Source organism: Pezoporus wallicus, unplaced genomic scaffold (genome assembly GCF_028554395.1).
Source record: "Pezoporus wallicus isolate ANWC-B61680 ecotype Strahan unplaced genomic scaffold, APGP_CSIRO_Pwel_v1 contig_6591, whole genome shotgun sequence".
Taxonomy (NCBI): Eukaryota; Metazoa; Chordata; class Aves; order Psittaciformes; family Psittacidae; genus Pezoporus; species Pezoporus wallicus.
The window spans coordinates 25,329-97,417 of NW_026640606.1; the positions used below are offsets into that span (position 1 = coordinate 25,329).

At 43.8% G+C, this 72,089-nt stretch overlaps 1 protein-coding gene across 1 annotated transcript; it reads right to left on the minus strand.

Moving 5' to 3' along the window:
• Nucleotides 1-31,996: 31,996 nt before the first annotated feature.
• On the minus strand, nt 31,997-53,094 carry LOC130604821 (activated RNA polymerase II transcriptional coactivator p15). The gene is made up of 5 exons (XM_057419725.1): nt 53,022-53,094; nt 51,132-51,204; nt 49,130-49,249; nt 40,141-40,249; nt 31,997-32,317 (listed from the first exon to the last, which is right to left on the minus strand). The coding sequence occupies exons 2-5, from the start codon at nt 51,201-51,203 to the stop codon at nt 32,238-32,240; spliced, it is 381 nt and encodes a 126-aa protein (XP_057275708.1). The 5' UTR covers nt 51,204; nt 53,022-53,094; the 3' UTR covers nt 31,997-32,237.
• Nucleotides 53,095-72,089: the final 18,995 nt, after the last annotated feature.

Here is a 72,089-nt window from a genome sequence, read left to right on the forward strand (position 1 = left end):
GTATTTGAACTTTCCATCTTTAAAGGCTAATGTCAAGAAACTTCTTGTGTGATTTAAGACTCCTCAAGCAGTGAAGAGGATAAGGAAAGCCAAGGACTGTGTTTTTAGAAGCAACAGTGTGGAAGATCAATGGACAGCACACCGATTAATGTAATCAAGAGCTGACCTTTATTCGTACAAAATCCATGCCTTTTATAGAATTTCTTACATGCACTTACAGTGATTTGGCATATTATGATTGGATACATGTCTTGAAGACCCTTAGTGACTAACATATAATTGGTTAAGCACAGGTGTGAGAACTTGACCTCAAAAGCTTGCCAACAGTCCACAGTTGTCATAACTCAATGAATTCCAGCTTCTTCTTATCTTGCTTGCTTAAGCTTCCTTGGGCCTCTCATGGCCTTGCTGTATCTTTCAGGATTATTCAGAGTTTATGTACCAATTATCCATTCTCCTGTGAGAACACTGCCTCCACACAACAGCATCTACCTCCAGGTTCCCAAGATTCCCAGTACATCTGGCCAATGCATTGGTGAGATCTTGTCTTTGGAGCATGGCCATCACTGCTTTGCTTTGCTTTTCCTCCATGTCACCTAGAGACTTGTTGCCAACTTGTGAAGAACCAAAGCCAAAGTATTGTTCAAAACAAAAAAGGGGGAGATGTGGGAACTGCAAGCCATCCTGTTCGCACTATGTGGATAATTAAAGAAGAAGAAGAATTGCTGATAGTGCACCTGGGTCTTGAATAAGCCAGGGAGTATTTGGGTGCAAGTTCGGGCTGGGAAGCAGCCTGAGGAGTGATTGTTTATAGAATGGAATTTATAGTGATTGAAAACAGTCACTGGGAATGATGTACTTGCTGTTTGGCTTCATGGCTCGTACCCGTATCTGTATGCTATATATTACCATGCTTGAGTGAATAAAGTAGACCTCGTTGTGAAAGCAGTGTATGTGTGTGTTTAGCCTCTTTCTTTACAGATGAACAAAAATAGTTCAAGGAAAGTGATCTTCCCCATTATCTGTGGAAGAAACTGAAAATTACAAAAGGTAATTTTAGGAATAAATAAAGGAATAAATAATAGGAATAAATAAAGGAATAAGTAATTTTCTTTTGATCAGTCCTTTCTTTCAATCACATCATGAAATAGCATAACTTCTTGCTTAACTCAGCAAGATTAAGCACATTTGATTCAAAAAATTAAGATGGAGGTGATTTTAAGACAATTTAAACTAATATGTATTAGAAAAATTGCCAGAATTGAGGGCTCAATTGACTAAAAACTTGTGGCAGTCAGAAAATTACCTAAAATCTTAGTATTTTGAAAGGAAAAAGAGAGATAGTCCTAAAAGTTGAAGTTTGCCTATAATAATGTCCCAGCCTCTGCCACTGAGTCTTCATCCTCCATCTTTTAAGCCTTTTCAGTTCTTTGTTTCTCAGTTAATACTGCTGAAAGCCTGTTACTGTTAGTCCTGAAAGTGCCTGGATTACATTTTAAAAACGTCTCAAAAGACCTTGCTTTTCACTAACTCAAAAGACAAAAAAAAATAGTTTGTATTTGAATTCAGTGGTTTGCATGAAAATATAGATGTTCACTCAATTTTAAGCACAACATAAATCAGCAGAGAAAATATTGTAGGTTTTGGCACCTATCTCATGCTGCTTGTGTGAGCCCATTGGGATTTCCCACTAAGAAGAAGTAATCTTCCCTTGGGATTCATCTGCCCAGGAATGTACCATAAAATGATAAAAATGGACAGCTATAAAGAACAATGAGACATAGAATCACAGAATTGTTAGGGTTGAAAGGGACTTCCAGAGATCATCTAGTCCACCCCCCTTGCCAAGGCAGGGCCACCTAGAGCAGGTTACACAGGAACGCATCCAGAAAAGTTTTGAATGTCTCCAGAGAGGGAGACATCACAACCTCCCTGGCAGACTGTTCCAGTTCTCTGCTGATGAAAAGGGTTAACAAATGCACAGGGGGGTTAGGGTTGAGCCACTTGCTTAACAATGTTACTGCTTGCTCATGCTTATCGTACATGGCATTTGCAATGTACAAGAGGATAGATCAAACCGCTTACTTAACAATGTTACTGCTTGCTCATGCTTATAGTACTTGCAATGTACAAGGGGATAGATCAGAACGCTTGCTTAACAGTATCATTGCTCACTCATGATTATGCTAGGACAAGATATAAAGACATAGCTATTGTCAAGAAGTAGGGACTGTGTCTTGATTCCTGTCCTTTGGACGCCTCCGTGTATGCTAGAACTAGATATAAGGACATAGCTATTGTTAGAAGTAGGGACCATGACTTGATTCCAGTCCTTTGGACGCTTAGGCCAGCTGAAATTGGCTCTGCGCTTTGGACAAAGACCAAGCCTCCAGGGAGCATGCATAACGACCAGAGATGAAAAGTTCAGGCTCAAGGAAGACTCTCTTACTTCATCTCTTTATATTTACCTAGAATATAAAATTACTGCTGGACAGCAAACACTGGGACAACACTGAAAAGAGACAATATGTCAAACACCAAAACGCCAGGCAGTGAAAGAATTATGGATAGTGTAGATTGTGAATCTACAATTATAGACTAATTGTTAAGCCTCTATATACACTAATCATAAAAAAAAAACAGTAAGAATCTTCACTGGACAAAAGAAGCCACTCAAGCCTTCCACCAGCTGAAGAATGCTCTCATGTCAGCTCCAGCTCTAGGACTTCTAGACGTGAGTAAACCATTCTTTCTATTCTCCCATGAGAAACAAGGAATTGCTTTGGGGATATTGACACAGAACCTGGGTCCATACCGATGAACAGTTGCTTATTTTTCTAAGCAGTTAAACACAGCAGCCAAAGGGTGTCCCAGAAGCCTTAGAGCCGTTGCAGCAGTCGTGCTAAATATCCAAGAATCATGAAAATTCACCTTGGGCCAGAAAATAACTGTGATAGTATCCCATACATTGTCCGCAGTGCTGGAAATGAAAGGCAGACACTGGCTTTCCCCTCAGAGGTTCCTCAAATAACAAGCCGTCATAGTTACCACAATCTCTACGTCATCTTGTTCCACTAACTTTGTCAACCCAGCTTCTTTCCTCAGTGGAAACGAAGGAGAACCGGTACACCATGATTGCCTAGAAACCATTGAGGCCACATACTCCAGCCATCCAGACCTGAAGGACACCCCTTTGGGTGACGCAGAAACCTGGTTCACTGATGGGAGCAACTGTGTCATCAGTAGAAAACGACATGCTGGATATGCAGTTACCACCTGCAGAGCGGTAATAAAATCTGGACCTTTGCCAATAAGCACCTCTGAACAAAAAGCGGAACTAAGTGCTCTAACTAGATCGTTAGAAATAGCAAGAGGAAAAAATATAAACATCTATAGAGGCTGAATAAAAAGCATACCTACTTTACAACTTTAATGAGTTGTGTAGTCTATCTGCACATCACTGCCACCCTCAATGTAAAGTTCATCCTCATACTGAGGAACTGCACTCCCGGCCTCAAAGATCATTAATATATCGCAATACCTAATTTCTGCAGCAGCACAAAAGGGCATCTCTGAAGTCATATCTGATTTGGAAAGTGAAAAATAATTTCCAGAACTCATTCCCTATATAATTCACCAGTTTGGGCAGTCAGGAATCCAGATGAAAGGTGGCAATTAACAATCGATTACTGGTGTTTAAGTGCTAATATAGCTCCCTTGGCAGCTTCAGTACCAAACACTGCAAACTTAACAGGTACTTTGCAAGCAGCTGCACACCCATGGATGGCAGCACTAGATGTAAAGGATCTTTATGGTTCCTTTACAAGAGGAGGATAAAGAGAAATTTGCTGTTACTTGAGAAGGTACACAATATACCTTTAAAAGGCTTCCACAGGGAAGACTTTTCACAGCAAAAAGGATTTGAAAGGTTGTTGTAACACTAACGGGTCTGTATTTTTAGGGACCTATCTGTAGTTTGGAATACTTTAGTGTGTCCTTCAGTTAATTTCATTTCTTCTGCAACCCCAGTTAGGTAGGCATACTGTTTTCGGACAGTTGGTTTTTGTCCCATACTGCTGTTGCTGCTTGCCCTATGTCATTGCGGGAATCTTTAGACATAATATATCTATATATTAGATATATAGATATATAGACATATATCTATATATTAGATATAATTAAGATATTATATCTATATTAGTACAGGGTAACAGGAAAAGCTTCTAAAGGTATACTTAAAAACAAAAGACAGACTAGGGACAATGTGTGCCCTCTCCAGAAAGAAATGGAAGAATTGACTAAACTGAATTTCCGAGCTCAAGATCGGAGCATCCCGACACGTAGGAAGTCAAGGAAGAGGGCCAGGAGACCTGCGTGGCTAAATAGGGAATTGCTGGGTATGCTCAAGTGGAAGAGGAGAGTTTACAGGTCATGGAAGGAGGGGCTGGCCACTTGGGAGGAATATAAGGCTGCTGCTAGAGGATGTAGGAAGGCAGCTAGGAGGACTAAGGCCTCCTTAGAATTAAAGCTGGCGAGAAGGGTCAAGGACAGCAAAAAGAGCTTTTTCAAATACATGGCAGACAAAACTAACACCAGAGGCAATGTAGGCCCACTGATGAACGGGATGGGTGCCCTGGTGACAGAAGATACAGAGATGGCAGAGTTACTGAATGCCTTCTTTGTCTCTGTCTACTCTGCTGCAGGCAGTCCTGAAGAGCCCTGTACCCCTGAGACCTTAGATGAAGTCAGGTCAACGGAGCGGTTTGCCTTAGTCGATGAGGAATGGGTTAGAGACCAGTTGAGCAATCTGGACATCCATAAATCCATGGGTCCAGATGGGATGCACCCGCGGGTGCTGAGGGAACTGGCGGAAGTCATTGCTAGACCACTCTCCATCATCTTTACCAAGTCTTGGGAAACGGGAGAGGTGCCTGAGGACTGGAGGAAAGCAAATGTCACTCCAGTCTTCAAAAAGGGCAAGAAGGAGGACCCGGGTAACTATAGACCGGTCAGCCTCACCTCCATCCCTGGGAAAGTGATGGAACACCTTATCCTTGGTGCCATCTTAAGGCATATCAAGGATAAGAGGGTTATGAGGGGCAGTCAACATGGCTTCACCAAGGGGAAATCATGTTTGACCAATCTCTTAGCCTTTTATGAGGACATAACATGGTGGATGGATGATGGCAGAGCAGTGGATGTGGTCTACCTTGACTTCAGCAAAGCATTTGACACAGTCTCCCACAGCATCCTCACAGCTAAAATGAGGAAGTGTGGACTGTATGACCAGGTAGTGAGGTGGACTGTGAACTGGCTGAAGGAGAGAAGCCAGAGAGTTGTAGTCTATGGGGCAGAGTCTAGTTGGAGGCCTGTAACTAGTGGAGTGCCTCAAGGGTCAGTACTGGGACCAGTATTATTTAATATATTCATCAATGATCTAGATGAGGGAATTGAGTGTACTATCAGCAAGTTTGCTGATGACACTAAGCTGGGAGGAGTGGCTGACACGCCAGAAGGCTGTTCTGCCATCCAGCGAGACCTGGACAGGCTGGAGAGTTGGGCAGGGAATAACTTGATGAAATATAACAAGGGAAAGTGTAGAGTCCTGCATCTGGGCAGGAACAACCCCAGCTTCCAGTATAGGTTGGGAAATGACCTGTTAGAGAGCAGTGTAGGGGAGAGGGACCTGGGGGTCCTAGTGGACGACAGGATGACCATGAGCCAACACTGTGCCCTTGTGGCTAAGAAAGCCAATGGCATCCTGGGGTGTATTAGAAGGGCGGTGGTTAGTAGGTCGAGAGAGGTCCTCCTTCCCCTCTACTCTGCCCTGGTGAGACCGCATCTGGAATATTGTGTCCAGTTCTGGGCCCCTCAGTTCAAGAAGGACAGGGAGCTGCTGGAGAGAGTCCAGCGCAGGGCAACAAAGATGATTAAGGGAGTGGAGCATCTCCCTTATGAGGAAAGACTGAGGGAGCTGGGTCTCTATAGTTTGGAGAAGAGGAGACTGAGGGGTGACCTTATAAGTGTCTATAAATATATAAAGGGGGAGTGTCACGAGGATGGAGCCAGGCTCTACCCAGTGTCAAACAATGATAGGACAAGGGGTAATGGGTACAAACTGGAACACAAGAGGTTCCACTTAAACTTGAGAAGAAACTTCTTCTCAGTGAGGGTGACGGAACACTGGAACAGGCTGCCCAGGGAGGTTGTGGAGTCTCCTTCCCTGGAGACATTCAAAACCCGCCTGGACACATTCCTGTGTAACATTATCTAGGTGTTCCTGCTCCAGCAGAGGTATTGGACTAGATGATCTTTTGAGGTCCCTTCCAATCTCTAGCATACTGTGATACTGTGAATTTTGAGAAGGCTGAGGTACTTAATGACTTCTTTGTCTCAGTCTTCACTGGCAAATGCTCTGACCACACCACCCAAGTCTTGGAAGGCAGATGTGAGACTGTGAGAATGAAGACCTTAGGCCCACTGTAGGAGAGGATCAGGTTTGAGACCATCTTAAGAACCTGAATGTGCACAAGTCCATGGAACCTGATGAAATCCATCCACGGGTCCTGAAAGAGCTGGTGAATGAAGTTGCTAAGCCACTGGCCATCATATTTGAAATATCATGGCAGTCAGTTGAAGTTCCCAATGACTGGAAAAAAGGAAATATAACCCCCATCTTCAAGAAGGGAAAATGGATGACCCAGGGAACTACAGACCAGTCAGTCTCACCTCTGTGCCTGGCAAAATCTTGGAGCAGATTCTCCTGGAAGGCATGCTAAGGCACATGAAAAACAACAAGGTGCTTGGTGACAGCCAACATGGTTTCACCAAAGGCAAATCCTGCCTGACCAACTTGGTGGCTTTTTATGGTGAGGCGACAGAACTGATGGATAGGGACAAAGCAGGTGAAATCATCTACCTGGACTTGTGCAAAGCATTTGACACTGTCCCACACGACATCCAGTTTGTAAACTGGAGAGACATAAATGTGATGGATGGACCACCCAGTGGATAAAGAATTGTCTGGGGGTTGCACGCAGAGTTGCAGTCAGTGGCTCAATGTCCAACTCGAGAAGGGCAACAAGTGGCGTCCCTCAGGGGTCGGTGTTGGGACCAATCCTGTTCAACATCTTTGTTGGTGACATGGACAGTGGGATTGAGTGCACAGTCAGCAAGTTTGCCAATGACACTAAGCTCTTTGTTTTGTTTGATACACTGGACGGAAGGAATGCCATCCAGAGGGACCTTGACAAGCTGGAGAGATGGGCCGATGCCAAACTCATAAAGTTCAACAATAAAGTTCAACATGCAAGGTCATGATGAGAGGAATAGTAATGGACTAAGGAAAGGGTTAAGAGTTTTCTTCAAACTATGTAATGATTGTGTTAACTTAGTATAGGGAATGGATATGTTCTTGTTCTTGCTATTCTTGTAGTTAAACTATAACCCAGAATAGAATAGGTAACCAAAACACATTGTTTAAAATCAGGGACCCTTTTCCCCCAAGAAGAAGAATGTCTGACAGGAACCTGTTTCAGCTAGTCTCTACAAGACTTGAGGTTGCCAGCTGGGGAAACTGTGCCAAGGGTGAAAAGTGCATAGCTAGGAAGACCTCTTACTTCATCCAGAAGACCCCGGCCCGGGACCACCAGATGGCAGTGTGCAGGCGTAGAGGGGAGGGGAATGGTGTTAATAAGTTATTGGAACTAATTGTAATACTCTCCTCCTATGCTTGTGAAATTTGATGAATATGTATGTTTGTGCGTAATAAATATCAAGCTTGTTGAGCTCTCTGTGTGCAAGTTAGGTGGAATAATCCCCCTTGCAACCAGAGCTGCAATAAACATACCTGCTTTATAACTCTTTGAGAGTTATGAAGTTCTGTTACGTAAATCAGTCCTACACATGGGTCGGGGCAATCCCAGGCACAGCTACAGGTTGGGTGAAGAAGTGATTCTGGATCAAAGGCTTAACAAATGTACAGGGGAGTTAGGGTTGAGCCACTTGCTTAACAATGTTACTGTTTGCTCATGCTTATCGTACATGGCATTTGCAAAGGTCAAACCGCTTACTTAAGAATGTTACTGCTTGCCCATGCTTATCGTACTTGCACTGTAAAAGGGGATAGATCAGAATGCTTGCTTAACAGTATCATTGCTCACTCATGATTATGTTAGGAGAAGATATAAGGACACAGTTATTGTCAAGAATTAGGGACCGTGTCTTGATTCCTGTCCTTTGGACGCCTCCGTGTATGCTAGAACTAGATATAAGGACATAGCTATTGTTAAGAAGTGGGGACCGTGACTTGATTCCAGTCCTTTCGACGCCTAGGCCAGCTGAAATTGGCTCTGCGCTTTGGACAAAGACCAAGCCTCCAGGGAGCATGCGTAACGACCAGAGGTGAAAAGTTCAGGCTCTAGGAAGACTCATTTACTTCATCTCGAGACCCTCACTCACGACCACTAGGAGGCACTGCGCAGGCACAAAGGACTTCTTAGCTCATTATAATATGAAGCGGGAATAGGACATGAATATGTATAGGCGTGTTGTGCAACCTCATACATATATATAACTTTAGAGGATAAATGTAAAGGGGAAATAACGCTGAGGTGTGCATGCTTTTGGAGGAGTTATCCCCCATGCGCTGAATAAAAAGCATACCTACTTTACAACTTTAACAAGTTGTGGAGTCTATCTGTGCATCAATTCAGAGTAGCCCTGCGGAGATGGGCTTGGGAGTGTTGCTTAATGAGAAAATGAACATGAGCCTGAAGCGTGCTCTCAGAGCCCAGAAAGCCAACTGTATACAGGGCTGCATCAAAAGGAGTGTGACCAGCAGGGCGAAGGAGGTGATCCTGACCCTCTGCTCTCCTGAGACCCCCCTTGGAGTACAGTTCTGATGTCCACAACGTAAAAAGGTCATGGAACTGTTGGAACAAGTCCAGAGGAGGGCCACAAGGATGATCAGGGGGCTGGAGCACAAAGGCTGAGAAAGTTGGGGCTGTTCAACCTGGAGAAGAGAAGGCTGTGTGGAGACCTCATAGAAGCCTTCCAGTATCTGAAGGGGCCAATAAGAATGCTGGAGAGGGACTCTTCATCAGTGACTGTAGTGATAGGACAAGGGGTAATGGATTCAAACTAAAACCGGGGAAGTTCAGGTTAGATATAAGGAAGAAGTTCTTTACTGTGAGGGTGATGAGGCACTGGAACAGGTTACCCAAAGAAGTGGTAAATGCTCCATATTCCTGGAAGTGTTCAAGGCCAGGTTGGACAGAGTCTTGGGTGAGGTGTCCCTGCCCACGGCAGGGAGGTTGGAATTAGATCTTAAGGTCCTTTCCAACTCTAACTATTCTTATGTCTCCAGAGGGGGACTTCATAACCTCCCTGGCAGACTGTTCCAGTGCTCTCCCACCGTCAATGTAAAGTTCTTCCTCATACTGAGGAACTGCACTCCCAGCTTCGAAGTTCACTAATGTATCACAATACCCAATTTCTGCAGCAGCACAAAAGGGCATCTCTGAAGTCATATCTGATTTGGAAAGTGAAAAATAATTTCCAGAACTCATTCCCTATATAATTCACCAGTTTGGCCAGTCAGGAAACCAGATGGAAGGTGTCAATTAACAATTGATTACTGGTGTTTAAATGCAAATACAGCTCCTTTGACAAGGATCCATGTTATTATTTTCCTCCATTAAGTGCATAGGAGGGCATATTTTGAAAGCTACAGTGACAGAGCAGGTGGAAGTGAGAAGGCTATTAACATCCTGCTGTTAAAAAATTGCCATTAAAACCCACTCCTTTCTTAACCTGTAAAATTACCTGTGAAGTATTTGTCAATAGCTTGTTTGCTTCATTGATTACTTTTTCCTTCTGTTTTGGTCTTTTTTACTCAATAAATTGCAGTGTTTGAATTAGAAACTCATTTCCTTGGTGATATTTTCATTAAACATATGTGTCACTTGTAACCTTAGACCTTAAACTAACAAGAGTGTGCCTTTAACAGAGTAGAATAGACCAAATCATTCTAACTTACTAACACGTAGAGAGAAAGGAATGTTCAGCTAATGGGGGAAGGAACATCGTGGGACTGATAAGAACTAGGAAGACAGTAAATAAGACCAAGGATGTCAGCTTCCAAGATAACAGAGCAGTGACCAGCATGGAGCGAGACTGGAACAGAACAAAAGCAAGGACATACCAGCTGCTAACTCAGCACTAGGACCTTGCAAGCTTGCACAAGCACTGAGGTCATTCAGTGAGGAAGACTATCAACAAACATCAAAGACCCCCTCACTCAGCAGGAAAGTGCAAGCCTAATTTGGATGAAAATATTATAATTAGTTCCTAGAAAAGCTATGAATATGCATGAGTATGATAAATATATAGCTGCTGTTGGCAAGTATCAGGTGCGCTCACCTTTGCAAAATGATTCGTGTGTGCGCCTAGTGCTGCAATAAAGAATGCCTGCTTTCTTGAACTCCAAATTGAGTCTTAGAGAGTTTCTCCAACCAATTTTTGCGGTAGCAATTTGGCGCCCGAACAGGGACCCTCTGCCGTGTTTCCTGTGGATCCTGGGAGTTTCAGGGACCTTCACACTGGCATTGGGGGAGTTTCCTGAAAGGAACCACAGCTCCCTGGACTGAAACAGGACCTTGGTAAGACCCCTGATTTTATTTCTTTAAAAAGGCATTCTTTTTTGTCCCTTTCCACATAAGGTGCAGCTGGATGCCCTGTGTGGTGGGTAAAAGGTAGTTTGGTTTTGGCTGTCCAGACTTTTGTATTTGGTGGAGGTCAGGATCATGGGTACCACTGCCTCCAAAGGGGGATCCTGAAAAGGTCCCTATTGGGTTGCATTTGGTAACAATCTGGGTGGAGGTCAAGACCACTGCCTCCACAAGGGGTTTTGAAGAAATCCCCATTGGCTTGCAACAGTGGAAACAAATTGGTGAACCCCCAAGTGGCTTGGTCACTCGGGAGACTTTGAAACAAAGTGGTGGACCCCCGAGCGGTTCAGTTACTTGGGAGACTCTGGTAAAATACTGTAATCAGTGGTGGGTGTTATTCTTGAGGCGAGAAGAAAAGTGGGATGAAGTAGCTTATGCAGAAATGTTCTTCACTTTGAGATAATATCTGGAACAGCAAAAAAGATTGTAGTTTTAACTTTGCACCCCAGGACCTGTTAGTATTGTCCTTTGAGAAAGATAGTAAAATTCTCTTAAATGCTGTTGCTCTTTCTGCAGCATAGGACAGTTATGCACTAAACATCTGAGGAATGTGGAGGAGGATTTGGATTTGATAGTAGCCTCCTCCTCCCCCCCCCCGGCCGGAGAAGTGGTATTGTGAATAATGGGGCCGAAGCTGCTGACAATGACAATCAAGCACAGGCACAGACACCAGAAAGGGAGATATTGGAGGTGGGGGCTGAAGGATTTAGCCCTATAGCAGGGCAAACTGGGGAAAACCGAGGGGAAACTGTGGTTGTGCCTTTAAGACAAGCTGTGGGCAATGATGGTTTGGCCATAATAAAGATTCCTTTTACCATTATAGATCTGAATATTTGGAAACAGGTGGCTGGTAATTATAGAGAAAACCCAGATCAGGTTGCAAGTGCCTTTGAGATTATGATTAGGACTCAGGATCCTGACTGGCAGGGTATACAAGTTATGATGTATCATGTTTTTGAGAGTGTTGATTGGGATATGATCGTTTTTACTGTTCGGACCAGCAGGCATGTTGGCAGGTTCAGTGAATCTTCATGTACCTATCACCGATCCTAACTGGGACCTTAACTGGGACCAGGATAGGCAGGTTTTGAAGCAATATCAGAGGTGGATTTTATTCAGCATTAAGAATGCTGTTCCCAGGACGGTGAACTGGTCTAAGCTATATGAAATAGAGGAAGATATAAATGAATCACCTTCTGGATTCGTGGAAAGATTAAAAGAGGTGATGCTTAAATACACTACTATTGATTCTGAACTGGATGAAGGAAGGGATTGGTCAATTGCTGAGGTGATTGCTCCAGAGAGGACACCTTCAACACCTGATCAGAGGGAAGCTCAGCATCCAGGAGCCTCAACTCAGAGCAGCAAGAGCCACCAAAGGAGCCTCAAGTCCTCAACAGGACTTCCCCAGGAGCCGAAAACTCAGCTGACGCGAGCATCTGACTCACAGGGGGAAGCTCCAAGAGGAGTGAAACCAGCCCTGAGTGGGTAAAAACCCACCCCAGGGAACGCAAGTGAACAGGAGTGTGGCAAATAGGGTAGGTCGAGGCAGTTTATGCGGGCAGGAGAGCGGGATGGTGAGCACTCATCTTATGAACAGGGCCTGCTCTGGGAGCTCTGCTCTGGCTGCCCTGGCAGTGGACAGTGTGGGCAGCCAGACAGAGTTGATGAGAGGGGAGGCTGCAGTGCAGAGCTCGGAGTGTAGAGATTGCCTGCACTGGTCTCCTGAGGCAAGGGTGCACAGTGGGCAGGGCTGCGCTAGGTTCTCCCTGGTGGAGGTCCTCCTGCAGCAGGTGGCTGAGCTGCAGGATGCTGTCAATAGGGTAAAAGATGTCGGAAGCTGAGAGGAAGCAGGACTGCTTGCTAAAGGCCCAAACTGTGCAGGGGAAAGAAGGAGGCCATTAACCCAGGAAGCTGGGAGCTAGTAACAAACAAAACCAACAAAAAAAGGAGGAAGAGGACAATTAAAAGCAAGGGGCTTCCTCCTAAATCTGTTGTCCCCACCCAAAATTGCTTTGCAGTTCTGCAGGGGGCTAATGAGTAAACAAACTCACACCATGAACAAGCAGCTGATGCACTGGTAAAGAAGATCATTACTGCTGCTGCCAGAAAAAAAGCAGCGGGTCATAGTTGTAGTGGACTCTACTTTGAGAGGAACAGAGGCACTCATCTGTGGGCCTGACCCAGTCTCAAGGGAGGTGTGTTGCCTACCAGGGGCATGGATCAGGGATGATGCAGAGAGGCTACCTGCTCTAGTAAGTCCCACAGACTATTACCACTTCTAATGATCCACGTGGGTGCTAGGGATAATGATAGTAGTAGCCCGGGGATCATAAAGAAGGACTACAGAGCCCTAGGAGAGGTGGTTAGGGGCTCTGGAGCTCCGATAGTCTTTTTGTCAATTCTCCAGGATAAAGGGGAGGACCTTAAAATGCTAGGAGGATTTGCCAGGTTAATTAATGGTTAGAACAGTGGTGCCATAGTCAGGTGTTTGGTTATTTGGAACATGGGACCCTATTTGGGAGGCCAGGTCTATTGGAGGCTGGTGGAGCTGGTCTGACAAAGGGGAAGATCTGCACTGGTAGGAGGCTTGCCAGGCTGGTCAAGGAAGCTTTAAACTACATGTGTTGGGGGAGGGGGGAATCATTCAATCCCAGCACACCCAGTCATTTGCCAGCACCTATAATAAATGCTCAGAGCAATGTAGAGTTATTTCAGCCACTCCAACAAATGAGTTGGCTTCATTTGGAGCTCAGCTCACATGCCTCTATACAAACAGCCAGGACAATGGGGAATAAATAAGAGGAATTAGAGATGTGTGCATGGCTACAGGGATATGATATCACTGGCATCACAGAAACATGGTGGGATGGCTCCTATGACTAGAGTGTTGGAACGGAAGGTTATAGGCTCTTCAGAAAAGACAGACCACACAGATGGGGAGGGGGAGTAACTATCTATGTCAGTGATAGACTGGAGAGTATAGAATTCTGGGGACAGGTGATCAGGCAACAGAGTTTGTGGGTCAGGGTCAAAGGGAGAACAGCGATGAGGAACATTACTGTGGGGATCTATTACAGGCCACCTGATCAGGAGGACTCTGTAGATGAAGCACTCTATAGACAGGGGCAGCCTCACACTCACAGGCCCTTATCCTGATGGGGGATTTCAACCATCATGATATCTTTTGGAGGGACAGTACAGCCAAGCACAAGAAGTCCAGGAGGTTCCTCGACTGTGTGGAAGACAACTTCCTCTTGCAAGTAACAGAGGAGCCAACAAGGAGAGGTGCCATGCTTGACCTTGTGCTCACCAACAGGGAGGGGCTGGATGGAAACATGATCCTCCTGGGAAGCCTTGGCTGTAGAAATCATGAGATGGCCAAGTTTGAGATCCTCAGGACAGTGAGAAGAGCATGCAGCAAGCTCACTGCCCTGGACTTCAAGAGAGCAGACTTTGGCCTCTTCAGGAACCTGCTTAGTAAGGTTCCATGGGATAAAGCCCTAGAGGGCAGGGAGGCCCAAGACTGTTGGTTGATATTCAAGGATCACCTGCTCCAAGTTCAGGGGTGTTGCATCCCAACTAGAAGGAAGTGAAGCAGGAGCGCCAGGAGACCTCCTTGGATGGATAAGGAGCTGCTGAGGAAACCTTGAGGGGAAAAAAGAGGCTTATAAAAGGTGGAAGCAAGGATAGGCAGCCTGGGAAGAATACAGGGATATTTTCCAGGAAGCTAGGGGCCAATTTAGGAAAGGTAAGGCTCAGTTAGAATAAGAATTAAACTTGGCTAGGGATGTGAAAGATAACAGGAAGGGATTCTACAGGTGCATTGCAAATAAAAGACAGACTAGGGACAACGTGGGCCCTCTCAGGTGAAGTTCCCAATGACTGGAAAAAGGGTAATATAACCCCCATTTTCAAGAAGGGGAAAATGAATGACCTAGGGAATTACAGGACAGTCAGTCTCACCTCTGTGCCTGGCAAGATCTAGGAGCAGATTCTCCTGGGAAGCATGTTAAGGCACATGAAAAACAACAAGGTGTGGCGTATCAAAGACGGACTCCAGTTCTGGTGAAATCTGAAGACCTTTACTTCGCTTCTTGCATCCCTTTTATAGTCTATTAAGTGTTAAGCAGTAACTTTCCACTCTCTTGCTTCCTTATCCTCCTGATTTAGCAAAACTACTAAGGGTTACAAATATTCACATTGTGTGGTCTGTCTTTGAGATGCACATCCTGCTTTATCTTGCAAATTGTCTGCCTTGTTTTGCTAACTAATCTTTACCCTTCATTGTTCTCTTTAGGGTTCCCAAGGCTTAAGCCCTACCACAGCAATAGCACCTGTTTTTTTCTTTACTGTTCCCAAAGCTTAAACTGGACCAGGGCGATAAGGCCTGGATCCATTTCGTTAACTATTTCTGTCCCTTAACCCATGTCTTCCCCTTTTTGTTTTACTAAAAGACAGCTTTTATAGATTTATGATCAACTTTTGCCAAAGTTTCTATATTCTCCATTAACTACTGTAGCAAACAAGGCACACAAATTAGATTAACAAAATGATTAATCCAAACAAGGCACAAAGATTAGAATACCTAAAAGGACTAACAAAATGATTAAAATAAAGTAAAGCTGTCCTGTAATGCTCAAGCCAGAAAACACTTAGTTCAACCAATTCAGTCCCTCGTCATCCTGAGCGTGTGCTGTCCTTTTTATTAAGTCCGGAAAGCTTTTAAGGATGATCTGATAAATTCGTGTAGCAAATACCATCAAAATCTTCACACCCATAGTCTTGAGCTAACAATAAAAATCAACAGCTCTTCTGTTCTGTACTGAGGCATGCCTCACAGAATCAACGTCTAAAAGCAACCCAGTTGTCCATTGGTACCTGATTTGGAGAAAACTCCAGGAACAAACTTGCCAACAAAGTTTTCAAGTTCACAAGCAGGTATTCTTTATTGCGGCACCAGGAGACACAGGGGATAGCTCCTTCTAATGCGCATACCCATATTGCTACACAAGCTGTCCTTATATAACCACTGGGCATACATACATATTCATGAGGCTACTTATGGATTACATCATCTTCCAGAAAGTTTCCCACATGCCTACAAAAATGCGGTGGTGGTCTCTGAGGGTTTACTTCTTCCAACAATCTTCATCACTTCTGGCAGCCTTTGAAGCAGGCCAGTTGATGTTCATACCAGCTTAATTGGTTCATTAACACCACAGGCATAACAATCATCCTGTCCTACTTATCAGCTAGTGTAACTGCAGCCCATCCTGGGCACCTGCCATTCCCAGATACTCCTTACCCTTATGTCCTGTTCTTCTAGCCTGTTTTTCTTACACTCATTTTGTACTAAGGTCATAAGGGCCTAAAACTACATCAACTACACTGGTTTATCTTATACAAGAATTCTCAGTATGTTCTCTAGCTGTACTCTACTTTTTTTTCTGTGAATCATTCTCCTCAGTAATTTTCCATTGCTACAGTTACAAAACCATCAAGCTTAACATTACTTAAAACTGATTCTAAAGGTTTATATATTTCATTTTGTGATTTTGTGCCCCCCCTTGTCTCATACCCTTTCCAGGCTTAAATGTTCCCAGTCTATCACTAGTGGCTTGAAAGTCCAGTTGCGACAGGCTCCCACACGGATACGCTCTCCTTTGACTGGTTCTCCAAAAAGAAACCGGTTAATTTTGTACAGTTCCTACGGGTTAACTTCAGCGATGAATCGGCATCAATCTTTGTTGGCAGCCACCGCTTGTATAAATGGACGGGTACATTGTGCGGGGGATCCATCGGGGTCCTCGTTCTGTAAAGACACAAGCATAGCCTCTTCCCCAAGTTATTAACCTAAAGGGACCTTCCCAGTTATGATTTTCCAAAGACTACCATTACTATAATAGGTTCTCTCCCTGGTATTGGATCTGGGCCTACATGGGTTAGTTCAGAAAAATGCCTAATCATTGGGGGGTATTCATGCCTGTGCGTAAATCAGAACTGGATAATGTAAAAAAATTCAAGACAAACAATGCTTTATTGATTTCTGCATTTGCTTTTTGTTTTGCTAGCATGTTTTTTACAATTTGGTGTGTCCACTTTATCACTGCTTGACCTGTGTAATTAACGTAACCACCCACTACTCCAGGCAGCATTATTTCAGTAAGATTAGTCTGATTTAAAGTCACTTGAACCTTTACAACATGTGAATCCTACACACCATGTAACAGGTCTGAATAATGAGGGATTTAAAAAATGTGCCCAGTATACTTACCCATTACCCATGGTCACACATAATAGAACAGATATTACAAAGATTTCTGTTGTTTCTTTATGTTGTTGAGTTCTGGGGCTTCATATGTTTTGCTGGCAGCCAGTATGGTCCTGTCGATAGCTGTACACAGCTGTATCCCTAACCCCATGTAAGCAATGACACTGGTCCTTTCCACTTTTTATCATATAGGTCACTATATATAACCGGTGGTTTGGGCAAGGAATCTGCTGTCAGATGTTGCAAGCCCTGTATTGTGGAAAGAGAATCAAAACTAGAAAAATTTAAACAATTTAGTGCAAATTGTGCTTTTGCTAACTGTCCATGTAGAGAAAATCCTTGCATTCCCCCTTTTTTTTTTTTATATAGCTTTTAGATGATGCTACTTGAGCAGGGGATTTGGACTAGATCATATCTCCAACATATGCCAACCACAGGCTGCTGGGCCTGCCCTTTTTCTCCTGGATGGCTCTCTGATAACAGGGGAGGCCATCCCTCACATCAAGGTCTGGCATGGCATGTGTCCCCACCGCTCAACACCTGCTGGGTTGCATCCAGCAGTGGAGCTAAAGGTTCTTCTTGGTGGCAAACACAGAGGCCAACCCAGTCTTGCCCTTGACTGTGGTAGCAGGCATTTGGCCAACCTCAGTCCTTGTACCTCATTTTCAATGCAGAGTTTCACCTGCTTCACCCAGTAACAAGTTGCTACTGTGGCAAAGCACATACAGATTTACATTAGCAGAGTAACTATTACAGGGTGCAGCAGCATGTTGAAGATGCTGATGGCAGCGAGGGACTAGCCAAAGAAATTTCTTACCCGTGTAGTTCTCCCACCCTCTTAATTTGTTCCATTACCTGCTTTATAACACTACCATTGTATTAGAATCTTTCTAGCTTTTGCCTTAGCATTTCCTAGCAGCTGCTGCAAATTTGTATGCTCTAACATCTCTTTTACAAGTGACAAATCCATACAATACAAGGTGTAGTTTCTTATTAGAAACTGGCTAGTAAATACAGGTGCTTTTATACACAAAATCACAGCCTCATAGCTATGTTACAAGCATACATATTCAAGTTGTTACTTTTCAGTTGCCCTCAAGTGATGTTTTGCAAATCATTCCTTTTCCTCTTCACATTCCGCTCAGCATCTTCACGGTCAGCTCCTGTAGCTGAGGCACTGTTTTTTTTCCACTTGTATGTTCAGCCCATGGCAAGGCTTGACAAACTTTTCAGGCAGCCAGCATGGACCTGTAGGTAGGAGGACACAAATATACCCCCTCCCCCAGTTTATCATTTCTTAAGAAGGAGACAGGTAAAAGTGATTCCTTAAAACAGAGGCATTCTGATGAAAAAGAAATGTGAAGCAGCTGCAGAAGTAAACTGCACAGTGTTAACAATCAAGGAGTTTGCTGTACCATTACCCATTTCTTTTTTCTTCTTTCTCTGCCACCCTGCTGCTGCTGGGGTGATGGCTGATAAAGCTCGTGGTTGCACTACCCCTCTTGCTTTGTCACTTAGCAGTTCTTGTTTCAACCGATTTATCTGTTCCTCCAAGTCTTGGATTCACCCCTAGGTTACTTTAAACACACTAAGCAAGGCTCCTACCATCCACCCAGCATGTTGCAGACGTTCTTTAGGCTTTGTTTGTGGTGTCTTTACAAACTGGCCCAATACTTCAATACATCCAGAGGTTTGGGGGTTTTTTTTGGATTTTTTGTGTTGTTTTTCTTTTTCTTCTTTTTTTTTTTGTGTTTTTTTCCTTCTTCACTCCTTGGCTCCATTGTCCCTCCTGGCCGTTCCACCGGTGGAGCACTGGGAGCCGAATTGGAGGGCAGCTTCTTTTGAATATGGGGACCGAACTCTATCAAATAACTTTCTTTTTCGTTTTGTTTTCCAAAGTCGCTCCCCTGCTTTGCGCGGCTCCAAATGTTGGTCTGCTTGGCAGCAGCTTGAAACAAGGGGGCACAAAATCACAAAATGGAATATAGAAACCTTTAGAATTAGATTTAAGCAATGTTAAGTTTGATGGCCTTGTAACAGTAGCAATGGAAAATCACTGAGGTGCATGATACATAGAGAAAAAAACAGAGTACAGCTAGAGAACATACTGAGAATTCTCACAAGATAAATTGTTATAGTTGTGACATAGTTTAAGAAAAACAGTCTAGAAGAACAGGACACGGGGATAAGGAGTATCTGGGAACCGCAGGTGTCCAGGATGGGCTGCAGTTAAACTAAGAGATAAGTAGAAGGACGGGATGAATATGTATGTATGCCCAGTGGCTATATAAGGATGGCTTGTGTAGCAATACAGGGACACGCGTTAGAAGGAGCTATCCCCCGTGTCTCCCGACACCGCAATAAAGAATACCTGCTTGTCAACTTGAAAACTTTGTTGGCAAGTTTGTTCCTGGAGTTTTCTCTGTATCAAGCTATAAATGCCTGCCTGCTCAGCAGCAGCTACAGCTGCCTGCCTGCTCAGCAGCAGCCATAAATACCTGCTAGCAACCGCACTTTTGCATTAGCCCTTTCTTGCCTGAAATGTTAATCTGCTACCCATTAAAAACTTTTACATGAACCCAACAGCAAAAAATACACAGAACACTGTCTGCCCTCAACACACACACACACACTCATGGGATCCCACAAGAACACTCCACACAACTACAATATTTGAAACACAAAATCCAAACAACCATTACCCCTACTACAAAGCCCCACATGCAGAACATGGCACAAGGATGCTGTGAAGACTATCAGGAAACCAGCTCCGAGAAGCATGATCACAATGTGAGGTGGCAGGCTCAACCTTAGTGGACGTCTCCACAGAGGTTCTGCCTCCCCCACATCGCATGAGGCTTGGGCTTTTATACTGAGCAAAATCATAGAATCATAGAATAGTTAGGGTTGGAAAGGACCTTAAGATAATCTAGTTCCAACCCCCCTGCCATGGGCAGGGACACCTCACACAAAACCATATCACTCAAGTCCTCGTCCAACCTGGGCTTGAACACCGCCAGGGATGGAGCATTCAAAACCTCCCTGGGCAACCTATTCCAGTGCCTCACCACCCTCACAGGAAGGAATTTCCTCCTTATATCAAATCTGAACTTCCCCTGTTTCAGTTTTAACCCGTTACCCCTTGTCCTATCACTACAGTCCCTAATGAGGAGTCCCTCCTCAGCATCCCTATAGCCAGCCTTCATATACTGGAAGGCTTCTATGAGGTCTCCATGCAGACTTCTCTTCTTCAGGCTGAACAGCCACAACTTTCTCAGCTTGTCTTCATACGGGAGGTGCCCCAGCACCCTGATCATCCTCATGGCCCTCCTTTGGACTTGTTCCAACAGGTCCATGTCCTTTTTATGTTTAGGACACCAGAACTGCACACAATGCTCCAGGTGAGGTCTCAAAAGAGCAGAGTAGAGGGGCAGGATCACCTCCTTCGACCTGCTGGTCACGCTCCTTTTGATGCAGCCCAGGATACGGTTGGCTTTCTGGGCTGCAAGCACACACTGCCTGCTCATGCTCATTTTCTCATCAACCAACACCCCCAAGTCCTTCTCCCCAGGGCTGCTCTGAATCTCTTCCCTGCCCAACCTGTAGCTGTGCCTGCGGTTGCTTGGACCCAGGTGTAGGACCTTGCACTTGGCATGGTTAAACTTCATGAGGTTGGCATCAGCCCACCTCAAAAGCATGTCAAGGTCCCTCTGCATGGCATTCCTTCCCTCCAGCCTATCAACTGAAACACACAGCTTGGTGTCATAGGCAAACTTGCTGAGGGTGCACTCAACCCCACTGTCCATGTCAGCGACGAAGATGTTAAACAAGACCAGTCCCAACACCGATCCCTGAGGGACACCACTCGTTACTGGTCTCCAGCTGGACATTGAGCCATTGAGCACAACTCTTTGCATGCGACCATCCAGCTAGTACTTTATCCAGCAAGTGGTCCATCCACCAAATTGATGTCACTCCAATTTAGAGACAAGGATGTCATGTGGGACAGTGTCAAACGCTTTAGACAAGTCCAGGTAGATGACATCAACTGCTCTACCCCTGTCCATCAGTTCCGTAGCCCCATCATTGAAGGCCACCAAATTGGTCAGGCAGTATTTCCCCTTAGTGAAGTCATGCTGGCTGTCACCAAGCACCTGGTTGTTTTTCATGTGCCTTAGCATGCCTTCCAGAAGAATCTGCTCCAAGATCTTGCCAGGCACAAAGGTGAGACTGACTGGTCTGTAATTCCCTGGATCATCCATTTTCCCCTTCTTGAAAATGGGGGTTATATTTCCCTTTTTCCAGTCATAGGGAACTTCGCCTGACTGCCATGATTTCTCAAATATGATGGCCAGTGGCTTAGCAACTTCTTTTGCCAGCTCCTTCAGGACCCACAGATGGGTCTCATCAGGACCCATGGACTTGTGCACATTCAGATTTTTAAGATGGTCTCGAACCAGATCCTCTCTTACAGTGGGCCCAAGGTCTTCATTCTCACAGTCCCTGTATCTGGCTTCCAAGACTTGGTTGGTGTGGTCAGAGCCTTTGCCAGTGAAGACTGAGGCAAAGAAGTCATTCAGAACCTCAGCCTTCTCCAAATCCTCTGTAGCTAGTTCTCCCGAGAGCTCCCTGAGGGGGCCTATGTTCTCCCTAGTCTGTTTTTTATTTGCTATGTACCTATAGAATCCCAAATTGGGATGCATGCGAATGCACACTCATACCAACGCAGGTTGTCAGCCTACATCGGAAGAAGTGGCCAGCAATATCTATACAGGCCTTCAGGGGTCGATAGAAACATGGACATATTTATATGGCCGCACGCAAAGAGTTGTCTTCAATGGCTCAGTGTCCAGATGGAGACCAGTAATGAGTGGTGTCCTTCATGGATCTGTGTTGGGACCAGTCTTTTTCAAAATCTTTGTTGGTGACATGGACACTGGGATTGAGTGCACCCTCAGCAAGTTTGCCTATGACACCAAGCTGTGTGATTCGGTTGATGATACACTGGAGGGAAGGAATGCCATCCAGAGGGACCTTGACAAGCTTGCGAGGAGGGCTGATACCAACCTTATGAAGTTTAACCATGTCAAGTGCAAGGTCCTACACCTGGGTCAGAGCAATCCCAGGCACAGCTACAGGTTGGGCAGAGAAGAGATTCAGAGCAGCCCTGGGGAGAAGGACTTGGAGGTGTTGGTCGATGAGAAAATTAATATGAGCCGGCAGTGTGCGCTAGCAGCCCAGAAAGCCAACCGTATCTGGGGCTGCATCAAAAGAAGCATGACCAGCAGGTCGAAGGAGGTGATCCTGCCTCTCTACTCTGCTCTTGTGAGTCCTCACCTGGAGTATTGTGTACAGTTCTGGTGTCCTAAACATAAAAAGGACATGGATCTGTTGGAACAAGTGTAGAGGAGGGCCACAAGGATGATTGGGGACTGGAGTACCTCCCGTATGAAGACAGGCTGAGAAAGTTGTGGCTTTTCAGCCTGGAGAAGAGAAGGCTGTGTGGAGACCTCATAGAAGCCTTCCAGTATCTGAAGGGAGCCTACAAAGGTGCTGGGGAGGGACTCTTCATTAGGGACTGTAGTGGTAGGTCAAGGGGTAATGGGTTCAAACTGAAACAGGGGAAGTTTAGGTTATATATAAGGAAGAAGTTCTTTACTGTGAGGGTGGTGAGGCACTGGAATGGGTTGCCCAAGGAAGTTGTGAATGCTCCATCCCTGGTGATGTTCAAGACCAGGTTGGACAGAGCCTTGGGTGAGATGGTTTAGTGTGAGGTGTCTATGCCCATGGCAGGGGTGTTGGAATTAGATGATCTTATGGTCCTTTCCAACCCTAACTTTTCTATGATTCTATGATTCTAAGGAAAGGACTGATATGATTTGGCAGTGATAATGAATGTGGCCTGGGAGACCTATTGCAATCGGGCTATCATTGCTCTAGTGCAAGTTCCCTGAAATGGTTCAAATGGTGGTGGGAAGGGGTTTGAGTCCCTTATTATTAATATACAATATTAATATAATATTATTATTAATAATTATTATTAGTATAATACAATATTATGTATTGTGTGTTATATTGAGCCGGGTTTCAACTAGGAATTGGTTATTCTATATGGGGGGGGGGAGCATTAGCTCCAGAGTAAAATTGCAATGTATAGAAAAATTGTTGGCTGTAACTCTCATACAGGTAAGCAGGAAAGGGGGGATCAGCCCAGGGGAAGAGGAAAGAAAGGTTTGTGAACAGACTCCACGGGTTGCACTGGAAGAGGGAGTTCCCTCAAAATCAAAATAAACACAACAGAACCCCTGGCTACATATAGGGTAGGGAATGATAAGATAAAATTTATTGTAGAAACAAAAGCTTATTCTATTATAAATACTTCTAAAGGGTAATTGAGCAAGCAAGCAGCTTCAGTCATTGGTGCCACTGGGTGGACAGGAACTTGGCCTTTCAACCTTCAAATTTTAAAAATTGGCAAACAGATGTTGACCCATGAATTTCTTTACATGCCTGAGTGCCCTGTGCTGTTATTGGATAGAGATATACTGAGTAAATTACATGCATAAATTAGGTTTAAAGAAAGAAAATTCAGATACATATTCCTGATGAAAAGGCTGTGGAGGCCAGAGTTTTTGTTACAGAAACCAGTCACTGAGCCAGATATACCAGAGGAAGCGGAGAATACACAATGCAAGTATGTGCTGCTGGATCACTGGGACGATCACGAAATGCAGAAGCAGTAACTATTCATCTGAAAACAAACATCAGACTGGTAAGACAGAAACAATATCCTATAAAAGTGGAAGCAAGAAAAGGACTAGCGCCTGTAATAGAAAATTTTGTCAAATACGTTGGGACAAAAATGGACTGTATTTGTATTTCACATGTTAACAACCATTCTGGAACAGAAAAGCAGTCATTGGCTTTCCCCAAGCAAGCTGTTAAAATATCAGTCTGTGATTTTAGAACAAGAGGACATAGAATTGAAAGTAAATAACCATTTGAACCCAGCAGGGGTTTTGACAACCGATCCAGAAGCAGGAGAGCTGACTCACAACTGTTTACAGACTATTGAGCAGGTGTATTACAGTCATACTGACCTGCAAGATGCATCCCTGCAGGATGTGGACCACGAACTTTTTGTGGATGGCAGCAGCTTTATGAAAATGGAAACCGGAAAGTGGGATATGCTGTGGTAACCAAACATAAGATAATAGAGGCTAAAGTCCTGCATGCCCTCCCCCAACACATCAGCACAGAAAGCTGAGCTGATGGTGCTACTGAGACTTCTGGAATTGTCAGGAAGTCAAAATTTGCTTTTAAGGCAAATCAATTTGATAACACTCCAGTGTATGGAGACCTCATAGAAGCCTTCCAGTATCTGAAGGGAGCCTACAAAGTTGCTGGGGAGGGACTCTTCATTAGGGACTGTAGTGGTAGGTCAAGGGGTAACGGGTTCAAACTGAAACAGGGGAAGTTTAGGTTAGATATAAGGAAGAAGTTCTTTACTGTGAGGGTGGTGAGGCACTGGAATATGTAGCCCAGGGAGGTTTTGAATTATCCATCCCTGGCAGTGTTCAAGGCCAGGAAGGAAGTTGTGAATGCTCCATCCCTGGTGATGTTCAAGGCCAGGTTGGACAGAGCCCTTGGGGACATAGTTTAGTGCGAGGTATCCCTGTCCATGGCAGGGTGGTTGGAACTAGGTGATCTTAAGGTCCTTTCCAACCCTAACTATTCTATGATTCTATGATTCTATGGTGGGTTACACCAAACAGGCAAGTAATAATTGCTCAGCCTCTTATGAGAAGAAAAACACCAGGTAACCCATGGTGGAACGGGATCAATGACTGAGGCTTTAAAGCTCCAAGTTCTGAGTATGCAAATGACTGGAATTATAAAAGTGTTATAAAGAAGTGTGAACCTTGTTTACGATGCTAAGAGGCCCCCCACCTGGAACAACAAAGGCAACTGTCCACAAGACTACTGGCAAGTGGACTTTACAGAATGGATTTCATCAGGTCTCATGGACTTGTGCATGTTCAGGTTCCTAAGATGGTCTCGATCCTGATCTTCTCCTACAGTGGGCCTAAGGTCTTCATTCTCACAGTCCCTGTGTCTGCCTTCCAAGACTGGAGTGGTGTGGTCTGAGCATTTGCCAGTAAAGACTGAGGCAAAGAAGTCATTAAGAACCTCAACCTTCTCCAAATCCAGGGTAGACAGTTGTCCTGACAGCTTCCAGACAGGGTCCACATTATTCCTAGTCTTTCTTTTATTTGCAATGTACCTATAGAATCCCTTTCTGATATCTTTCACATCCCTAGCCAAGTTTAATTCTAAGTGGGCCTTAGCTTTCCTAACCTGGTCCCTAGCTTCCTGGACAACATCCCTGTATTCTTCCCAGGCCACCTGTCCTTGCTTTCACCTTTTATAAGCCTCTTTTTTCCCTCGAAGTTTCCTCAGCAGCTCCTTATCCATCCAAGGAGGTCTCCTGGCCCTCCTGCCACACTTCCTTCAAGTCCAGGGCAGTGAGCTTGCTGTGTGCCCTTTTCACTACCCTGAGGATCTCAAACTCCATTATCTCATGGTTGCTGCAGCCAAGGCTACCTTGGAGCTTCACATTCTCCACCAGCCCCTCCCTGTTGGTGAGCACAAGGTCAAGCATGGCACTTCTTGTTGGTTCCCCTATTACTTGCAAGAGGAAGTTGTCTTCCACACAATTTAGGAACCTCCTGGATTGTTTGTGCTGGGCCGTATCATCCCTCCAACAGATATTGAAGTGGTTGAAGACCTCCATGAGGGTAATTCTAATAATATCATATCCCTGTAGACATGTACACATCTCTAATTCCTCTTGCTTATACCCCACACTAGGCATGTTTTTATAGAGTCATCTGAGCTGAGCTCCAAATAAAGCCAACACATTGGCTGGAGCAGCTGAAATAGCTCTGCATCACTCTGAGCATTCATTACAGGTGCTGGCATCTGACTGGTAGGGTTGGGATAGATTGGTGCCCCACTCCCCCAACAAATCTAGTTTAAAGGTATTTCCATTACAGTCTTCACCCCTGATCCCTTTGTACCAGACTATAGGGTTTATTTAATATTTCAATGAACACTTGCCCCTTCTCTGGCTTGGACTTATCCACAGACTGCAGTCCCTTAGGGGTGGTCCTCTGATCCAAGTGAAGCCTTATCTGTGAGCCACAGTATTTTCAGGATTATACCTGCTGCAGCATGGACTTATCCACAGCCAGTTAGAGGTGTACATACTCTACATACTCTAGCACATCCTTACTCACAGTCCTTTCAGAAGTAAACCTGCTCCAACATGGCCTAACCCGTGGTTGCAGTTCCTCCAGGCATGAACCTGCTCTGTTGCAGACTTATCCATGGCTGCAGACTTTGAGGTGCTCCAGCATGACCTCACACACTACCACAGATACTTCAAGAAATACCTTCTCCGACATGGACTTATTCTTGGGCCACAATCCTTTCACAGAAGTGTAACTGCTGCAGCACAGCCATAACTACTGCCAAAGGCACTGTAAGATGCACTTGCTCTGAAATGGGACTTATCCCCAGCCACAGATGCTTCAGGTTGTCCTGCTTTGTGGTGGGTTGGCCCTGGCTGAATACCAGGTGCTCACCAAAGCTGCTCTGTCACTCTCCCTCCTCAATTTGGAGAAATTATGTGGGGAGTGAAGGCGGTAAGATTTGCATGAAAAAAAGAGTTTGGGAATGAGCTCTGAGGCCTTGGTGCTTGACAAGCCCTGGGGCTATGAGTTGAAAGACAGGGAAGGTAAACAAGCAAGCCTTGGGAAGATAGGCCAGGATGTAGATCTGGCCGGAATCTCACTTGTAAAGCCAAAGGATGTGAGGGTTGTGAGAAAGTCTGCAACACTATGATTGGACTATTTACCTGGAGAGTTTTACAGGGTCTAAAGAGATTGAACGGTGTATGTATGTGCAGGTTGGAAAAGTACCGAACAAGGGGATAAAAAGGGCTTGGTGGTAATAAATAAAGATTTGAGTCTGCATCAACTTGAGTCCATGTCATGATGCCACAAAATTAGTTTAATTTATTCAGAGTAATGAGAAATAAGTGTTTTAACACCTCACCCCACCCCTCCCTTCTTCCCAGCCTCAACTTCACTCCCAACTTCTCTACCTCCTCCCCCTCAGTGGCATGGAGAGACAGGGAATAGGGGTTGTGGTGAGACAAGGGGGGGGCACAAAAATCACAAAGTGAAATATATAAACCTTTTGAATCAATTTTAAGTAATGTTAAGCTTGATGGCTTTGTAACAGTAGCAATGGAAAATTACTGAGGTGCATGATTCACAGAGAAAAAGAATAGAGTACAACTAGAGAACATACTGAGAATTCTTGTATAAGATAAACCATTGTAGTTGATGTAGTTTTAGGCCCTTATGACCTCAGTACAAAATGAGTGTAAGAAAAACAGGAAGTAGGGATAAGGAGTATCAAAGGCTGCCAAGAAGTGATGAAGACTGTTGGAAGAAGTAAACGACCCTCAGAGATCACCACCACCTTTCTGCAGGCATGCGGGAAACTTTCTGGAAGATGATGTAATCCATAAGTAGCCTCATGAATATGTATGTATGCCCAGTGGTTATATAAGGATGGCTTGTGTAGCAATACAGGGACATGCGTTAGAAGGAGCTATCCCCCGTGTCTCCCGGCGCCGCAATAAAGAATACCTACTTGAAAACTTTGTTGGCGAGTTTGTTCCTGGAATTTTCTCCGAATCAGTGGTCACTTCATAACACACTAATTCTGCCACTCCTTCCTCCTCAGGGGAGGACTCCTCACACTCTTCCACTACTGCAGCATGGGATCCCTCCCACAGAAGACCGTTCCTCACCAACTTCTCAAACATGAGTCCTTCCCTCAGGCTGCAGTTCTTCACTAACTGCTCCATCATGGGTCCCTTCCACATGGTGCAGACCTTCAGGAACTGACTGCTTCAGGGTGGGTCTCCCATGGGATCACAAGTCCTGCCAGCAAACCTGCTTGACCTGGGCTCTTCTCACAGCACAGGTCTTGTGAGGAGCCTGCACCAGCACAGCTTCCCCCTGGGTCACAGCTTTCCTTGGGCATCGCACCTGCTCTAGCATGGTTCTCCACAGCCATCCTCTGTCTCTGGCTGCAATTGCTCCTGTGCAATAACCTGTTTCCCCTTAAGTATTTTATCACAGATGCACTACCATGATGCTGGAGCATAATGCTTACTTGGGAAGACAAATGCTATCAACTCCTAAAATCCCCTCCTTCTGTCCCAGCTTTATATGTTGAACATGACATTTTATGGTATGGAATATCCCTTTGGTTGGTTGGGGTCAGCTGTGTTTGTAGTTGCTGCTTCCATATTCACATTACACTTGTTCTTCTATCATAATGAAAAACTTCTATCCCTCTAAGCTAACACAACCACCCACCCACAAACATGGGCCAAGTATACAATTAATTTCAAAAAATTTCCAAATTACAACAGTTGCAAGAAAAAGTGTTATGAAAAAGGCTCTTTAAGAAAAATAAGTTTTAGTGCAGGTAATTTATATTAAAAATATCACTATGCCAACAGAAGTCTTCATTTATTTCTAAGCATTCAAATTATCATTACATATATACCATTTAACTACTTATTTTAACATGAAGATAATTACAGTTAGAAGGCACACATTTCCAGCATCCTCTATGCAGTAGATAGCACCAGAACAAAACATGAAACATTCCACATGGTTAGAAATATGACATTTAAGTTACCAGAATTACAATAATATTTTTTGTTTGTTAAAAGATCACATATGTACATAATTGGGAAATTTCCTTTAACAGAAATATCAAACTTAGTACTGCAGCATAACTTCCATATCAACATCTCTACATAAGAGCAACACTGCACTTGATAGTTTGATTTCACATCACGTATGGTACTTCACATATGGTACTTTGGCACCTCTAAATGTGATATATTTTTCTTCATAAACTCTGTAGTACATTTAATTTATATAACATATCACTAACATGACCAGCATAAATAACAATCAAATGCATCTTTTGCCACTTCAATGGGAATGAAAGTAGTGCTTCTACCTCATATTACAGTCTTTCCATACATGCACAATTTTCTTCCATGGACACTTCCACATGCACCCTAATTAACATTTTGTCTGCAATAATCTTTATGAAAACAGCCCAAACAAACTAGTTTTCTTCTCAAATTAGAAAGACTACATAGACAATTAAATGACATTACTACCAACTATTTATTTCAAGATAACATTGAACATGTAAAATTTTTATCAAATACCCAGCACATTAGTCTTCTAAGGTGCAATGAAATCCCTCACAATTAAACACATGCTATTTTGAGCTCATTTGTGCAACTGACTAGTCTCTTAGTTACTTTTTGTAGGACTGTCATGCAGATGTTCAGACTGGTTCAGGTAAAATATATGATATTTTATCATTATTGCATGTAGAAATATAACTGGCAGATGGAAAACTATTTTTAAACACAAAATAAAATCAAACCGCCCCAAATTTTCTCAATTATTATAAACTCAGCAAGGGTGTTATCTATAAGAGGAACTAGTAGTTCTTGGCTAATAAATACTAATTTGGATTTGTGAATGGGTGAAATCTGGTTGCAAAATTTCAGATATAAAGGAAAATCATATATACATACAGCAAATAAAAAATAAAAAAAAAACACCACACACCACCAAAACCACCACACACCTAGCACCTGTTGATAGTAATCTAAAGCAATTTATTTAATTCACTCACCTGTGAGAATTTTAGCATATATTTCATATTTATTTGGTCCAAATACCTCTAACATGCCATTAAGAGTCACTCAAAATATTGTGCCTAAAAACGCAGCTGTTACCACAAAACATCTCTTCACCCTTTTATTTAGCCTCAAGCAGCTCTTACAAACCTCATATTTCCTGAGCTATACAAAACCAGATCTTAATTTTATTTGAAACATTTCAACAAAAGACAAGTTAAAAAGCAGCTGGAGGTATCTGACATTATATTTAAAGGAAATAATATATATTTAAATTGATGAAGTGGCTCTTCCTCACCCCTCAATATCCATTTGTATTGAATTATAAACTCTGAGGCACAGTAACAGTTTGTGTATGACACTTAGCAGAAGAGGACTTCCATGCATGTCTGCAATATAAACAATTATATTAGCATATTCCAAAATTAAACAAATCCTGTTTACAAATACAAAATTTCAAAAAATACATTAAAATTAAACATCAAATGGAAACGTTACAGACAAACCAGTACATTGTACATTCACTACATAGTCTTGAAATGTCAATTTTCATGAAGCTGTTTTTTCCTTCTATTAACTGATTAAGTCAGAAAAACTGTTCTCCAATTGTGCCAACATACATTTCTTCACTGTAGTTATAATGTCAGCTACCTTCAATCTTACACCATTAACTTCTGTACTGGCATGCCCCTTCTCTCTCCAAGTTTTACTCAAACATCATATTCTCCCTTTATTACAGTTTGTGACACCTACCACAAAGGCTTTCAACTGGGGCTGCATCTAGTCTAACAGATTTTCCACTGGACAGAAGATTCTCTTAAAGAAGCAGCTTCCTCACTAACAGACAAACTAAGTTTGCTAGGGCTGTGACCCACTATATACCAGCGCTCTGAAGAGTAGGGTTGATTGAAGAATAAGGTGGATTGAAGAATGGGGTTGATTGAGCAACAGGGTTGTAAATAAGTAACCTCAAGAACCTTGGGCTTTGTTAGCAACTATAGAGAAAATGAAAATTACTAAGATAAGCTTTGCCAGAACCATCTGGTGATTACTGATATAACAATGATCCTAAAACAAAAGTGATGAAGAAATAACCACCGGGGGTCCAAAAGCCCACTAACCACATTTCTGTATGCATACAGGAGGCACTGTCTAAGAAGTATGATGTAATGTATGTAATCTAATAAATATGTATGTTTAAGGACAACATAATCACAGCCTGTTTGATGCCTGGCAGAGACACGCTTGGAGGAGCTATCCCCCGTGTCTCCCGGCGCTGCAATAAAGAATACCTGCTTGTCAACTTAAAACTTTGTTGGCGAGTTCCTGGAGTTTTCTCCAAATAAGCTCTATTGTAAGCACTAAGTATCTTCTGTACAAAAGATAAACCAGGTGTGCACACGTAAGCCACACAAAGAAAACTAAGTTAAATAGCTTAGGCAGGCAGCACAGACAGGGCAGAAGCATGAAAGCCAGACTTTTTGGCTAAAGTAATTTTAACCCCATTTAACAGGTGTTACAGCCTAGTTTAAGTGTCACTGTTTACACAATACTCAAATGAACAAAAGCCCTACAAAGACAGGTTAACTGTTCTTTTCTACAAAGTAACTAGTCAGTATGCATTCAAGAATGAATTTAATGCAAAGCTTGAGAAGGGTACCTAACTAATAATCACATCCAGAGCTTCTGAATACTATCTTACTCCAAGATATATATCTATTACTGTAAAAGTTTATGCATCACATTTTAAATCTAGGATCCAAGAATAAAGGCTAACTAACTGTATTTTCTAAATCAAGCAAACTATAGTAAAATGGAAAGAATGTGGCTTGTGTTCAAGTATTACTGTTTAGTGTAACACTTTATGCAAGTAACACAAAAAAGTCTGTATACTCAGGACTGTTTACATCTGAATAAATACAGTAAATTAGCAAATGCAGTATTTAAAATTATCTACAAAAATGTGTTTTACCAGGTATTCACTGCCTGTATCAAGTCTTAAAGCAGAAGGTTGCCAGGGCAAAACCTAAAAGTATGAATTACTTTTTTTTTTCCCCTAAAAATCTCTGCAGAAAACAAATTTATATTAACAGTTAACTAAACTGAAACTAACGACTAAAGCTATTAGGTAGCCTTATCAGCAAACGCCTTCAGTCAACAGGCCATAAACACCTATGCTTTACATATTTGATTTATTTTATACCATAAGGTAAAAGCAACACGTTTCCTTTTAGTATACACATATAGTCTCACTCAGAATATGCTGCTAATGCACTTAAAAAGTATCTTTCTTACAAATTGTTTTGTAATCCAAATATACAATAACTTGGGAATCTGTACTTTAGAAAACAAAAGCTAATGTAAGAAGACCACTTAAAACAACTGAAATCATAAAGGTTTCTATATGGCTCTGTATTTACAGTTTTCTTACTGCATCATCAATATCAGAAATTTGTTCCTTCAGCTGGTTCCACTGTTCTGGATTTAGAGAAATACCTGAAATACATTAAAAAAATAAAATACTTAGGACAAAAAGAGAATTGTATAATTGCATAATTACTGTCAAGGATGGTTTCATACACAAAGTCTATGTCACAACTATTAATGTTTAAGCTACATCAAATGTAACAAACACCTCTGTTACAAAGGTAATCTACTCATTTAGAACACTAAAGCTAAGATCTTAAATTAAACTGATCTCTGGACAAGTTAAACTTGCAAAGAAAACAAGTGCAGCATAACTAACTCCTTCACAAGTGTTAGACTAAACACAGGAAGTGAAATACAGCTCTGGCCTTGATAGAAGGAAGCACACAAGAAATGTAGAAAGTATCTTGCATTCTTGTTGGCTCCTAAAAGCCATACTTCCGTGGACTGAACTTCTATGCACTTTTAAAGTACCATAGTTTGGGGTGGGGGTCTCCCATGTCTTAAAGCACTGTGAATAACACCATCATGGTTTAACCCAGGCTGGCAACTAAGAATCACACAGCCACCTGCTCATTCCACTGTGGGATAGGAAAGAGAATTGGTAAAACAGTAAAAACCAGCAGAGATAAGAACAGTTTTTAATTGAAGTAAAATAATAGTAATGAAAAGAGAGGGGAATAAAACCAGAGAAAAAACAAGTGATGCACAGTACAACTGTCTACCACCCACTGACCAATACCCAGCCCACCAGTAAGTAGCAATTGGTGGCTCACAGGCAACTCCCCCCAGTTTCTATACCAAGCATGACATGGTGTGATATGGAATATCCCTTTGGTTAGTTTGGGTCAGCTGTCCTGGTTGTACTCCCTCACAGCTTCTTGTGCCACTCCTCACTGACAGAGCATGAGAGAGAGAAAAGTCCTTGATCAGGGTAAGTGCTACTTAGCAACACACTGATGTTTTAGTTATCAGCCTTATTCTCAGACTAAAGCCAAAACACAGCACTGTACCAGCTACTAGGAAGAAAATTAACTCTTATCCCAGCCAAAACCAGGACAAGCATATAGTATAAGTAACATTTTGGAGACTATTTCACTCTCTAGCATTCACAAACAAACATGGAAAATACTTTTTTTTTTCACTTTAAGTTCCCTATAGTTTCTAATGACATTCAATCAATAATTATTCAATGGTCCACAACCTATCTCTTCAGTTATAAGTTTGTACTTGCTCAAGTCCAGGCACAATTTTCCTTTGTGCTTTAGTCTCTTGATTCTTTCCCTAAAATCTCTATGCCAGCTCTATGAATATACAGACTCACAGGCCTACCTCTGTTACTACATACCCCCACTCTCCCAGTGATTAGACTGCAGAAGCTATTCTAAACAGTTTTCCACCCGTCTTTAGAAAGCAGGCTTCATAAGAAAACAGGCCAGACGTGCTAGCAATTATTAAGGGACCAAATGTCATTATGATGCCCCTGAACATATCGGATAAACTGCTGTCCTGGGATCAGTAGTAGCAGTCATTTTGCTCCTTAGTAGCTGGTGCAGTGCTGTGATTTTGACTTGAGTCTGGGAACAGTACTGATAACACACCAATGCTTTTTGCTCTTGCTAAGTAATTTTTACTCTGACCAAGGACTTCCTCAGCCTCATGCTCTGACAGGGAGGAAGGTAATCCAGGAGGAAGCAGAGACAGAACGCCTGACCCAAAGTGGCATTCCATACCACAGCACACCATGCCCAGTATATAAACGGACTGGACTTACCTGGAAAGGCTGAATTGCTGCTCGGATCAGCCTGGGTATCAGTCGGGGGTGGTGAGCAATTGTATTTTCTCCCCTTGTTAATTTCCCTTATTATTACTATTGGTGGTAGTAGTATTAGTTTTGTATTATACCTTAGTTACTGGACTGTTCTTATCTCAATCCATGGCAGTTACATTCTTTCAATTCTCTCCTGTTGCTCCAGGAACAGCGGGAGGAAGGGGGGGGAGTGAGGGAGCGAGGGAGCGGCTGCCTGGTTCTGAGTTACTGGCTGGGCTTAAACCACAAAGTACTTTGTGGCAACCAATGTGGAGCATGAAGGGTTGCGATAACTACAGATCTGACCAGAGTGTATCTAATCATATGTGTGATAAGCATTCAGTGTTTCAGATCAATAGTCACTCATCACAATGTTGATTTATTTGCTCTCAGAGTCATTGTGTTTGGTCTTACAGTTTCAGCATGTCATTCCTTACAGCCAGTAATTGCTGTTTCAGTGTTTATTGGCTGGGGGGCTGGGCTAAGGTTATTGTTTCACTGTATATCATAATGACTTGTAATACAGTAGACTCACAGATCATGAAACTGATCTGGTTTGCGTTCCCAGTGTGGTCATCACCTCTATATTTTGGGAGACATTTAATGGAATTTTATAGCAATTACACATCTTTTTCACATCTTTTTTTTTTTTTTAACTCCTCAGGCGGTCAACCTATGAAGGAGACATTCGCTTACACCCCCTGCTCCCCCAACTGTGCTGTTTACAGCAGCATTTGAGAATTCTAAAGGTTTTGGATGGCTTCTGAATACCCCTGAGACCTGCCTGCTGCTTGTGCTGGGAATCAGCATGTTGCTACACATACAGCGTTTTACCCACGGCCATCCCACCCTGAGAAAGCCCTATTTTATCTGATCTCAAAAGTTAAGCAGGATCAGGTTCAGGTCTAGCCTAGGATTAGATAACGATATAGGAGGACCAAGAGATTTTCGCCAAGGCGGGACTGTCATGAGTGACAGGGTGCATAGGATCATATGGTCAAGTACTTGGGCCAGTGGGCCCCTCCAGTGCTTTGGAACTTCACCCCTGAATAAGTGAAAAATCTGGAAAAATTAGCAGAACACTTCAACGAGTTGTGCTGTCATTCTGCAATACCAAAGAGGGATAACTTGCTGCAACATGCCAGGGCTTGGCCTATGCCTACGGAGCCCTGCTCGACGCTATCCAGCGTCACAACTTACACAGAGCGCACCATCATCATATGCCCACTCATTGACATTAATGACCTGGAATGAAGAAGCACCACCAACAGTGAAGTGACTTGTCAACTCCAAGAGTTGGAAGGGCTGTGATTGTCTTCAATCATTTCAGCTGGGGAAAACTGTCCCAGGAGTTCAAACAACTGAGAAACGACCTATCCGATCTATCCAGCTCCCCACGTGTACCAACCTGTGTCTCAGCTATTAACAGAAAGTGCCCTACTGCCCAAGAAAGAAGACAGAGGAGGTACATGCCACTGGGCACCCTCCTATGGTTTTACCTGCAGGATCACGGAGAAGACAGGAGAAAGCTGGATGGAAAACCTACCTCAGCTCTGGACGAACGGGTGCATGAATTGGAGAACGGTCAAGGATGATCCTCCCACAAAAGTTGCTGCTCCAGTCTCTGGTGAGCAGTTTCCCAAAGAGATGGGAAGAGTTGATTTTACTCCAAATCCTGGGATAAAGAATACTAATCCCTTTCTACAAGACTTAAGTGGACAATCTTATGATCACTATTAGAGAGACACTGCCTCCAGCCAGGCGGAAGAGAGGGACAATTAGGTTTACTGGACTGTGTGGATCAGATGGCCTGGCACATCAGTTCCACAGGAGTACAAAGCTCTAGTAGAAACCTGTGCACAGCATATCCTGACAGCATCAAACTATCAAGGGGTGGAACCAATTTGTATTTCTGGAGTGACAGGAGGATGCCAAGAGTTGACAGTATTGGAGGCTGAAATCAGCCTGACTGGGAGGAAGTGGAAATAGCACCCTACTGTGACTGCTTCAAATGTTCCATGCACCCCTAGCACAGACTCCAGAGAGAGTACTTCAAAAACCCACAAGGGTACCAATGGCCTTTTGGTATAACTACCTTGGAGACACAGGAAATTAAGCAGCTGGCCACGTTGCTGGTCTCTCAGAGGATTCTTTTGTTGTGGGGTTGCTGAAGGTCAAAAAACAAGTGCCAATTGCAACCACAACAGTGTAACCGCGGCAAACCAAGGCTCCCCATTTCCCATCCATATGCCGATCCATAGACTGGAGAGCCAAGGAGTGATCAGAAGGATCCATTTAAAAGTCTGATAGAGAGTGGAGACCAACAGTAGACTATTGTGGCCTGAATGAAGTCACACCACCATTGAGTGCTGCCGCACTGGACATGCTAGAACTTCAATATGAGCAGGAGTCAAAGGCAGCCAAGTGGTATGTCACAACTGACATTGCCAATGCACTTTTCTCAATTCCTTTGGCAGAGGAATGTAGGCCACAGTTTGGTTTTACTTGGAGGGGCATCCAGTACACTTGGAACCGACTGCCCCAGGGGTGGAAACATAGCCCTAACATGTGCCATGGTAGACTGCATCCAGACTACACTAGAACAGGGGCAAGCTCCAGAACACCTGAAATACACTGATGACATCATCACATGGGGTGATACAGCAGAAGTTTTTGAGAAAGGGAGGAAAATAATATAAATCCTGCTGAAGGCCAGTTTTGCCATAAAATGGAGGAAGGTCATGGGACCTGCACAGGAGATTCAACATTTAGGAATAAAATGGCAAAATGGATGGTGCCAGATCCCCACAGATGTGGCCAACAAGATATCAGCAATGTCTCCCCCAACTAACAAGACAGAAACACAAACTTTCTTAGATGTTGTGAGGCTCTGGAGAATGCACATTCCAAATTACAGTTCGATTGTAAGCCCTCTCTATCAAGTGAGCCAGAAAAATGATTTCAAATGGGGCCCTGAGTAACAACAAGCCTTTAAACAAATTAAACCAGAGACCGTTCAGACAGTAGCCCTTGGACCAGTCCGGACCAGGCCAGATGTAAAAAATGTAGCGTATACCGCAGCCAGGGAGAACGGTCCTACTTGGAGACTCTGGCAGAAATCTCCAGAGGAGACTCCAGGTCTACCCCTCTGCTTTTGGAGTTTGGGATACAAAGGATCTGAGGCCAGCTATACCCCAATAGAGAAAGAGATACTGGCAGCCTATGAAAGGGTTCGAGCTGCTTCGGAAGTGATTGGCACTGAAGCACAGCTCCTCCTGGCACCCCGGTTGCCCCTGCTGGGCTGGATGTTCAAAGGCAGGGTCTCCTCTACACATCATGCAACTGATGCCACTTGGAGTAAGTGGGCTGCACTAATTACACAACAAGCTCAAATTGGAAATCCCAGTCGTCCAGGCATTCTAGAAGTCATCATGGACTGGCCAGAGGGCAAAGATTTCGGAATACCACCAGAGGAGGAGGTGATGTGTGCTGAAGAGGCCCCACCATATAATAAACTGTCAGAAAGTGAAAAGCAGTATGCCTTGTTTACTGATGGGTCTTGCCGTATTGTGGGAAAGCATCAGAGATGGAAGGCAGCTGTATGGAGTCCTGGACGACAAGTTGCAGAAACTGCTGAAGGGGTGGGAGAAGCGAGTCAGTTTGCCGAGGTGAAAGCCATCCAGCTGGCATCAGACATTGCTGAATGAGAAAAGTGGCCAGTACTTTATACTGACTGATAGATGGTGGTAAACGCCCTGTGGGGTGGTTGTAGCAATGGAAGCAGAGCAACTGGCAACGCAGAGGTAAACCCATCTGGGCTGCTGCACTGTGGAAAGACATCGCTGCTTGGGTGCAGAACCTGGTGGTGAAGGTACATCATGTAGATGCTCATGTACCCAAGAGTTGGGCCACTGAGGAACATCAGAAAAACCAACAGGTGGATAAAGCTGCTAAGATTGAAGTGGCTCAGATGGACTTAGATTGGCAACATAAGGGTGAATTATTTTTAGCTGGTGGGCCCATGACACTTCAGGCCATCAAGGCAGAGATGCAACATATAGATGGGTTCCTGATTGAGAGGTGGACTTCACAATGCTCACTGCTGCCCAGGTGTTGTGGTTTAAGCCCAACACTAACTCAGAACCACACAGCCACTTGCTCCCTTCCTCCCTTCTCCTCACACTCCTGGAGGAGCAAGAAGGAAAATTGAAAGAATGTAACTCCCACTGGTTAAGAACAGTCCAGTAATTAAGGTATAATACAAGACCCATACTACTACCACCACCAAAACTAATGATGATAAGGGAAATAATGAAAGGAGAGAATACAATTGCTCACCACCGAACCGTACCCAGCCTGACCTGAACAGGGATCTGGGCCTTCCAGGTAACTCCTCCCAGTTTATATCCTGGGTATGACATGCTGTGGTATGGAATACCCCTTTGGCTAGTTTGGGTCAGGTGTCCTGTCACTGCTTCTGCCCAGCTTCCCCTCCTCCCTGGCAAAGCATGAGACTCAGAAAGTCCTTGATCAGAGTAACAGTGGAAACAGTGCTGATAACACCTATCTTTTTCATTGTTGCTAAGTAATGCTTATGCAGAAGCCAGGCAGAAGCAGTGACAGGACACTGGCCTGGATTACTGGACTGTTCTTATCTCAACCCATGGGAGTTACTTTCTTTTGATTCTCCTTCTTGTCCCTCTAGGAGCAGGGGGAGGAAGAAGTGGGGGAGCGAGCAGCTGCATGGTTCTGAGCTACCAGCTGGGCTTAAACCAAGACAACTGCATGCAATTTCAACCTGCTGTTGGAAACAATCTGACACAGCAATTCTAAATTAGTGTAAGATATGAAAAAAAAATCCAACATCTCAACTGTTCATACTGTTTTTAGGCTAGCTAGATAAGGGGCTCAAGCGCATCAATGGAACATTAGACTCGTACTGTATCAGATTATTATTAATCTTAATAAAATTCAGATATGGTTATCAATGTTACAAAACCATCTATCACATAATTTTTTGACTTGGCATACCCATCAAGTTTCATTGTAGTTTACCACTCAATCTGCACATACTTACAATTTCCACCTCAAAATACAGCCTTTTAAAGTCCTTAGATGTTGGAGTAATCATTTTTGTTAAGTAGCAGCAACAAATCCAAACCAAGAATTTTTCCTTTACAGTACTGGTACAGCTTTTCATACAAACCTGGTATCAATGGTTATTGAAGAGCTGTTGAAAACATTTCTCAATCTCTCCAAACATCTATTTGCTCCTGGACATACTAGGAAAATGTAACAGACCTTATGCCGTTTCTAAATTAAAATGTTTTCCATCTCCAGGACAGGATGTTCCTTACCTCTGTCCTTGGTGCAATATGAAAAATTATTTAAAGTAAGCTTTTCTACAGAAACAACACAACATTAAGAACTACCATTGCAACTATCCTCACATCCTTGTCTTGCAGGTAGCAGAGCTTTGAAAATGGCTCAAGTAAAAGCATGCCATAATAGGTAGCTATGGGAATAGCAATTAAAGGTACAACGGCTTATTTTGTGTTGCAGATTAGAAGCACAGTACCAAAACTTGAGCACTTAATGTATTTTCACCTGAACATCTTGATTTTAAAAAAAAAAAAATTAGCCACATTAAGTATTTGTTTTTTTAATCTAAAATTTGATAGAAATTGAAGATATTTAAAAGAAATTACCATTTTATAAAAAACAGATAACAAATAATTTCAGTGACTTTTGATATAAGAAACCCAAAAGCAAGAAATTGGGTTAAGTTAATCAATGGAAAAATGTATGGCTACGCATATAACTTCCATACCAAATTTGCTTGTGTTTGTTGCCTTTTCCTTTATAAATCACAAGGTATCCATTTAGGAAAACAGACTCAAGCCAACAAAAACATTTTGTTTCTGTTCATAATCTACAGACAAAACTAATCATTTGTCAAATTATAAAAAAAAAAAAGTTGAAGTACTCAGAATATCAGGTATAAAAAACCTGAAAAACTAGAGTTCTCCAGCAAACCACAGACAATGTTTTAATACAAAAAGAACATGAATTAGAACAATACCTTTTCTGCCAGGCTTCATTTCACCTTCTTGATCCATCCAATATTCTCTAATATCAATTAAGACTTTCCCTTTAAAGTCACGAACACTTACATACCTCATTTTGCCAATCTGTAAAACAAGGATATCTTTTAGATATTTTATGTATTTGGCCTGGGTTACCAGCTGGGCTTAAACCACTACAATTCTACAGCATTCACTTTTCCCAGCAATATCAGACTTGGACATGTGACATCACATACTACAACTTATTTTAAACACCAGAGAAGCAACTAGATCAAGGGCTTAATCCAGAGTACTTTGCAATTCATTAAATACTTTCACAGCACTACGCATTTAATGTTCAAAAATAAGGTGTGATGTCACAGTAGCAGAGTTCTTTCAGACCAAACTTGGTACCATGCCCAAAACCATCAGCACTACCGGCAAGTGATAACCTAAAAAGCCTACAGGAACAACATTTCTTGGTTTTACCCTATAACACTTTGGTGACTTTTAAAGTCGCCTATAAACCAGCTTCAAATAGTAGTACTCCACAACATTTTAATTATTTTTTTTTTTAAGGTCTATCAAAGAAAATTAGGGCACTGCCAAGTAATTCCAGATTTGCTCCAAGAAATAAAACTCTATACAATATAGCAGATCAATGCTGCAAATACAGCAAAAGGATTTAGGATTTGACTATTAAAGATAAGACTACATATCTTAATTCAACTACATCAAGGGAAGCAACAATAACAAAAAGTCCACATCATTTACTTAGTAAGTCTACCTTAAATGTAGACAGTTCCATATGAAAACAACAAAATTACATTAGGTTTTACACCACTGTCTAGATTTCAGGTGAATGCTCATATTAAATTTCAAATGTTTAGTTGAACTCTATGCAAAACAGTTCATAGAATCATAGAATAGTTGGGGGTAGAAAGGACCTTAAGATCATCTAGTTCCAACCCCCTGCCATGGGCAAGGATGCCTCACACTAAACCATGTAGCCCAAGGCTCTGCCCAACCTGGCCTTAAACACTACCAGGAGCATTTACCACTTCTTTGGGCAACCTGTTCCACTGCCTCACCACCCTCACAGTAAAGAGCTTCCTCCTTATATCTAACCTGAACTTCCCCTGTTTCAGTTTGAACCCATTGCCTCTTGTCCTATCACTACAGTCACTGATGAAGAGTCCCTCTCCAGCATCACTGTAGGCCCCCTTTATATACTGAAGGTTACCATGAGGTCTCCACACAGCTTCTCCAAGCTGAACAGCCCCAATTTTCTCAGCTTGTCTTTATATGGGAGGTGCTCCAGCCCCCTTATCATCCTCGTGGCTCTCCTCTGGACATGCTCCAATAGCTCCATGTCCTTCTTATGTTGAGGACACCAGAACTGTACACAGACTGCAGTTTACAAACCTCAACCAAAATACAGGTTTTTCCTTGAAGTTCAGTTACCCGCAGTGCTGTTCACACAGAAGCTGACAGTCCTAGAATCATTTCACTGGACACCTTGGTATCTCTGTAACCACATTAGTGTTCCAAAAGCTGTACTGATTTATAGCAGGGTAGTTACTACAGTTCAAACTTCATAGACAAGTTCATATGCTTTTTATTAAGCATCACAGCTCCTCAGATATACTATTCTATTGAATTAAATCAGAAGACATGAAAAATACTTTTTCCAGGTTTCCATTTCTTCGAATAAAATGTACTTAGAATAAAAAAACTGTCTAGGCTTTTTTTTCCACAGCTATACAACTAGATGACTCTTGAGTTTCAGCAACCATCTTCTTTACTGTTTTTCCCTATTTCCAGTTTGCCTTGATTAAACTGTATACATACTGTAGAAGTAGAAACATCTATTTCTTAGCTTATAACTATATATATAGCATCCGAAACAGCACAATAAGTTAATATAAACTCCTAGAAGAGAGAGTCCTGGGAACAGCCAAGAACTGCAAAAAACCAAACATATACCATTGGAATCACAGGAACATGGTGGGATGGTTGCTATGACTGGAGTTTTGGAATGGAAGGTTACAAGTTTTTTAAGAAGAACAGGCCGGGCAGATGGGGGAGGAGATGTAGCTATTTATGTCAATGATAAGCTGAAGAGTATGGAACTCTGCCTGGGGACAAGCGATGGGCCAACAGGGACATGATATCATTGGCATCACAGAAACATGGTGGGATGGCTCCTATGACTGGAGTGTTGGAATGGAAGGTTACAGGCTTTTTAGAAAAGACAGGCCCGGCAGGCAGGGAGGGGGAATTGCTATTTATGTTAGGGATAGGCTGGAGAGTATGGAACTCTGTCTGGGGACAGGTGAGCAGTTAACAGAGAGTTTGTGGGTTAGGGTCAAAGGGAGAACTGTGATGGGGGACATTTCTATGGGGGTCTGCTACAGGCCACCCAGTCAGGAGGACTGCACGGATGAAGCAGTCTATAGGCATATAGGAGCAGCCTCATGCTCACAGGCCCTTAGCCTCATGGGGGACTTCAACCACCACAATATCTGGTGGAAGGAGAGCACAGCACAAGCAATCCAGGAGGTTCCACAACTGTGTGGAAGACAACTTCCTCTTGCAGGTGGTAGAGGAGCCAACAAGAAGCACCATGCTTGACCTTATGCTAACCAGCCCCTCCCTGCTGGTTATGGGCTGGGAATGTGATGATGCAAGATGATCCTCATGGCAGCAAGAAGGGCACACAACAAGATCACTGCCCTGGACTTCAAGAGAGCAGACTTCAGCCTCTTCAGGAACCTGCTCAGTAAGGTCCCATGGGAAAAAGCCGGGGGGTGGGGTGGCAAGAATGCTGGATAATATTCAAGGATCACCTGCTGCAAGCTCAGGAACCTTGTGTCCAGACAACAACGAAATGGAGCAAGAAGGCCAGGGGGCCTCCATGGATGGACAAGGAGCTGCTGAGGAAACTCGGAAGGAAAAAAGAAGCTTACAAAAGGTTAAAGTGAGGACAGGTAGCCTGGGAAGAATGGGCCATTGTCTGGGAAGCTAGGGATCAGGTCAGGAAAGCTAAGGACTACTTAGAATTGAGTCCAGCCAGGGATATTTAAGATAACAGGAAGGGTTTCTATAGGTATGTTGTTGCCAAAAGAAAGACTAGGGATATTGTGGGCCCTCTCCAGAAGGAAACAGGAGACCTGGCTACACTGGATTTGGAGAAGGCTGAGGTTTTCAGTGACTTCTTTGCCTCGGTCTTCAATGGCAAGTGCTCCAGACATGCTACTTAAGTCACTGAAGAGCACCTACAGTGATGGTGGAGAGGGACTCTTCATCAGTGACTCTAGAGATAGTACAAGGGGCAATGGGTTCAAGCCTAAACAGGGAGATTCAGGTTAGATATAAAGAGGAAGTTCTTCACTGTGAGGGTGGTGAGGCACTGGAACAGGTTGCTCAAGGAGGTCATCAATGTTCCATTCCTGGCAGTGTTCAAGGCCAGGTTGGACACAGCATTGGGCAACATGATTTAGTATTAAGTGCCCCTGTATGGCAGGGGGTTTGGAACTGTATGAACTTATGGTCTTTCCCAAACCTAACCATTCTATGATTTAGCACATTAATTCTGAAACTTAGGTTGTCAATAATGCATTTCACAATATATCACCTTCTAGAGCATCATAAGCATTATCTACTTTTAGAAGTCTATGATAGGTAAAGACATTACAACTTATTTCAAGTAAAAAACCAAACTCAACCCAAACTTAAAACAAAAAATACCCACCCAAACCCAAGAAGTCACTTGCAACAGAGATCATTTTACTACCATGGGGAAGCAGAAAGGAGAATTGCTAGTATTACTAGTAGTTCTAATAGAACAAACAAAACCGTACCTAAAAAATTAACACACATAAACTGATATAGCATGAAAAGAAACACAAAGCTTCACAGGACACAATATAGATTTAAGCATTTTGTTGTTAAGCAACTAAAAGGCAAATGGAATAAGGAAAACTGATAGTTTAGGTCAAGGCAATATTGAAATATTTTTTTTCCTGTATTATACTCAACACTGGAAGAATCCTGCTCTTATCAGATTAATACAGGTCCCCTATTGTCTGTTTTTAGTAACTTTATTATATCAGGTCAAAAAGAAATCGGAGCACAAATACTTTTGATTTTATTTCAAATAAAAGGGGTTTCGGGGTGGTTTTTGATGTTTGGTTGGGATTGGTTTTTTGGGTTTTTTTTTGGTTGGGTTTGTGGTTGTTCCCCATGTCCCCCCCCCCCATCAGGTGAGCATTAAAAATTTTAACGATTTTCCCCAGGCCTGGAATTTCTGAACCTATTACAAGCCTAGCATAAAGGCTATAATGTAGGATTGTTTTTTTTTTTTTTGTTTGTGGTGGGGGTTTGCTTGGGGTGTTTGTTTGGTTTTTTTTTAGTTCTGACGGCAGTTCACCTCATTAGGTATAGAAGATACTACCTCATTTTTCCTACATGGATCAAAGCATACCCCAACAGAACTAAAAATATAAATATTCTTCTTTCAAAGTGGAAGTCCAGGCATTGATGCCCAGAGTCTTAAATTGAAGCTCTCCCCCCATGAAGAGGAAAGGGAGAATCTATACATTAAAACCAACCATCCTGTACTACAGTGTCAGTTAAGCAGGCCTTCTCTCTAGATATGGGGTGGTTTTTTTCCACATTACTTTGCACAGCTACCGCCTAAAACCATTTCTTCTGCCTTAATGCAGAGATCACATTATTAGGCACCTCTTCCATAGCCTGTCAAAAACTTAAGATTCAAAGCCTCTAAGAATTTAGGTTCCTTTCTTATCCTTTGCCCCTTTCAAGCTAGCTATTCACAGACATTTCTCAAATCTTGATTCACAACCCTAAACAAGGTAAATCCGAGATAAATATATTCTTCCACAGCTTTCAGCACACATTGGTACTGCCTTAGCTAACCCTGGGAGCTACAATACTCTAACTCACAAATGGGTCATGCTACTGAAAAATATACATTCATCCCATCTTAAAATTAAGGACAACATAAAAAAATGCAATCCCTTGGGATTAGTAGTAGGGGACTCTACTTTGAAAGACACAGAGGCACCCAACTATAGGCCTGACCCAGTCTCAAGGGAGGTGTGTTGCCTACCAGGGGCTCAGATCAGGGATGTTGCAGAGAGGCTGCCTGGTCTAGTAAGTCCCAATGACTATTACCCACTTCTACTTATCCATGTGGGTCCTAGTGATATAGAGAGCAGTAGCCCACTGATCATCAAGAAGGACTACAGAGCCCTGGGAGAGGTAGTTAGGGGCTCTGGAGCTCAGAGAGTCTTTTCATCAATTCTCCAGGATAAAGGGGAGGAACTTAAAAAGGCTAGGTGGATTTACCAGGTTAATAAATGGTTAAAAGGGTGGTGTCATAGTCAGGGGTTTGGGTATCTAGAACATGGGACTCAACTTAGGAGGCTAGGTCTACTGGGGGCTGGTGGAGCTGGCCTGAAAAGGAAGGGGAAGAACAGTTTTAGGAGGAGGCTTGCCAGGCTGGTCAAGAAAGCGTTAAACTAGATGTGTTGCGGGAGGGAGGCATCATTCCATCCCAACACACCCAGTCAGTTGCCAGCACCTATAAAAAAATGCTCAGAGCAATGTAGAGATATTCCAGCTGCCCCAGCCAATGAGCCAGCTTCATTTGGAGCTCGGCTCAGATGCCTCTATACAAATGCCCGTAGCATGGGGAACAAAAAAGAATTAGAGATGTGTGCACGTCTACAGGGGTATGATATAAAAGGTATCACAGAAACATGGTGGGAGGGCTCCTATGACTGGAGTGTTGGAATGGAAGGTTATAGGCTCTTCAGAAAAGACAGGCCCGGCAGGCGGGGAGGAGGAGTTACTATTTATGTTAGGGATAGGCCAGAGAGTATGGAACTCTGTCTGGGGACAGGTGAGCAGTCAACAGAGAGTTTCTGGGTTAAAGGGAGAACAGCTATGGGAGACATTACAGTGGGGATCTCTTACAGACCACCTGGTCAAGAGGATGCTGTGGATGAAGCGCTCTAAAGAAAGGTAAGAACAGCCTCACACTTGCAAGCCCTTGATCTCATGGGGTACTTCAATCACCCTGAGATCTGCTGGAGCGACGGTACGGCCAAGCACAAGCAATCCAGAAAGTTCCTCGATTGTGTGGAAGACAACTTCCTTCTGCAAGTAATAGAGGAGCCAACAAGGAGAGGTGCCATGCTTGACCTCATGCTCACCAACAGGGAGGGGCTGGATGGAAATGTGACACTCCAGGGCAGCCTTGGTTGCAGTGATCATGAGATGGTAGAGTTTCAGATCCTCCGGACAGTGAGAAGAGCATGCAGCAAGCTCACTGCCCTGGACTTCAAGAGAGCAGACTTTGGCCTCTTCAGGAACCTGCTTAGTAAGGTTCCATGGGAAATAACCCTAGAGGGCAGGGGGGCCAAAGACTGTTGGTTGACAGTCAAGGATCACCTGCTACAAGCTCAGGAGTGTTGCATCCCAACTAGAAGGAAGTGCAGCAGGAGGGCCAGGAGAACTTGGATAGATAAGGAGGCAGCTGAGGAAACTTTGAGCAAAAAAAAGAGGCTTATAAAAGGTGGAAGCAAGGACAGGTGGCCTGGGAAGAATACAGGGATGTTGCCTGGGAAGCTAGGGACCAGGTTAGGAAAGCTAAGGCTCAGTTAGAATAAGAATTAAACTTGGCTAGGGATGTGAAAGATAACAGGAAGGGATTTTATAGGTACGTTGCAAATAAAAGGAACAGACTAAGGACAACGTAAACCCCCTCCAGAAGCTATCAGGAGAACCAGCTACCCTGGATTTGGAAAAGGCTGACCTTCTTAATGACTTCTTTGCCTCAGTCTTCACTGGCAAATGCTCTGACCACACCACCCAAGTCCTAGAAGTCAGAACTGCGAGAATGAAGACCTTGGGCCCATTATAGAAGATCTGGTTCGAGACCATCTTAAGAACCTGAACGTACACAAGTCCATGGGAGCTGGTGAAATCCATCCATGGGTCCTGAAGGAGCTGGCAAATGAAGTTGCTAAGCCACTGGCCATCATATTCAAAAATATCATGGCAGTCAGGTGAAGTTCCCAATGACTGGAAAAAGGGAAATATAACCCCCATTTTCAAGAAGGGGAAAATGGATGACCCAGGGAACTACAGACCAGTCAGTCTCACCTTTGTGCCTGGCAAAATCTTGGAGCAGATTCTCCTGGAAGGCATGTTAAGGCACATGAAAAACAACAAGGTGCTTGGTGACAACCAGCATGGCTTCACTAAGGGGAAATCCTGCCTGACCAATTTGGTGGCCGCCTACGATGGGGCTACAGAACTGATGGACAGGGGTAGAGCAGTTGATGTCATCTACCTGGACTTCTGCAAAGCGTTTGACACTGTCCCACAGTGCCTTGTCTCCAAATTGGAGAGACATCAATTTGATCGATGAACCACTCGGTGGATAAAGAACTGGCTGCATGGCCACATGCAAAGAGTTGTGGTCAATGGCTCAATGTCCAGCTGGAGACCAGTAACGAGTGGTGGCCCTCAGGGATTGGTGTTGGGACTGGCCTTGTTCAACATCTTTGTTGGCGACATGGACAGTGGGATTGAGTGCACCCTCAGCAAGTTTGCCTATGACACCAAGCTGTGTGGTTCGGTTGATACACTGGAGGGAAGGAATGCCTTAACACACTTGTGAGGTGGGCTGATACCAACCTTATGAAGTTCAACTAAGGCACATGCAAGTTCCTACACTTGGGTCCAGGTAATCCCAGGCACAGCTACAGGTTGGGCAGAGAAGAGATTCAGAGCAGCCCTGCAGAAGATCTGGGGGTGTTGGTTGATGAGAAAATGAACATGAGCCTCCAGTGTGCGCTTGCAGCCTGAAAAATCCAACCGTATCAACCGGGCTGCATCAAAAGGAGCATGACCAGCAGGTCGAAGGAAGTGATTCCATCACTCTACTCTGCTCTTGCAAGTCCTCACTTGGAGCGCTGTGTGCAGTTCTAATGTCCTCAGCATAAAAAGGACATGGAACTGTTGGAACAAGTCCAGAGGAGGGCCACGAGGATGATCAGGGTGCTGGAGCACCTCCCATATGAAGACAGGCTGAGAAAGTTGGGATTGTTCATCCTCAAGAAGAGAAGCTGTGTGGAGACCTCATAGCAGCCTTACAATATCTGAAGGGGGCCTATAAGGATGCTGGGGAGGGACTCTTCATTAGGGACTGTAATGATAGGACAGGGGTTAATGGGTTACAACTTAAACAGGGGAAGTTTAGACTGGATATAAGGAGGAAGTTCTTTACTGTGAGGGTGGTGAGACACTGGAATGGGCTGCCCAGGGAAGTTGTGAATTCTCCATCCCTGGCAGTGTTCAAGGTCAGGCTGGACAGAGCCTTGAGCAACATGGTTTAGTGCAAGGTGTTCCTGCCCATGGCTGGGGGGTTGAAACTAGATGATCTTAAGGTCCTTTCCAACCCTAAGAATTCTAGGATTCTATGTTCAGTGAGAAAAATATGCATCATAAAGAAATAAGCAAAATTCCAAGACACTGACTTATAAGACAGAAGCCAAGTTGCCCTTAACCTAAATAGGAATGAAGAGCCCATAGTTTAGTTTCCAAGAGGAGCCCTAATAATAAAAACAAAATTAAGAAAAAAAAATCCATGTAAAAGACTGTTCTGATCTAAGTATTTACAGTATACTCATGGCAAGTACTGTATTTACAAACAAAATGAGACAAAAAACAGACCCAGAGAGTTACCATGGGCAGAAGCATGACAGAATCAATTGCTAGAACTTGGATTCTTTTGCTCAGAAATAGCATTAGGTTTTAGCAGAGTATCTCATCTGCATGCTGGAATCATAAGCTCCTTTAGTCAAGGCTTCAGGAGACCAAACACTATATTCAGACTGCGTCATAAAATTTCTACTGAATATCATGTAAATTATTACCTTAACCAGGCTTTAAGAGAGTCACCAATTTTACCTGAAACATATTCTCATTTCTGTCACTGCTTTGCTTAGAAGCAGCTGTGCCTTTGGAACTTTCACCAGTCTTTTGTTTCTTTACAGGCTTTTCTGGAGCTGCTTGCTTTTTCCGCTTTACCTTGGAGCAAAAATAAAAATGCATGAAGCACAACTAATTTTATTGAAGTTACAAAAAAATATTTTGCAAGTTAAAGTTTATATTAGAAGTCACAAAATAATGCTATGCAATACCCGTTATCACATTCCTTCCAATACTGTACATTTAGATGGGGGGGGGGGAATATGGATCAGTCTTCAAATGACCCTATTTCTGTTCCCAGTCAAGTTTACCATTATACCTTAGCTTTAAAGATAACTGAATTAGAATACAAGGATCTGGAAATCAAATCTGACAGAGAATAATAAAAATATTTTTTATTTCATCAGTCCAAACTCTGTTTATAGCATGATAAATCAAACATTTTTTTAAAATATTCAGATATCACCTGTAAGTCAGATTACTTTCCTAGCAGATGCTAAAGTTATTTTCACTAACATTTCTATAGTAACCATGCCCCACTCAAGTAAAGAGTATTAGAAAACCAAAAATTAGTCTCACCTGCTAGAATCATACTGTAGATAACCTCTTTTAAAGACAAACAGTTCTAACAAATATTGGAGGCAGTCATAAGAAAAAAAAACAAAACCAAAACAACCCAACAACAAAGCCAAACTTCACTGCTCACTGAAGCAGACTGTTAGACTATGTCCTTTCAGGAATACAATTTGGAAAAAAACCCAACCAAACAAAAACCTTACAACAATAACAGAACAAAACCCACTAAACAAACACCCCCCCTGACCATTTCTTCTTATGGTAATATTTGACAAAACACCTGATTTGGTAAGTGTATCCAAGTCACATTTGGATCAATTTAGTAAAGCAGACAGCCTCCTCAAATACTGCACTAAAAGACTTGGTGTCTGCATTACCACCCAGCATTTCTTAAAAGATAAGTTTACTGTCATATTCAACTTTTATTCGTAACGACTGGCATATAAAACAGCTTTTAAGTGAGAACTAACAGACAGTATTACAGTAAAGGTAAGAATCTGACACAGAATCATAGAAGAGTTAGGGTTGGAAAGGACCATAAGATCACCTAGTTCCAACCCCCTGCCATGGGCAAGGATGCCTCACACTAAACCATGTAGCCCAAGGCTCTGTCCAGCCTGGCCTTAAACACTACCAGGAGCATTTACCACTTCTCTGGGCAGCCTGTTCCACTGCCTCCCCACCCTCACAGTAAAGAACTTCCTCCTTATATCTAACCTGAACTTCCCCTGTTTCAGTTTGAACCCATTGCCTCTTGTCCTATCACTACAGTCACTGATGAAGAGTCCCTCTCCAGCATCACTGTAGGCCCCCTTTATATACTGAAGGTTACCATGAGGTCTCCACACAGCTTCTCTTCTCCAAGCTGAACAGCCCCAATTTTCTCAGCCTGTCTTTGTATGGGAGGTGCTTGAGCCCCCTGATTATCCTCATGGCCCTCTTCTGGACTTGCTCCAATAGCTCCATGTCCTTCTTATGTTGAGGACAACAGAACTGCACACAGTACTCCAAGTGGGGTCTCACAAGAGCAGAAGGTAGTAGTTTTATCACTTGCCACAGAGCAGCAAAGAATTCTAGGAAGCTTGTGGCTAGATAGACACCATACAAAAAAAAAAAAAAGGAAACAAACCAAAACCCAACAAACAAACAAACCCTTAGAAAAGGAAATGCAAGTTAAGGAAAAAAAAGTTTACTGCAAAGCAAAATCATCTACCCAATCCCTAATCTTGGAGGGTGGGTTTTGATTGGTTTTGTTGTTGTTTTAGGGTTGGGAGGGGTGTTTTTTTAAGTGCCTGTAAATCATGGAATGACATGCATTTTGTGACATAAAGCTTGTCAAATTCCCTAACCCCAGCCTGAAACATAAGTGTTAATACAGTAGTTATAAACTGCATATAATGTTCACCTTTTTGTCAACTTCACTATCTGAATCACTATCTGATGAGCTTGAAGACACAAGTTCCTTTGACTTAGGCATTCTAGGAAGAGAAAGATATCATGAGAACATTATACAATAAATACATCCCATTATGGCTAGAAAGCCATCTTCAAACCCGTTTGTAAAGACTCATCTTATTCAACCCACCCCTGCCCCCGAAGACTTTCCTGACTTTTCATAGAAGCTTTAAGACACCCTGCAGATATGATTTCAAACACCCTTCCCTCTTATATCTCTTCCCCAGTTTCATAAAATCCCATGTACGGTAGAAACCATCATGTAAAAAAAATATAATACTGTCCTCCAGTTGAATTGTCAATATTACATTCATAAATATAAGCAATTATGGCCCCAGCATTATCTATATTCTTAAAAGTATTTCACCTAGTCGAATTTGCAAGCAACAGCTGCACTATAACCATACATGAAGTTAGAAATTTCCATCAATAATACAAAAGTCTGAAAAACCATCTTGAATTACAGTGAACTACAGTACTACAGCAGCTTTACCACAGTCACTAGAGTCCATTCATTTGCCAGACAAACGTTCAATTTTCCCCAAATGCATGCTGTCAGGTGTGCTTCTACATCTCTCTAGTATGTAAATATGTGGTTAGATATAGCAGTTGAGCATCTTGCCTGCTACTAGAAGCTCTTTGTAACAAATAAATAGCTCATTTGTTCTTTGAGAAGAAAAATAACCATCACAGGGTGAAACTGTATAAACTAAACTACACCTTGGAAAGGGCAACAAAAGAACCACATCTCAGCAAAGAAAAACAAATACCAGCCTTTTTAAACTGGCAATGAAATAAACAATTTGCAAAGAAAAAAAACAGAATTGGATTAATACTAATGGATCAACGTAGGGCAAATTCCGTTGTAATAGTTTGGTGCACAACGATAGAAGCTGTAGTAGTGAAAATGAAACAGGGTATGGGAAGCACACCTAAGCCACGCTGCAGGATGGAGGCAAAAGAGAGCTGGAATGGGACATCACAAAAATAAGTACAGCCATACCATGACATCAGGAAACCAAACAATAAAAAACTGATATGCGAAGGCACCAGCAGAGGATAACCCCAGAGTCCGCATCAGCATGAGGAAACAACAATATGGAGGAAAGTGGGGGCCGAAACTGGAGGAAAAAGAAATGGGGTGTCGTAGGTGCCCTTTGGGAGAAACTGTCAGAGCGTAAGGAGACATCGAAGCACCAGGGAGAGAAAGAGAGTGGAATGAGACAGACCAAACGGGTTCGAGAGAAAGGAAGATGAAAAAGACATGAGAGTACGAAGTAGGAATACCAGGTAGGCTGATCACAGCCGCCATTTTCCTCCCGTCTTACTCTTTTCTAAGGCTCATATTACCCCTAAAGAGAAAGGGGCAAGGGCCCGATAGGGGGGCGCAAGCAAGGATGCCCAGGCCCTCCTGGGGCAGAGTAGCAGCAAAAAGGATATAAGACACCGACAGCGACAAACACACAGACAGACACATAAATAAATAAAGAAAGAAAGAAAGAAAGAAAGAAAGAAAGGGAGGGAGCCGCGCAGCTCCTCACCGCCATTTTCTTACTCAGTCAAATCCTCTTTTCTACCTCCCCCAACACAGCAGCGACTCCTCCCACCCCAGGTCCGCTCGACAGCAAGACATTCTTCCCACAAAACATAACAGGGACTCGAGTAAAAAAAGGGAAAGCTTCACCCCACGCGGACCCAGCGTACCTCTCCTGCTCCAGGCCAGGAGACACCAAACCCCCAACAGCTGACAGTAGAAGACAGAGAAAACGGCAGCGGCCCCAACAGGACACAAGGAAAAAAAAAAAAAAAAAACCAACAAAAAAATAACCCAAAAACTTACATCCTACTCCACAAACTCCACACCACAAGAAAAACAGAAGTGACGCACCGTGAAATCGAACCCTTACCCTGTACCACGTTGGAGGGGGCGGAGGGAGATGTTTAAAGAAGCCACGTCCCTTTCTTACTCATCTTACCTCCCTTGCCCCGGCTGAGGCAGCAGAAAAAATAAAACAAAAAGTCTCCTATGGGGATAGTTCTTGCATTCGCCGCTTCATGCCAATTGAGGGAGCCTGTGGGGCTGACAGTAGTATCCTGCCCACAGACCAGATGCATGCCCTCTACTCAGGGGCTGTGAGAGTGGGACAGAAGGAATCGTAGAATGATAGAATCAACTAGATTAGAAAAGACCTTTAAGATCATCAAGCCTCATTACCTCAAGACTGCCAAGACCACTGCTAAAATAAGTTGGATTTATTTTTCTTTTCTAAAAGTGCTTTGAGAGCAGACTTTGGCCTCTTCAGGAACCTGCTTAGTAAGGTTCCATGGGATATAGCCTTAGAGGGTAGGGGGGCCCAAGACCGTTGATTGATATTCAAGGATCACCTGCTACAAGCTCAGGAGTGTTGCATCCCAACTCAAGGAAGTGCAGCAGCAGGGCCAGGAGACCTCCTTGGATGGATAAGGAGCTGCTGAGGAAACCTTGAGGGGAAAAAAGAGGCTTATAAAAGGTGGAAGCAAGGATAGGCAGCCTGGGAAGAATACAAGGATATTTTCCAGGAAGCTAGGGGCCAATTTAGGAAAGGTAAGGCTCAGTTAGAATAAGAATTAAACTTGGCTAGGGATGTGAAAGATAACAGGAAGGGATTTTATAGGTACGTTGCGAATAAAATACAGACTAATGTGATAAACATATAATTGTATTGGCTTTCGCACATCATAGGTGTGGTTATGTGGATATAACTGTACGAGTTTACAATAACAGAAACAAAACTCACTAAAGACACGAGACTAGACAAAAAGGTTCAGATCTCTTGATCAATACGGAGTCACATAGCAAAAGAATTTGTAAAGGTAAAAGAAAGAAGGGGGGGTGCTTGATATATGGTAAGCTAGTGCCTGTAAAAACATAAAGTACTTTTTTAGCTTAACTTAGGTTGTAGAAAGAGAACAATGTTTATGTTGTATGTCTGTGGAATGTAGTGGCCCCACTAAACATGAATTGTTTCACACTAGTCTTCTAAAGTATCTTTACTTTTAAAGAACAATGTTTGTGTTGTAAATCTGTGGTGAGATAACAGGATTTAGTGGCCCCACTAAACATGAATGAGTTCTTTCACACCATCCTTCTACTTATCAGTTAGTTTAGAGACAGAGCCTCCCAAACATCTGCTAGCTTGGGATACTCCTTGTCTGCCCATCCTGCAATACATTTTGCAGGAAGGGCACACTGTTTTAAATCTTTGCTAGTTATCACAATAATTACAGATATATCTGGTTGTGTGATTACTGGGGGTTCCAACTGTGCCAAAGGTGAAAAGTACACTGTGAGGAAGACTGCTTACTTCATCTTGAAGACCCCTACTCACAAGAGGAAGACTGTTTACTTCATCCTCAAGCCCCCTGCTCACAATCACCACAGAGCAGTGCGCAGACGCCAAGAGGAGGAGACTTGTGATGATAAATTCTCGAAGCTAGTTATAATATCCCCCGCCTATATGCGGGAATTATGAATATGCATGTAACTAATGTAATACTGAAAGTATATAAACCTGTACCAAATGCTAATCACTCATGCCCCTGGCTACGGTCATGCCCCCGGTGCTGTTGCTTTTGCTATATTGGCTTTGTCCCTCAATAAAACCTTGTTATCTCTTTTAGAGGAGTGAGTTCATATTTCACACTAAGGACAACATGGGCCTTCTCTGGAAGCTATCAGGAGATGTGGCTACCCTGGATTTGGAGAAGGCAGAGGTTCTTAATGACTTTTTTGCTTCAGTCTTCACTGGCAAATGCTCTGACCACAGCACCCAAGTCTTGGAAGGCATATGCAGGGACTGTGAGAATGAAGGCCTTCGGCCCACTGTAGGAGAGGATCAGGTTCGAGATGATCTTAAAAACCTGAACGTACGCAAGTCCATGGGAGCTGAAGAAATCCATCCGTGGGTCCTGAAGGAGCTGGCGAATGAAGTTGCTAAGCCACTGTCCATCATCTTTGAAAACTCATGGCAGTCAGGTGAAGGTCCCTGTGGAATATTTAGAAATTAAGCTTGTATTTAAAAAGTAGCATTGCTCACACATGAAGATGCAGCTACTCCTGGTGTACCAGGAATGTGCACTCCACAACAGTTCCCGTGGCAGCATTGACAGAGGATGGAGCAGAGTGGCAATTTTTTGGTCACGCTCTGTCCTAACACCAGCAGAGATGGGAACTAGGTGGTACTAGAAACTGATGAGCTGCATAATTTCTACCCTGAGCCGACAGTCTCACATCTTTTGACAAACTGCTGTCCTTTGTGTGAACTTTGCTTCATTATAATGCATTTTAATGCATTATAATGCAAAACCAAACTTCCATCTCTAATGCTACCTGCCTCCAAAGTGAGATCACCCCTCTTTGTGCATTCTCTTTAAATTCTTTGTCATAAAAGCAAAGTGAGAGAACTTTACGCTAATAATAATAAAGGTATGTATGACTAGAGTCACTCAAGCTCCACCTTGGAGGTGAAAAATTGTATAAAATGGCCCAACAAAGGGGGAATATTAGGGAAGTGTCCTGGGTTCAGCAGTAGCAGTCATTTTTCTCCTTCTTAGTAGCAGGTGCAGCACTGTGTTTTGACTTTTGGCCTGGGAACAGAGCTGATAACACCAATGTTTTGGTCTGGCCATGGACTTTGTGAGCCTCATGCTCTGCCAGGGAGGAGGGGAAGCCAGGAGGAAGCAGAAGCAGGACTCCTGACCCAAACTAACCAAAGAGGTATTACATACCACAGTACATTATGCCCAGGATGTAACTGAGAGTTACCTGGAAGGGCTAGGACTGGGGGGTTGGAGGAGGTATCGGTCAGTGCTCAGTCTGGTGGGGTGGGGCAAGTTATCGGTCGGTGGGGGGTGAGGTGTTGTATTCTCTTCCCTTGTTATTTCCTTTATCATTATTATTATTGGTGGTAGCAGTAGTGATTTGTGTTATACCTTAGTTACTAAACTGTTCTTATCTCAACCTGTGGGAGTTGCATTCTTTTTGATTCTCCTCTCTGTCCCTCCAGATTACCTTTGACTTCTGGGACTGGTCGACAGTCTGGATCTTTCTTCCCCCCCCCCCCCCCCCCCCCGTACTAAGTTGTACTAAGTGTTTCCCTGGGAAAATCGGGAATCTCTATATAGAGTTACTTTTCAGTTTTTACTTTTATATTTTAAAGCCAGGCTGTGTTATTCATAACTTCATTGTGCGTTTGTATAACCTATTGTTTGCACGCACTTTTTGCAAGCAGTGTATTTATCACTGGCAATTCATAAGAACCTGTATCTGTTGCTTCAATAAACTGCACTGTTTAAATAGGGAATCATAATAGTTTTGTCATTGAAAGCGACCAAATCCTTCAGTGTGACCGTGTTAGTTCATGAGCATGATTAGACTGAAGGTGCAGTGTGCTATTAGTGCATCCAGAATAGTGATTGTTCAATATATCGAACACGACCAGACTGATAGTGGTAAATTGGTCATTATTCAGAATCTAAGCCTAGCCGCACCCAGCCCTTCTAATACCTGAGGACCAGCTGGAATGCAAGGGGGTTTATTTTCTGCCAAATTGTCTTGCCTTTTAACGCAACATTCCTGACAACTGGAAAAAGGGCAATATAACCCCCATTTTCAAGAAGGGGAAAATGGATGACCCAGGGAATTACAGACCAGTCAGTCTCACCTCTGTGCCTGGCAAAATCATGGATCAGATTCTCCTGGAAGGCATGCTAAGTCACATGAAAAATAACAAGGTGGTTGGTGACAACCAGCATGGCTTCACTAAGGGGAAATCCTGCCTGACCAATTTGGTGGCCTTCTACGATAGGGCTACAGAATTGATGGAAAGGGGCAAAGCAGTCAAAGTCATCTACCTGGACTTGTGCAAAGTTTTCGACACTGTCCTGCATGACATCTATGTCTCTAAGTTGGAGAGACATCAGTTTGATAGATGAACCACTTGGTGGATAAAGAACTGGCTGGATGGCTGCACGCAAAGAGTTGTGGTCAATGGCTTAATGTCCAGCTGGAGACCAGTAATGAGTGGTGTCCCTCAGGGATAAGTGTTTAGACCGGTCTTGTTCAACATCTTTGTCGGTGACATGGACAATGTTATTGAGTGCACCTTCAGCAAGTTTGCTGATGATGCCAAGCTGTGTGGTTCGGTTGATACACTGGAGGGAAGGAATGCCATCTAGAGGGACCTTGACAAGCTTGTGAGGTGGGCTGATGTCAACCTCATGAAGTTTAACTATGCCAAGTGCAAGGTCCTACACCGAGATCAGAGCAATCCCAGGCACAGCTATAGGGTGGGCGGAGAAGAGATTCAGAGCAGCCCTGCAAAAAGGACTTGGGGGTGTTGGCCAATGAGAAACTGAACATGAGCCTCCAGTGTGTGCTCGCAGCCCAGAAAGCCAACTATATCCTGGGCTGCATCAAAAGGAGCGTGACCAGAAGGTTGAATGAGGTGATCCTGCCCCTCTACTCTGCTCTTGTGAGTCCTCACTTGGAGTATTGTGTGAAGTTCTGGTGTCCTCAGCATAAAAAGGACATGGAACTGTTGGAACAAGTCCAGAGGAGGGCCATGCGGATGATCAGGGGACAGGAGCACCTCCCATATGAAGACAAGCTGAGAACGTTGGGGCTGTTCATCCTGGAGAAGAGAAGGCTGCATGGAGACCTCATAGCAGCCTTCCAATATCTGAAGGGGACCTATAAGGATGCTGTGGAGGGACTCTACATTAGGGACTGTAGTGGTAGGACAAGGGGTTATGGGTTAAAACATAAACAGGCGAAGTTTTGATCGGCTATAAGGAAGAAATTCTTTCCTGTTAGGGTGGTGTGGCACTGGAATGGGTTGCCCAGGGAAGTTGTGAATTCTCCATCCCTGGTGGTTTTCAGGGCTGGGTTGGACAGAGCCATGGGTGACATGGTTTAGTGTGAGGTGTCCCTGCCCATGGCAGGGGGTTGGAACTAGATGATCTTAAGGTCCTTTCCAACCCTAACTTTTCAATGATTCTATGATTTCCCTGGGTTTGCGGTAATAAGCAAAACAATTGCCTAATATATCCTACTGTCCTGGTTTAAGCCCAGCCAGTAATTCAGAACCACGCAGCTGCTCACTCACTCCCCCCCTTTTTCCTCCCCCCACTCTCGGAGGTATGGGGAGGAGAATCAGAAGAATATAACTCCCATGGACTGAGATAAGAACAGTCAAGTAATTAAGGTATAATATACAACTACTACTGCTGCCACCAATAACAACAATGATAAGGTTAATAAGGTGACAGAGCATATTCTTGAACAATTTAGAGGTAATTTCTGCTATGCATTTTGTCCACAAATCCAATAATGACATTTTAATGCCTGTCTTCCACTGGGGTGTGGACCATTCCAGGTCATTTAATCTCCTTTTGGAGCATCATAATAGAGGGTGCTGTTATGTCCGATGGAACCTCTTACTATAATATATCAGCTGGCCTGCTTGCAAGAGCATCTCCATGTTCCTGAAGATGGTTGCCAAATGCAACTACAGCCCGTCTGATTAGTACTGGACCAGAATTTTTAAAAATATGTTCTGGTTCCTTTTGAATGTTGCCATGCCCATCAGAATACCTGAGGCATGTGTTTCTCAGCAGTGGTGTTTGCTTGTTGGCAGGTTAAAGTTGCAGACTTAAGTGAGCAGTTCGCACTAACTTATTTACATCCTTCTCTGAAGTCATTATATGAACATTTTACCTAATGGGTATTTTAACGTTTGACATGAGTCTGATTCCACTTTTCTAGGTATTTAGAGCAATTAAGTAGTGGGAAAGATTTGCTTAGACAGTCATTCCCAGGATCTCCATTCACAAATACTTTTACTTTCATCTACCCCTCCTTCCTTTGTTCTGTATAACAAGGGAATCAGGGGTTGCCACAGACTGACTTCCTCAGTCCAAAATTCAGTTCCATTATAAACTGTACTAAAATCGCTTACCCACCATTTAGATTGGACCAGACAGGCCACCCATGGCCAGTCCTCAGATCCTCCAGGACTTCTACAGACCCAACAATTGCTAAGATCAAATATTTCTACTCTCTCTTCCCTGTTATCGTAGGCTGACTTAGTGGACAACCGTATGTGAACATTCAAGGCTTCCCTTGACGAGTACACTCTGGTTACTGATTTGGTCCACCTTTGCAGAGCATTAATCACAGTCTTCCATCCTTCTCCTTCAATTGAGATGTCCAGACTTATGGGGCTTTGGAAATCTTGACTATGATGGGTCCACCTGTATTCGGCTGTCTTAACTGCTGCTTCTGTGTCTAGCAACACCCAGTATGGTCCATGCCACTTTACCACCAATGGTGTTTCTTTCCATTCGTTGACCAAGACCCAATCTCCTGGCTGGATGCTGTGGACAGCGAAGTCTAAAGGCAGGGTCTGTCCTAGCTGAGCTTATTGTCAGAGATTTCACAAGAGACAATTATTCTGGCCACAAAATGTTTTAGATACACATCACTTATTTCTAGCTCCCTACTGGGTTGAGAGTTGGCAGGGTAAGGTATTCCAAGCATTAATTCGATGGGAGATAGCTGAATATCACCTCTAGGTCTTGCTCTTATTCTAGCCAAAGTTAGTGGCAAGAGTCATGTCCATGGCATTTTAGTTTCTAAGACCAATTTGAAAAGACGTTTCTTGATTTGCCTGTTCATTTTCTCTACCCGGCCTGAACTCTAAGGATGCTATCCTGGGTTTAGCAGTAGCAGTCATTTTTTCACCTTCTTAGTAGCTGGTGCAGTTCTGTGTTTTTTTACTTTCGGCCTGGGAACAGCGCTGATAACACCAATGTTTTTAGTTACTGCTCAAATGTTTAGACTGACCAAGGACTTTGTGAGTCTCATGCTCTGCCAGGGAGGATGGAAAGCTGGGAGGAAGCAGAGACAGGACACCTGACCCAAACTAGCCAAAGAGGTATTCCATGCCACAGCACGTCATGCCCGGGATGTAACTGAGAGTGACCCGGAAGGGCTAGTTGCCTGCAGGGTTGGACGAGGTATCGGTCGGTGCTCGGTCGGGCAGGGTGGGGCAAGTTATCAGTCGGGGTGGTGAGATGTTGTATTCTCTTCCCTTGTTATTTCCTTTATCATTATTATTATTGGTGGTAGCAGTAGTGATTTGAGTTGTACCTTAGTTACTACACTGTTCTTATCTCAACCCATGGGAGTTGCATTCTTTTGATTCTCCTCCTCATTCCTCTGGGAGCAGGGGGAGGGCAAGAAGGTGGGGGGAGGGGGGAGTGAGAGAGCAACTGTGTGATTTATGGCTGGCTGGGTTTAAACCACGACAGTTCTTTTTGGTGCCCAACGTGGGGCAAGAAGGGTTGAGATAACGACAGATCTCACTGGATTAATAGTCACTCGTCACAATGCTGATTTATTGGCTCTCAGGGTTGTTCCTCTTGATCTCACAGTTTCAGTATATCATATCTTACTTCCATCCGGTATTTGCTGTATTAGTGTTTTTCAAGTGTGGGGCTTGGGCTAAGGTTTTTGTCTCACTGTACTTTATGGTAATGACTTGTAATACAATGGAATCATTGATCATGAAACTGATCTGGCTTATGTTCCCAGTGTGGTCACCACCTTTATACTTTGGGAGGTATATGATGGAGGTGCTTAGCAATTACACATCTTTTTTCTCCTTCTCGGGTGCTCAACCTGTGAAGGAGACATCCTTTTACCCTCCTAGTCGTCCCCCCAGACCATTTACATTTGAGAGTTTTGAAGTTTTTGAATGGCCTTTTAATGCTGTTGAGACTTGTTTGCTGATGGTGATGGGAATCACCATGCTAACACGCATACAGTGTGTTTTGCCCACTACTGATTTCAAGAGTTAAGCAGAGTCAGGTTTGGGTCTTGTCTGGGGTCAAATGACGATGTAGGAGGACCAAGAGATTTTCCCTGAGGCTGGACAGCCATGAGTGGCAGGGTGTGTGGGACAGAACAGGCAAGTATCTAGGTCAGTGGGCCCCTCCAGTACTTTGGAATTTCACTACCGAACAACTGCAAAATCCAGAAGAATTAGTAAAACACTTAAATGAGGTTGTGGTCATTCTGGCCATACCAGAGATGGACAAATCATGGCAACGTGCTGGGGCTTGGCCTATGCTTACAGGGCCTTGTTCAACACTATCCAGCACCTTCAAAAGGAAAAGAATGTTGGTGGAACTGAGGGCAAAGTGACTGTCGCTACTCAAACTTTGGCTGCAATGAAAAGTGCAGCTACCCCAGCGGCAAGTACAGCAGCTGCTCAAACTTCGACTGCAACAGACAACGTGGTTACCCCAGCTCCAAGCACAGCAGCTGCAGCACCCCCAGCAACAAGTACAGTCGCTACTCAAACCACAGTGATAATCACTGCAGCCAAACCAGAGGACCAATTCATACCAGTATCGGTTGCCCCTGTATGCAGGAGAACAAGCAAAAAAGAGGCAAGAAGAGTGAAGCAAGATGAAGAAACAATGAATTCACCACCCGGTCTAGCATCTGATCAGGAGTCATCATCACATGACGAAGAAGAAGAAGAAGAGGTAACTTCTCGACCTCGGACCTCAACCGAGCTGCGGAATATGCGAAAAGATTTTGCCCGTCAACCAGGGGAGCACATCATCACCTGGTTACTCCGATGCTGGGACAGTGGGGCCGATGGTCATGAACTAGAACGTACAGAAGCCAAGCAGCTGGGATCACTTGCTAGAGAAGGGGGAATTGACAAAGCAATTGCAAGAGAGAAAAAGTCCCTCAGCCTTTGGAGGGGGCTCTTGGCAGCTGTGAAATAAAGGTTTCAGTACAAGGATGATGTTATGAGTCGTTCGGCCAAGTGGACTACTATAGACAAAGGCATCCAGTCTCTGAGGGAATCAGCCATTGTAGAGATGATCTATTACATCAAGCCGAATAACGGGGATACACCCATAGATCCAGATGAAGTTGAATGTATACGACCCATGTGGCGAAAACTTACACGGAATGCACCATCATCATAAGCCCATTCATTGGCAACAGTGACCTGGAATGACATAGTACCACTAACAGTGGATGAAATGGTTCATAAGATCTGAGAGTTCGAAGACAATCTCACCCCTTCCATCATCACAGCTGTGGAAAAACTGTCCCAAGACCTCAAACAATTGAGGGACGATCTATCTGATTTATTCAGCTCCTCACGTGTACCAACACACATCTCAGCTATTAACAAAAGGCGTCCTATTGTTCAAGAGAGGAGATACAGGAGGTATACGCCACGGGGTACCCTATGGTTTTACCTGCTGGATCACGGAGAAGACATGACAAAGTGGGATGGAAAACCTACTTCAGCTTTGGAGGAACGGGTGAGTGAACTGAAGAGGGGAGCAAGGGCCAAGACTGATCGTCCCATGAGAGCTACGGCTTCAGTCTCTGGTGAGCAGTTTCCCAGATGGAATGGAAGAGCTGATTTTACTCCAGCTCCTGTGATAATGAAGAATAATCCCTTTTACCATGACTTAAGTGTCTAATGCTGTGATGACCATTAGAGGGGCCCTGCCTCCAGCCAGGTGGAGGCAGGGGACAATCGGATCTACTGGACTGTGTGGATCAGATGTCCTGGCACATCAGTCCCACAGAAGTATAAGGCTCTAGTAGATACCGGTGCACAGTGTACCCTGATGCCATCAAGCTGTCAAGGGGTGGAACCCATCTATATTTCTGGAGTGACAGGAGGATCCCAAGAGTTGACTGTGCTGGAGGCTGAAATCCGCCTGACTGGGAGGGAATGGCAAAAGCACCCTATTGTGACTGGTCCAGAGGCTCCATGCATCCTTGGCATAGACTACCTCAAGAGAGGGTACTTCAAAGACCCAAAAGGGTACCGGTGGGCTTTTGGTATTGCTGCTTTGGAGACTGAGGAAATTGAGCAGCTGTCCACCTTGCCTGGTCTCTCAGAAGATCCCTCTGCTGTGGGGTTGCTGAAAGTTGAAGAACAACAAGTGCCAATTGCGACCACAACAGTGCACCGGCGGCACTATCGCACCAACCGAGACTCCCGGATTCCCATCCATCAGCTGATCCGTAGACTGGAGAGTCAGGGGGTGATCAGCAGGACCCGCTCACCCTTTAATAGCCCCATATGGCCAGTGCGAAAGTCTAATGGAGAATGGAGACTAACAGTAGACTATCGTGGCCTGAATGAAGTCACACCACCATTGAGTGCTGCCGTACCGGACATGCTAGAACTTCAGTATGAACTAGAGTCAAAGGCAGCCAAGTGGTATGCCACGACTGATATTGCCAATGCATTTTTCTCCATTCCTTTGGCAGCAGAGTGCAGGCCACAGTTTGCTTTTACTTGGAGGGGTGTCCAGTTCACTTGGAACCGACTGCCCCAGGGGTGGAAACACAGCCCTACCATTTGCCATGGACTGATCCAGACTGCACTGGAACAGGGGCAAGCTCCAGAACACCTGCAATACATTGATGACATTATTGTGTGGGGTGATACAGCGGAAGAAGTCTTTGAGAAAGGGAGGAAAATAATCCAAATCCTGCTGAAAGCCGGTTTTGCCATAAAACGGAGTAAGGTCAAGGGACCTGCAAAGGAGATTCAATTTTTGGGAATAAAATGGCAAGATGGACATAGACAGATCCCCACAGATGTGATCAACAAGATAACAGCAATGTCTCCACCAACTAATAAGAAAGAAACGCAAGCTTTCTTGGGTGTTGTGGGGTTCTGGAGAATGCACATCCCAAATTGCAGTTCAATTGTAAGCCCTCTCTATCATGTGACCCGGAAGAAGAATGATTTTAAATGGGGCCCTGAGCAAATTAAACGCGAGATAGTTCATGCAGTAGCCCTTGGACCTGTCCGGACCGGGCCAGATGTAAAAAATGTACTGTACACTGCAGCTGGGGAGAACGGTCCTACCTGGAGCCTCTGGCAGAAAGCTCCAGGGGAGACTCGAGGTCGACCCCTTGGCTTTTGGAGTCAGGGATACAAAGGATCTAAGGCCAGCTATACCCCAATTGAGAAAGAGATACTGGCAGCCTATGAAGGGGTTCGAGCTGCTTCAGAAGTGATTGGCACTGAAGCACAGCTCCTCATGGCATCCCGGTTGCCCGTGCTGGGCTGGATGTTCAAAGGCAGGGTCTTCTCTACACATCATGCAACTGATGCTACATGGAGTAAATGGGCTGCACTAATTACACAACAAACTCGAATAGGAAATCTCAGTCGTCCAGGCATTCTAGAAGCCATCATGGACTGGCCAGAGGGCAAAGATTTCAGAATGTCACCAAAGGACGAGGCGGTGCGTGCTGAAGCGGCCTCACCATATAATAAACTGTCTGAAAGTGAAAAGCAGTATGCCTTGTTTACTGATGGGTCCTGCCGTATTGTGGGAAAGCATCGGAGATGGAAGGCAGCTGTATGGAGTCCTGGACGACAAGTTGCAGAAACTGCTGAAGGAGAGGGTGAATCGAGTCAGTTTGCCGAGGTGAAAACCATCCAGCTAGCCCTGGACATTGCTGAACGAACAAAGTGGCCAGTGCTTTACCTCTATACTGACTCATGGATGGTGTCAAATGGCAAAGAGCATGGCACTGAGTGGGTATATCACATCCCCTACCATGCACCAGCCTCTGGGAAAATCCAATGGTACAATGGGCTGTTAAAAACTACACTGAGAGCAGTGGGTGGGGGAACTTTCAAGCATTGGGATACACACTTACCAAAGGCCACCTGGTTGGTCAACACCAGAGGATCTGCCAACAGGGCTGGCCCAGCCCAGTCAGAACTTTTACATCTTGTAGAGGGGGACAAAGTTCCCATGGTGCATATGAAGAATTTGCTGGGGAAGACAGTCTGGGCTATTCCTGCTTCAGGTAAAGGCAAACCCACTCATGGGATTGCTTTTGCTCAGGGACCTGTATATACTTGGTGGGTAATGCGGGAAGATGGGGAAGTCCGATGTATACCTCAAGGGGATTTGATTTTAGGGGAAAACAGCCAGTGAACTCAATTGTATGCTGTTGCCTGCTGTGTAATACTTTTATAGCCCATCAACTAGATGTCTTCAGGTCACCAGCGACTGGCCCTGACTTCCCTCCAACCATCATCCCAACAGAGAATGAACTTTGATAGAACCAGATGAGTTCTGCAGTAAAGGAATGACCAGCAGCAGCAGGCAACGATCCAATACTGCACACAGCCTTTCCTACTCTGAAAGATTGTTACAAGAGATGGAACCTGACATCATGGACCGAATGGACTCGGCAGCATTATAGGGATTGGTCCATGCACTAAGAAAATGATCTTTTCCTCTTGGTCTGTATGTATGTGGATGTATATATGTGGGAGAGCGATGGTGTATTGAAAATGTGGGATCTGAGCATGACGTGAATGGTATGGAATAAGGGGTGGATAATGTCCTGGGTTCAGCAGTAGCAGTTATGTTTCTCCTTTGTGTTAGCTGGTGCAGTGCTGTGTTTTGACTTCCAGTCTGGGAGCAATGCTGGTGAAACCGATGTTTTTGGTTGTTGGTAAGTGATGTTTACCCTGACCAAGGACTTTGTGAGGCTCATGCTCTGCCAGGGAGGAGGGGAAGCTGTGAGGAAGCAGGGACAGGGTGCCTGACCCAGGCTATCCAAGGAGGTATTCCATACCACAGCACATCACGCCCGCGGTGGGGGTAACTGGGAGTTACCCGGAAAGACACGGGCTTCCGGGTGGGACTCATTTCTTGGCCGGTGGTATCGTATTCTCTTCCCTTGTTATTTTCTCTTATCATTGTTGTAGTTGGTAGTAGCGGTGGTGATTTGTGTTGTACATTGGTTGCTGGACTGTTCTTGTCTCAACCTGTAGGAGTTGCACACTTTCAATCCTCCTCCCCGTTCCTCCGGGAACGGGGAAGGGGAGAGCCCCGGTGGCGGCGGGGGGGGCCCTCGATTGTTGTCAGCCTGACACCACTCACTGGGAGTGAGTGAACAAGTTGCCTGACTGGGTTTAAACCACGACAATAATTTTGGGCCTGGTGGGTCCATGGCACTTCAGGCCATCAGGGCAGAGGTGGAACATATGGATGGACTCATGATCGAGGGGTGGACTTAGCAATGGACACTATTGCCCAGATTATTCACGAGTGTGAACACTGCACACAGTCTCTCCTGCTCTGCAAGACTGTTACAAGAGATGGAGCCTGACATCATGGACCAGATGGACTCAGCAGCTTTATAGGGATTGGTCAATGCACTAAGAAATTATCTCTTTCTCTCTGTCTGTGTGTATATGTGGATGTATATATGTAAGAGCGATAGTATATTGAAAATGTGGGATCTGAGCATGACATAAATGGTATGGAATAAGGGGTGGATACTGTCCTGGGTTCAGCAGTAGCAGCAGTTTTTCTCCTTCTTAGTAGCTGGTGCAGCGCTGTGTTTTTGACTTTCGGCCTGGGAACAGCGCTGATAACACCAATGTTTTTAGTTACTGCTCAAATGTTTAGACTGACCAAGGACTTTGTGAGCCTCATGCTCTGCGGGGGAGGAGGGGAAGCCGGGAGGAAGCAGAGACAGAACACGTGACCCAAACTAGCCAAAGAGGTATTCCATGCCACAGCACGTCATGCCCGGGATGTAACTGAGAGTGACCCGGAAGGGCTAGGTGACTGCGGTGTTTGATGAGATATCGGTCGGTGCTTGGTTGGGCTGGGGGGGGAGAGTTATCCGTCAGCGGGTGGTGAGGTGTTGTATTCTCTTCCCTTGTTATTTCTTTTATCATTATTATTATTGGTGGTAGCAGTAGTGATTTTTGTTATACCTTTTTTACTAAACTATTCTTATCTCAACCCGTGGGAGCTGCATTCTTTTGATTCTCCTCCTCATCCCTCTGGGAGCAGGTGGAGGGCAAGAAGGGGGGGGGTGGGAGTGAGAGAGCGACTGTGTGATTTATTGCTGACTGTGTTTAAACCATGACATCCAGCTGCAGTCAAGTCACTGGGAGCAAAGGGAAGATTTTAGATACTTCTGGCAAAAGTACTGCTTTCTGAGCTTCTTCATCTGCTGGCCAGTTATCTGTTGCCTGTTCTGAATATCCTGCTTGATGTCCCCTAATAGGTATTATTGCCACCTTTTTTGTTAAATTCACCACTTCCAATAGGTAATTAAACCTTTGTGAACTAATGCTTTTCCTCTGCAAGTTAATAAGCCTTTTTCTTCCCACAGTTTTCCAAACACATGTACTATCCCATATGCATATTTTGAATCTATAAATGTTTGCCACTTTTATTTTATAGAATTTGGAGGCTCTTACTGAGGCATGCAATTCTGCAGTCTGTGCTGACCATGTGGATGGTATCTTCCCTCCCTCTTGCAGCTTTCTTTTACTACAGCATATACTGTAACTCATTTTCCTTCTATTACTCTTGAAGATCCATCAATAAACACATTTTCCCCATTTGGCCAAGGAGTATCCCGTAAGTCTTTCCTAGCTTGGGTCTGGAGACCTATTACTTGAATACAGTCATGAGTTTCTCCCAAGTCTCCTCCCTCAGGACCAGTTAAACAGGAGGCTATGTTAAACCCTTCCCCGCTTCTTAATTCTAAATCCCCTGTTCCATTAAACAAGTTTCATACTGTAATAACCTAGCACTGGTCATCCATTTGGAAGCTCTTTCAGTCAACAAAGCCTTAATTTGATGCAAGACAATAAGAGAACCTCCTGCTGTCAGTTTTCGGGCCTCAGTTACTGTTAAAGCTATGGCTGCCCAATTTTGCAAACAATGAGGCCACTCCCTAGCCACTAGATCTACTATTTTGGAAAAATAAGCTACCGGCCTCCAAGTACCCCTATATTCTTGCACTAAAATTACTTTAGCATGGCCTTGTTTAACATCCATGTGTAATTTGAACTCTTTTTCCTGGTCTGGACAGGCTAGAGCTGAAGCCTCAGTTAGTCTGTTTTTTTCAATGTTAAAACCCTATGCTCTCCCTCTGATGTCCACACCACCACATTGGGTCTGTCTTGCATTAAATATTCATACAGGGGTCAAACTTTAACAAAAATCTTCAATTCAGGTTCTGCAATATCCTACTAGCCCTAGAAATAGATATCAGATAATTTGCACAAAGTTATAACCATGTCTGCTACTGCCCTTTTCATTTCCTAAATATTAATCTATTTTCTCTCCTACCCCTATTGGGTCATCTAAGTATGGGGCTAATTCTTTCTTTAGTTCTCTTATATCCTGTGTGGTGGCACAATTACAAATCCAAATCCCGCTCCCTGTCCGCCTAATGGAACTTGGCATAAGGGCATCTGGTGAATTCTTGTCTCCTGCTTCTTAGACACTGCTGAGGCCTTGTACTGCATTCCCCCCCTAGTCTTAGCAGGTGACATGACAATCAGCTCCTCCTCTTCATCACTTTTGCTTTCATTTATGGGGGTCATAGGGGCAACCGTTCTCTGTCTCCCTTGGTTTGGGATTTGAGGGTACAAGGGCCCAGCTACCTCTCCTGGGTAATCTGGTGGGGGCGGTGGGGGAAGGTGTTGAAGAATATACCATTCTTCATTTTCCTTCTCCTTTTTCCCTTTGGAGTTTATCTCCCTATCCTTTCCTTTTTCTCTAGCCACAAAGATCCCAGCCAGAGCTTCTCTTAACCATATCCTTCCACATTCTTGTTCAGCAAGTCCCTTCCAAACATCACTTGAATATAGGCATAGAGATTGGCATAGACTGGAGTCTTCTGACCCCAAAGTGAGACACTGGTACCCCTTCTGTAACTTATACTCTGGCCATTCAAAATAACAGACCAAAACCATTATTTCCTTGGTTATTTCTATGGGAATGTCCAGGTCATCCAATACCTTAACATTCTCCCCAATGGGCTTGATGGGGGTATTTTAGGATCGTCATCCCAACACTCAGTTTTCACTCCTGACTTCCTTTTACTACCCTCCCTGGGTGTCCTTTCCTGTTTACTCCCCAAAGTCCCCATGTACTCACCATTGAGGCTTTCAGTATCTTCTTCCTATGGATTTCTTCACAGACTTTTCAGGTCTGCTACTCGTCTGTCTCCAGACAGTCTCAGGCACCCAATCAATCCCCCAGTGCAGGCCAATGCCAAAGGGAGTCCATCACCAAATTGGGTGAGGCGCACCATCAACTAACCCCATAGCCTGCCATACTCCCAGAAGGTGGAGAGATCCCAGACGAGCCCCCGCTTGTGTGGAAATGAACCTCACATTCACCAATTAATGTCCAAAAAAGAGACAGCAGACTCTTTTAATGACTTTATTTGAATAAAAGGAGATTCCACAGGGACATTCCCCAGTGGTCTCTCAAATTGGTCAGAAGACGCAGCCTCTTTTAACCCTATCCACCTGGCCACATAGCCCCTTTCACTTTTCCCACTGACTAAGGTACTCAGGAGGTACAGACTTCCTGATGCACCTTCTACATGTCCCCCCTTAGCATGTCCCCCCCTTTACTTCGTGGCCTTAAACTTTGAAGTTCTGCAATAATTTCTTGTTTGTAGATAACGCTCTTTTTGTGAAGGCACACCTGTGTCTGTTCCTGTGCAGTTTGCTGATTACACAATTTCCCCAATTTATGTAGACATCCTTATTCCCTGTTGCCCCAACTTGTCTATTGTACTTGTAAAGATGTAATTGCTTTCTGTCTTCCCAGCTGTCCTGGGTTCAGCTGCAACAGTTATTTTTATCCTCCTTAGTACCTGAATGCACTGTTGTGTTTTTGGCTTTAGTCTGAGAACAAAGCTGGTAACACACCAATGTTTTAGTTGTTGCTAAGTAATGCTTACCCAGATGAAGGACTTTTCAGTCTCTCATGCTCTGCCAGTGAGGAGGGGCGCAAGAAGCTGGGAGGAAGCAGAGAAAGGACACTTGACCCAAACTAGACAAAAGGGTATTCCATACCACAGCATGTCATGCTCATTATATAAACTGGGGGGAGACACCTGGAAGGCCTGGATCACTGCTTGGGTTGGGCTGGGTATCAGTCAGTGGGTACTGAGCAATTGTATTGTGCATCAATTGTGTTAATTGTTTTTTTCTTTCCCCTTTTAGTTTTATGTTCTCTCCCCTTGTTATTCCCCTTATAATTATTGCTATTGGTGGTAGTAGCAGTAGATTTGTATTATATCTTAGTTACTGGACTTTTCTTATTTCAACCTGTGGGATTTACATTATTTCAGTTCTTCTCCCCATCCCTCTGGGAGCAGGGGGAAAAAGGGGGGGAGTGAGCAAGCGGCTGCATGGTTCTGAGTTGCCAGTTGGCCTTAAACAACAACAGACCTTTTTGGCATCCAACATGGGGCATGAAGGGTTGCGATAACAACAGAAATGACTGGAGTATGTCCAATCATATTTGTGATAAGCATTCACTGTTCCAGATAAATAGTCACTCATCACAGTGTTGATTAATTTGCTCTCACAGTTGTTGCACTTGGTCTCAGAGTTTCAGCATGTGTTGTGGTTTAAGCCCAGCCTGTAACTCAGAACCACGCAGCTGCTAGATCACGCCCCCCTACTTCCTTCCCTCACTCCTGGAGGGATGGGGAGGAGAACTGAAAGAATGTAACTCCCATGGGTTGAGATAAGAACAGTCCAGTAACTAAGGTATAATACAAAACTACTACTGCTACCACTAATAATGATAATGAAAAGGGAAATAACAAGGGGAGAGAATATAGTTGCTCACCACCTGCCAACCAATGCCCAACCTGACCTGAGCAGTGGCCTATCCCTTCTGGGTAACTCTTCCCTCAGTAACATGCCCCCCACTGGTCATTACATGCTGTGGTATGGAATACCCCTTTGGATAGTTTGGGTTAGGTGTCCTGTCTCTGCTTCCTCCCGGCTTCCCCTCCTCCCTGGCAGAGCATGAGACTCAGAAAGTCCTTGGTCAGAGTAAACATTACTTAGCAACAACTAAAAATATTGATGTTATCAGCGTTGTTCCCAGGCTGAAAGTAAAAAACAGCACTGCACCAGCTACTAAGAAGGAGAAAAATGACTACTACTACTGAACCCAGGACAGCATGTCATACCTTACTTGCAGCCAGTGTCTACTGTTTTAGCATTTATCAGCTGTGGGACCTGTGCTAAGGTTATTGTTTCACTGTACTTCATGGTAATGACTTGTAATACAACTGACTCATTGATGATGAAATTGGTCTGGCATTCATTCTCAGTGTGGTCACTTCTATACTTTTGAGGTATATAATGGAAGTATTCATCAATTACACATCTTTTTTTTTTCCTCCTCGGAGGGTCAACCTATGAAAGGGACATTCCCTCACACCCCCTGCTCCCGCACCAGGCAATTTCAGCAGCATTTGAGAATTCTAAAGGTTTTGGATGGCCTTTGGATACCCTTGAAACCTGCCTGATGCTTTTGCTGGGAATCAGTATGTTGCCACAAATACTGCATGTGTTTTACCCATGGCCATACAACTTCAAGAATGCCCTATTTCGTCTGATCTCAGAAGCTAAGCAGGATCATATTCGGGTCTTGTCTAAGCACAGCAGCTATACCAACCCTGACAACAGACACTGCAGTCCCACCAACCACAGTGACAGATACTGCAGCTAAACCAAAGGACCAATCTGTGCTAATATCAGTTACCCCTATAATCAAGGGGAAAGGCAAACGACAGCTACAAAGAGCAATCTGTACAGTGAAGAAAGATGAAGACCCAATGCATTTATTAAAGGGATCTGAACAGGAGTTATTAATACATGAATCATAGGAAGAACAAGAAGAGGCAACTTCTTGATCCTGGACATCGACTGAGCTGGGGAATATACAAAAATATTTTACCCGTCTTCAAGGGGAGAACATCATCACC

What these genes read in the sequence shown, in the direction of transcription:
- LOC130604821 (XM_057419725.1), bottom strand. Translation starts at nt 51,203, where the DNA reads ATGCCTAAGTCAAAGGAACTTGTGTCTTCAAGCTCATCAGATAGTGAT. An exon ending in GAAATGAGAATATGTTTCAG is followed by an intron (nt 40,250 to 49,129) that starts GTAAAATTGGTG and finishes CTTGTTTTACAG; the next exon opens with ATTGGCAAAATGAGGTATGT. An exon ending in AATGAAGCCTGGCAGAAAAG is followed by an intron (nt 32,318 to 40,140) that starts GTATTGTTCTAA and finishes AATGTATTTCAG; the next exon opens with GTATTTCTCTAAATCCAGAA.